Source organism: Oenanthe melanoleuca, chromosome 2 (genome assembly GCF_029582105.1).
Source record: "Oenanthe melanoleuca isolate GR-GAL-2019-014 chromosome 2, OMel1.0, whole genome shotgun sequence".
Taxonomy (NCBI): Eukaryota; Metazoa; Chordata; class Aves; order Passeriformes; family Muscicapidae; genus Oenanthe; species Oenanthe melanoleuca.
In genome coordinates, this window is record NC_079335.1 from 39,261,269 (window position 1) to 39,333,357 (window position 72,089).

General features: G+C 38.2%; 1 protein-coding gene across 1 annotated transcript; it reads right to left on the bottom strand.

The window, feature by feature from the left end:
- Nucleotides 1–37,273: 37,273 nt before the first annotated feature.
- On the bottom strand, nt 37,274–38,257 carry NPBWR1 (neuropeptides B and W receptor 1). Its single transcript, XM_056485003.1, has one exon. The coding sequence runs from the start codon at nt 38,255–38,257 to the stop codon at nt 37,274–37,276; it is 984 nt and encodes a 327-aa protein (XP_056340978.1).
- Between the last annotated feature and the right edge of the window lie 33,832 nt (nt 38,258–72,089).

Consider the following 72,089-nt stretch of genomic DNA (forward strand, 5'->3'; position numbering starts at 1 on the left):
CCCATGATCCCCTGAAGTCTTCAGTATTTTCAGATAATTTTGGCATCTTTAAATCTTGGCACTGCCCTGGGCAGAAAGGTGCCTCAGGCTTGCACTCCTGTTTTCTCTTTTTCTCTATCACATTTCCCATCAAGTAGAGAACACAGAGGCTCAGTGATACTCCCTCAGCACTCCACACTGAGCTAAAAAGATGTTACACTATTTATGATGTTCACTTCTAAGCTTTTTCAGTACAGATATTTTTAAATATAATAATATTAACTCAGAAAAATCAATTTTTCAGGGTAGAAAAAATTATTTGTTGTGAATATGCAAAAAGACTATAATGCTAAGTGGGAGTCTAGAAAGGTTAAATGTTTTCTTCTGTAGCAGAGCTATTAATTTCTCATGTAATTTACAGTTTTTTTAATGCTAGATCTGGCATGACTATAAATTTCTTGATTAAGTTAAAGTGAAGTCCAAGATATGTATATACTAAAGCATGAAAATTTAGTTCCAAAATGCCAGTTAGTTTAGTTCAAAACTGTTTATGGAACAGGATTTTTCTCACTGAAAAATTTACACTTCTTTCCTTTTGAGTTATGGAAATATTATCATATTTGATTTAAAAAATTTCAAAAATGAAATAAATTTGGGAATAAATGGCTTTTTATTACAAAATATGCACCTTGGTTCACCTTTCCTGGTTGCATTTATTTAAATATTGCTTTTCAAATTAAATTCTTCAGTAAACAGTGGACCTTCAGGGAGGTATTTATTCTAGCCTGCAACCAGTGTCTGAGAACTGTGGGATAAGTCACTTGCTCAAGCATGAGTTTCTGAAAACAATCTATTTATGGTTAAAAATAAATGATGTAAGACTTAGTTGCTATTTCTAACATTTTCAAAAAAACCCTCAAACTCTCCTACAGAAAAATCCTTAACCGAACTCACCACAACACGAAACATTTTATTTAGATAATTTCAAATGTAAATTGAAATTGAGTCGATATGTTTTAAGGTACCTAAGCAGCATGGTTGATTTATGTGTTTGACATCCCACAGTGTTGGCTGCATGAGGAGCTTAAGACACTGTAGTTATGGTTCCAGGTATACAGATTTCTTTATTCTTGACACTGCTGGTGAAAAGAACAAAATCAGAGGAAATGGGAAAAACTCGAGCAGCTGAGATGTTCCAGGTCTGTGAAATCCTTCCAAAGATGCCAGCAACCACCAGGTGTCCTCCAATAAACCACAACTTATTGCATATAAATCTCTGTAAAGGGCAATTCATCATCCCTCCCTTTTCAAAACTGGCTCCATCTCACATTTCTAGGGCAAAAGCAAGAGATAAAATTCTTAGTTTTAAGAAGCAGATTGCTGTGTGTTCTTCTGGGATGTAAAACTTCATGCAATGATTACCAGAGAATGGGCTCTGAGGAGATATCAGATTCTCATTCTGAGAAGAGAGATTTGGTTTCACCTGGATTGTGAAGCATGAGAGTGAGGAAACTGTTAGATCTCGTTTCTAATTCCAGTAGTCAGCTTTGCTGTGAAATCTTGTTTTCACCACCTCTGTGCCCACCACTGACTGATTTCAGGAGGAGTTTCTCAGTGCACAAGAAGCCCTCTCAATCCATCTGTTCCTCGGCTTCTCCATTTGCAGAGCTGGAAAAAAACCTCTTTGAGATTCTGGCTCTTGCTTTAAAATATCTGAATGCTCTGAAATTGGCAAACTTTCCTTTCTTCTTTGCTGTGAATGTTCCAAATGTAGGAGGTAAACTAATTCAGCAAATTAAACCATTACACTTTCCAAAATTTTGGAAAAAACTCTGCTTCACAAAAGAAGAAAGATGCCTGTGTGTTTGCTATTCGGCCATCTGTCACGTCTCCTGGCTATCAAGTTCTCAAAGATCTGGATGATGTTCAGTTGATTTGCTGATTTTTCATGCTGTGTTATGACTATAGTTTGGGACTGTATGCTTCTTCTTTTAAAAATTTACTTTTAGTGACTTTAGCATCATACTCGCATTAATTCAATTTAATTCAAATTAATTCATTTTCTATCTTCCTTTGATACAAGTTATTTGCTTTGTTTTAGTTTTATCAACAGCCCTCAAAGAAGCATGAATTTGCTAGCACAGATTTGTTCTTTTTCATTTTTTCCTGGCCTTTCTCCTGCTGAGTACAGTTTCTGAAGTTTTTTAAATTATTTATGAATTGTAGCTTATTTTATGTGGAGAAATTTTAGGTTTCTGTAATAGCAAAATGGTAATTTCCTCAGAATATGTTTTAAAAACTGACTGAAAAATATATTAAACATATGACTTAACAACACATTTCAAAACTTTTAAAATAAGTAGTTGACTTCTCATAGGTTTAGTGGGTTTCAGCTCAGACTCCCAGTTGATCCCTTACCCAAGCACATATCGATTTTCCAAGTGCATCTCTGGAACAAAAGTCTAAATCTAACAGCAGCTGGTAGGTCAGCCCTGACTACCTGCATTTACAGGCATATCTGCAGTTTTTTCACTACAATCTAAAATGCTCTGCTATCATATACAAAATCAGGCTTAATCATTCCCTCAGTTAAAAATAACTGTAAAACAAAGGTACAGTGGAGAGGTGGGAGAACAAGATGGTGAAACAAGAAATATTCTAGTGACTTTTGCAGCTCAGCTTCAGCAGTGGAGAGAATGCAGGTCCTGTGGAAGGGCTTGTGGGTGAATGTAGACATGTAGAATGGAGCAAAGGTATAATAAAGTCATGCATGAAAATTGTAAAAAGGCTTGCCAAAGACAGGAGTGAAATAAATATGCAATAATATATCCAAAAATTGATATGGGCAATTGGACAATATTGTGACTCAGTATACAGATTTATGTCTTCTTATTTTCTTCTTCTTATTTATTTTAATATTGGTAAGATTGTAACATTTCATTAGAGACCTGCAGCTACTGTGTGCATTGATATTTGTTGTACAGTGTGATTACTTCTTACTTAGTTATTGAAGCTGTCAGAAGTTTGTAGATTTTATAGGATTTGTTGAACACTGGATGTGTGATAGGAAACAAGAATTTCTTTACTGCTTTCTTTCTAAGAGAAATGTTAACTTGAAAGTCCAAGTGAAAAAAACACTTTGCGTTTCCCTCCTGGAAGATCTTTTGGAAAAGCAAAGTGTGTTTTTGCTTCAAGCTCTGTGAGCCTCCTTACTAGTTCATGTGGGCTTTGAACACAGCTATTGAGACTCAGGGAATTTTGGGTGTTGCTTTTGGTGGTGAGGAGCCAGCACTGGCCCTGCAGCACTGGTTCTGAGGCAGACAGGGTGCTGAGCTGGAGAGGCTGCTGCTGACTGTCAGCTGGGGGCATCCAGGTTCACCCACTGTGCCTGAAACCCTCTAAGTGCATTAGTGCTATAAAAATCCATTATGAACAATTCCTATAAAAAGACCACCAAGTTCTCTTCTTTACATCTAATGTTTAGTACACTGTGTTCTCAGCAGTGTTAAAAGCTTTCTGTCATTCACAAATGCTGTTCTTTTTTTAATACTGGAACAGAAGCTGAGATCTTAAACAATTGACCATGATGGTTTTTTCCTCATATGATACATAGCCGGGCTTAATTGTGGTGTGTTGAAAAAATTGAATTAAAAACCTATGGGCAGATTTGAGACATTGGTTCCAAAGAAGGATATATTTCTGTGTGCACTTACATCCATTGTCTGCTCTCTGTGATATCTAATGTCACATGATTTGATATAATAAGTTAAAACACCATTTGGCCTGTGCTCATTATGACTCTTCATTGGGCTATTTTCTGGATTCATTCAGCACCTTTGCAATACATGGCAGTCCACCTCAGCAAGCCTAAATTGTGGTCTCACCTGTAAAACTGATACTGGAAAAGGTTTAGAACATACTTACTGAGTCTTTCTAGGAGAAAGTCCTTTAGTCAGAGTTACTGCTTGAGACCTTTTTTCATTCTTAGGAAAAGGCAGCACAGACCTTTCACAAAATGATTTTCACAAAACCCTATAGTGAGTACTTATACATTATGTTGGATGTGGGAAGTAGAGTAGGGAAAACCAGTCATGAGGAAATCCTTTGGTGTTGGGAATAAGCAGGTGAACCTTGGTGCCATGGAGTTGTATCCTCCTTCATTAAACCTTTGGTAGAATCAATTCATTCATTCATCAATTCAATTCTTTAAGGAAAGATTTGAAATATTTTCATCCCTCTTTTACACAGAATGTGGGATACCCCATTTTTTGTTTTGTCATTGCCTGAGAGGTGTGAAGCTCTCAAGTTCAAGGCAAGAAGCAGTAAACTATTCACTGGAGATGCTTTAGGTGTGTTGCTACTCCAAAGACTGCATATTAGCTAATGACTGAGTGACACAAGGCCAGAAACAGACTTTGAAAGGATAGAAAATGGGGCTTGCTTTTTCCCAAGAGAGCTGCCTAATCACTGCTAGTAGTCATGCTGCTATTCATTTATCCTTACAGGCTCTCTCTGACTGAACATTTAACAGATTTTATTTCTTTTAGGGTGAAAAGAAGTCCAAGTGCATCTTTGAGGTCTCTGACAAGACGGTGTTGAAGAAAAATTGTGGGGAGTGCTATTCTGTGTGAAAACAGGTATTTCTACTCTCTTTGAAGACAATGCTCATAATCCACTTTTTAGACATCTGGTCACCAGGTTTAAGAACCATTATGAAGAAATAGCATTCAGAGGCATATGTACATGTACAATAATTTCATCTCTTTTCCTGAAACATATTGGCCTCTCCTGTAACAAATGAATCATGGTGTGCCATGGAGCTGTGCAAAGTCACCAAAAGTCATTCAACAGCAGGTGCAAAGCTGACCTTAGGAAGCCTTCATATATATGGAAGGTGCTTTGCTTTGCAAAGACATCCATGACCATTAAAAGCAGCTTTCTTCAGATTCAGTGTTTTTGTTATCGAAAAAAAAAAGGCAAATTAAGATATTTCAGCTAAATGCACTTGAATTTTTCAGTTGAGGTACTCAGTGACTAGTTGTACTAATTATGGCATTTAAGACCATCTAAGCTTCATATAAAATAGGATGATTGGCAGCTATTGAAGGGGAGAAGGCAGTAAGATAAGAGTCTATAGACGAAGGATAATGGAGGACTGAAATGAGCAATGCGTGACAGTAATAAAAAAATAATGTTCCTCTACTAATACATGCACAAAGAGTGACTTCAGATCTGGAAGAAATTATTTCATCTGCATTCTGAACTTGGCCTCATATCTTTTGTTTGGGAAATGTCTTTATGTAAGAATGGATTTGATAGCAACGAGAAAGGCTCCAGGCAGGGAGCTTCTGCATTAGAATAGACAAAATTACAGTTAATAGCTAAAAACATGGACATCTTAAATTTAATAAAAAAAATCATCAGCTTGAGAGTTTTCAAGATTTGGTCTCGCTCAAAAAATCCAGTTGCATTTCTGCTGTGATTATTTTCAAAAATTATAATTTTTATATAAATGACTGTTGAAATGGGTTATTTGTCTGTAACTGCTTAACAGTTTACAAAACTGTTAACAAATTATGCTGTCATTTAGGGAAGTGCACACATAAGAGAAATTAAAAAAAAAAAGATGATCTTATGTTGAAGGAGATTATTACTTTGTTGCACAAAACGTAATTCAAATAATCTTAATGGTTGTTTCTGTTGTTATTTTTTGTTGTGAATGTGCACTACTGTGATTGGTAGATAACTTCCCCTGCAGATTGCACTATCCCTATCAGAAATTACGTGAAGCTGATGAACTAAGCAACACACTAGATAGCAGCTTACCACAATTTTGCATATACCTTTGCATTATATGCTTCCAATTATGCAGTCTAGTTGGCTTCAAGATCCTTTCCTTGCTCAAGACATGTTGATAGGAGAATAGCTGGGGCTGGAGCTGGGCTGGAACTTGGGATTGTGTGGACACCAACATGCACGAGTGGTGGTAGCAATAAACGTGGCAGGTCCCTGGAAGCATGTCCCAGATCTTTTGGGCTTTAAAGGCATTAATATATTTGCTAAAGCTCTGTCTTCTAAAGTATGCTTATTAAATTTTCACTAAGAAACAAAACTCACTTTATGGCCTTATTTTTATTTTTGTTTGCTTCACAGTTTAACACCATCATGAACAAAATACAATGTTCATGTCAAGGTACACCTGGTCAGCTGAAAGCAGCTACAGCTGGATCTTCTATTTGGGTTGGAGGGAGGAGCAGATGATCAGCTCCAGGAGATGGCTGTAAGGAGGGCAAGGAAGCCCAGAGACAACTTTGTGGCTGAGTGTTGATCCCAAGGGTTTTGTCACTGCCATTTCTGCTTCCACGTTGCGCTGCTTGGGGCTGCCCCACACTGCTGGCTACAATTCAATATAGACACCAGGCATGACAAACAGACAGGCTTTGTCACACTGGGTGACAAACAGAGTCTGTGTGCTCTCTCCAGGTGTCTGAATTACTGGAGGCACAATAAGACTTGCAATACTGTAGACTGATGTAAATAAATAAGAAGCCTTTTGCAAAACAATAAAGATGAGGGCAATTTTTTTTTTCTGTGAATCTCACAACCTCTAATAAACAGAGTCCTGATGTATGAGGTGCTGTGGATCGGGAATGGAAAACTGCATTTCTGATATTTTTCCCAAAAATCATGATTTTCCAAGTTTTCAAGCTTAGGCCAGCCTCATAATGCAGTTGAATATCAGCTGAGCAGCTGAGGAGGTTGGAAATTGCAGGATTTTATCACCTGGATGAAACAGGCTGCTAAGAAAAATCGGTGGCATCCTTTTCATTTAATGGCAGCTTGGTGAAATTGTGTTGAGAAATCAAATTTAGACTACATCCTTTCTTAATTCATGTTGAATATAACAAAAAAAACCAAACCAAAAAACCCCACCCAAACCAGTCCTGATAGAATTTGTTTCTATAGCCTCTTTACTTTTGGAGTCAGATACTTAGAGGTTCTAAAACTCCAAAGAAACCAAACAGTTAACTGTTGCTCTGAGGTAAATGACTAATTTAATCTCAAACCCCTAAGTTGCTGTGTTTTACTGTCTGAAGTGAACCCAGAAGTGATGCAGAAGCTGAGACAAATGTTTTTCAAAATCTCATTCAAAGGTGTCAAGTTCTTGTTTTTGGAATGAGTCTGAAAGAAGTATTTTAGCATGTAGCAGAAAATATGGCCAAGAAAACATATCCTGCCTGTTGCAAAATTATCTGCATCAAGAGGACATGAAAGATAAGAAGGTGCTTCCTTTAATTTATTATTTATTCAGAAACATTATTTAAAAAAACCCCCAAAACTATCCAGTGTTAAACATGAGCTTGGTGAGTTTTATAAAGGGCATTTAATCAAAATGGTTGCATCAGATCATTTTCTGTAAGGGAAAACTTTATAGAATTCACTTGGAAGGACAAACTTTTCACAGCAAGTTGTCCTGATAATTTGAAGAGATGTAGTTGATTTGATATTCTACAAAATGCTTCAAATTAATAAAAGTCTTTCCCACAAGTGTTGTATTTTTCTTTTGGCAAATAAATTCTGCACTAAGAGATCCTACTTTTGCATACCTTGTGTTTCCAATGATTTAAAGAGGCCTTCACTAAAGCATTTTTTTTCTGTGAATTAAAATTGTCCTGCAGTTTATATAATCCAACAATTAACAGATTTCAACTTGTAGATTAAAGAGAATTTCCAAGTTAAAGCTATGGCAATGTGGAATGGGAACAGGAGAGTAGGACAACATTACAAGAGCCAGGTGGTGTTTACCCACAGCAGGTCTTATTCTCTTCTCTTTGAGGACAAACTGTGTCAGCTTTAGGGTTTGATTTATGGATTTTTTTCTTATTTTGGTGAAGATCATATACCACAGTATTATTTGTATTAGTCTGACTTCAAGGTGGCTAAACCAGAAGAACCTCCCTGAGTAATCTTGGACTTAACAGGAACAAACTGCTTACTTGTAATGGAGAAAATGATATCCATTGATATGATCTGTCTTACAATTTTTCTTGCTGTCCTTTAAGTTGATGATATTAGTAAAGTGTTATTGTTTTCTATCCTGGTAACATGACTTTGTTTGCTCTGATTAGATCTCCATTCACAAACTCATCTCACCCACATAATAGGAAGAGCATCATGTTTTTAGACTTTGAAGCATGACAAATATACTGAAATCAAAACAATAAATCTGCTTTAGGCAGAGTGAAATATTTTAATTTCTCCCTTATTTTTTATCCACTTTTCAGAAGAGAGTAGGAATATACCAGAAGAGCTGACTTGACAGTTGCCTTGAAAGCTGTGGGGAAAAAACCTCAAAAAACAAACAAACCCAAACTAAAGTTTTAAAATAGCATTGCCAGAAAAAAAAACAAAAAAACAAAAAAACAAAAACAAAAACAAAAACAAAAACAAAAACAAAAAAAAAAAAAGAGCAGAAGAGGAATGTCTTCATATGTGTTATAAACATAAATTAAATGCTGCTAAAATGAAAAAAAGCCAAACAGCCATGACACCATTACTTGACATTGAGATACATTTCACTAAAATATGAAAGCATATTTTTGCATGAATCACAGAAGGAAAACACTTAGAAGAGAATCCTTAATTCTCTGCATGGGAAATTATTAAAGGAATTTTATTGATAGTGAAGGGATACCCAAGGGGTCATGAAATTATTAGTGGAAATTTATTAATAAGTGGAATATTTATGTTTCTTATCAGTTTAATTCTTCTGGGTTTCTTCCTTCTTTGTATACTATCATTAAGTAGAAATTCTTCCTTTTCTTCCATTCCATTGTAGAGAGTGTTGTATACAACTTATTAACTTTGAATAAAAAATATTCGTCTGTGGGAACACCCTTAGTATTTAGTAATTAGAGAACAGACCTTTTGGTTTTTCTTCTCAAAATCCAGCAGTTTTTTGTGCCTGGAAGCAGCCAGCAAGTTCTGTGAAAGGTTCATCTTCTACAGTTGTAGAAAATAATGTTTTGCTGAAGTTCCTGAAAGCTTTTTAGGATAAAATTATATCACTGCAAGAGGCAGAGGAACCATATGCCTTAGATCCTGTTCCATTAATTTTTATTCTGTCCTACTTCTCACTCACTTTAGAAAAAAATTCAGTTCCTACTGTGTTTTAAAGCTGACTACCTTGTTTCCCTTTTAGAAGTTCCTCTTCCTTGGTCTCTCATATTTTTCTCAAACCATTTTGATTTCCACTGGTCTCTCTCTTATCAGGCAGATGGTTCAGTTGACATTAATAGCAAGCTTTACTCTCCCAAAAGGAACATCTCCCCCTGATCATAAATCTCTCTTCTCTTCAGGACCTCCATGTCCTGTGGATGTATGAACATTCTTTCTCTTCTAACTTGCTCTCCATGCCTCAGGTAAGGAAGAAGAATTGTTACTTTTTTAGGTAATTAAAACTTGTCATTATCTAACCTCCTTCCATGTTGTAACACAGAGACACATTTGCTGCATTGAAAACTTTCTGTGATTGACAAAAAAACTGCTGAGTAGGGAGTGGAGGAATAAAAGTGTACTGCAGATCTCTTCAAAAAACAAAACAGAATTTAGTTCAAATGCAGAGAGGATGTCCATGCCAATTCCTAACAGACAGTTATTTTAAAACCTGTCTTCATCTGATTTGGAATAGTACTTCCATTTTTTTAAAACCTTAATATGTTCTCTGCTACGTTTTTATTGCAAGGGCAGCTGAGATAAACTGAAGGTAATACAGATGAAAAAGGATATAGATTTACCCAGAATTGCTGGTATAAAAATCCCTTCAGAAATTTCAGGATCACAGTTTATTAACCTTGCTTTTGGCACACTGAGATGACACATCACAATATGCCATTCATTTCAAAAGAAACAAGTTGAATACATAATTTCTTGAAGTCTAGAAAGTCACTGTTTATCAGATAGATTTTTTTTTTTTTGGTGAGGAAGTATGTAGGATTATATCCCTTATCAGGAGTTGAGAAATAATTATTTAAAATCACACACACACACACACACACACACACACAACACACATATATAGACATATTTGGCTCTAATGTTCCATATTTCAATATGTTTGCAGGAAAATTTAGTCGTACACAGTTTTAAAGTAAATATTTTAAAATAAATATTTTGCTTAGCTTCTATGCAAATTATGTAAATTAGATGGAGTCTAAGGGGTTTATTTATGAAGAGGTAGATTTAAACTCTGTATTGAGACACCCTGAATCAACTTTGGAGCCTTATTGACCATATTAACTCAGCTTGCCTGATGGTCTCCTCCCTCCTTCTCATTCTCATTTTCCTGCTGTTGTGTGAAAGTGTCTTTACCTTCCTTTAAGCCATTGCTCTTTCCCCTTACCCTTAGTATAATTCACCTATTTTACCAAAGCTCCTTTCTTTTTAACCTTTTTAAATAAAGGTAGGCAAAGATTAAAGAGATTAAACCTTTATAATGCACACCTTTTGATATTCATTCAGCTCCCTGAAGGGAAAGCTGTTCTGGCCCCTTTGGTTTATATTGCAGTAACACCTTGTGGGCAGGAAGAAGGATAAAAGAACACAATGTTTAAAAGAGGTTAGTAAACCACTAATTTCAATTTTTATCAGCATTGTTTAATTTTTGGACACTTTTGGAGGTCATAGTGGTTTTCAGACAAGGTAAGGACTGTTTGAGAAGATTTGTGTTATCTCCTCAGAGGGTTGATATCCATCAAATTTCAGACTGTCTGTAACAAGGTCTTCCTCACTAGCTATGAACAGAGGAGACAAATAAGATTTTCTGCTCAAGATACTTATTTTAAGAAAAAAGAAGGACCTGTGCACTATAGAGTAAAAATAATCTTTTTCTATTTGTGTATAACAAGACACAGTGTTGAAAAGATAAAGGCAAAATATAGACCTTATGTAGCAAATACAAAAGCATTATGTCTTTTTTATGGTAATTGTTGAGAAGATCAAAGGAAAATAAAAAATATATGGTGAACAGAAGGTGACAATGAATACTGAAGATTGAAAATGTCACAGAAGAGCAGCTGCAGTTGGAAGTTCATATAGGTGATACTGGTTTAGGATCAGTAATACAGTAATACAGTAACTTACATCTGGATCTGTGGGAGGTGTTATGAATCTAATTCTCATTTAAATTCACTTGGAAAGGAATGTGTAACATTCGTGATCTTTTTTTTTAAACACTGATCCTTTTAATCTTTGCAGCTAAGTCATGGAATTTATTTTCATTTTGTGAAAACAACCTGGTGCACAAGAAAAGACCCAGCAATTATTACAACAAGCATTTAGAAAGAAATTGTAAATAAGGACTTCTAGGAGCTATGTCAAATTATCCCAGCTGTGGAAATATTGCTTCTATTAACTTCAAGTGATTTTTTTTTATTATCACTGTGCAAAACACAGTAATCCTGAATGACTGGGGTTTCTAAAGATTTATTTTTATCTTTTCCTTTGTTACCTCTGCTGAGGAAACACTTTAAAAATGGGGAGATATACGGCTTACAGAAAGGACAGGACGTGAAACTGAATCATGTCAAGTAGGCATTTAGAGAAACTATATGTTTTAAATGAGAATTACTTCGTTATAATTATTTTTAGGTTAAGCACTTTCAACAGTTGATGTGAAATAGTATTTTCTGGGAGCAGAAAAAGGAATATTAACACAGAGAAATGCCAAGTCTCTAAGATTTAAAAAAAAAAATCTGGTAGAGCCAATTTCAAAATAGTACCCCAAACTAAAATGACACAATGTGTGTGCCAGTGGGTTGGAACACATGCTGGTGCAGTGGCTGAGCTGGAGCTGTTGCCAGCAGCTGTCCTGTGCTCGAGGAGGATCTCCACTGCCTGGCTGTGCTGCTGGCTGTGGCTCAGGAGCTGTGTCCCCCTTCCTGCCACAGGGAACCTGGTGCTGGTCCTGCTTTCCCCCTGGCAGCATCACCCAAGTAACAGAACTGCCCTCTAAGGGATACTTGCAGCTTCTGCTGCCAAGGTGGAAGAGAAAGGAATTTTAATGTGCTTTAGATTACTGTTATGTGCATCTATTTATGACGAGGGACTTTGAAACATCAGCAGGGGTGGCTGAGTCAGTGGCTTCAATTAGAAACTGTTATTCACTGCATGAATAAACCTTCCCAAAAGACCAAAGCCCTTGCCTTGTTTCTCCCCAACTCTCTGTGAACAAGCAACAAGTAGGAAGGCAGGGCAGTAAGACATTCAGGCTGTATTTATGCAGGGGAATAGTAATGATGGCAGAGGTCAGAGAACAGAAAGTCCCAAGCCACAGCAAGGCTGTTTGTTTCTATTGTGTAGTTTAAACAGAAAAAAAAAAGAAATGACCCAAGGGCTCAGTTTTGCAGTGGTTCCTGATTCAATAATAAGAAGAGATGATTCCAGCAGTTTTGTTAATAGACTTCAGCAGTCTCCAGCCTCAAAATGAAAATAGAAGGGATGGATGGATTTACCTGGGGAGAAGTTAAATTAGGGCCTTCAGACTCATCTGCCTGTTAACAGGAGTGGCCATGCCTTGTCACTAGCCCCAAAAACCATTTTTCTTGCAGTCACGTAAAAACAGCATCCTCCTCTCAGAAGGAAAATGGGGTTTTGTTAAAGGAGACAGCTTCTCTTTAAATAAGTTAAAATTGTTAAATTTTTGTCTTCTAAACCCATCAGTTTGAGATAATGAATCTACTACAAAATAAAAAATAGTGGAAAAGAAATCACAAAGGCTCATTTCTTTAAAGCAGGAAAAAGCCAACAGTTTTATTCAAGATTCATATTGTCAAAAACTGAATTCAATCTGCAATGAACTGTGAATTTTAAATGCAATCATTTCAGCTGTGTTATAGTTTATAATCACCCTTAACCATGACTCTTGTTAGAAAAGTGACAGAAAAGGGAGAATATAGTTTAGTTGTTAACAAGCTGATTTATCTGATGATTCCAATTAATTTTGGTTTTTTGTTTCTCTTATCAAATATTTTCTGATTGGAATTATACAAAAATGTCAAATTTTGTGGTGTTTCATAGCTGAAGAGGAGAAAAATAAATGGGACAACTGTATTGCCCTAACAAAAAAAAAAAAAACCAAAAAAAAAACAGGCTAAAAATTCTGATTGAATAGATGCTGGCAGGTTTTGGGGTTTTTTTTAATATTTATATTTAGGTTTATATCAAACATTATTTGGAATTTAGATATTTTTTCCTCTTTTCTAAATCAGCTGAAATTTTAGTAGACTGGTTGAGAAAGGCCCTTGAGAGGCAGTCTTGAAGGCCAAAATGTCCAGGAATGCTTGATGCCCTTTAAGAAGGGAAATCTGAAAGGCACAGAAGCAGAATGTCCCCACGTGCCAAAAGGTGAGCTGGTGGGCTTGAAGGCCAGCCTGACTGAACAGAGAGCTTTCTCTGGAACTCAGGGAGACAAAGAGAGATTTTAGGACAATAGGCAGGTAGCTCAGGAGGGCTACAAGGATGTTGTGAGGTTCTGCAGTGAGAAAATGAGAAGGGTCAAAGCCCAGCTGGAATTTAATCTTGCCACTTCCATAAAAGACCATAAAAAATGCCTCTGAAAATACACCAGAAAGAAAAGGAGGGCTAAGGAGAATATCCATCCTTTACTGGATGTGGGGGAAAAAACAACTTCCCATCATTTACCAGTGGCCCTGGTTAACTGAGGAGGTTCCAGCTGACTGGAAGTTGTTTAAGCCAGGAGAAAAGAAGCCTCAGGGGGGAGCTTATTGCTCTCTACAGTTCCTGAGAGGACGGTATAGCCAGGTGGGAGTTGGTCTCTTCTCCTCAGTAACAAATGAGGAGACAAAACAACCTCAACATGCACCAGGGTAGGTTTAGATAAGTTATTAGAAGAAAATTCTTCATGAAAGGGTTGTTGAGTATTGGAATGGGCTGCCCAAAGAAGTGGTGGAGCCACCATCCCTGGAAATGTTCAAATAATATGTGGATGCAGCACTTGAGGACAGGGTTTAGAGGTGAGCATGGTGATGATGTTGGTTTAAAGTTTGGACTTGGTGACCTTAGAGGTCTTTTCCATCATCAAAGATTCCATGAATTTGTTTGATTAAGGCAGTGTGAATTTTTTATAATTTCTAGTCATTAGAATAAACACTATTGATGATTATTTTTTTTCTTAGCAATACTTTTATATCAGTAAAAGACTAATTATGCAAAATGTTAAGGGAAAATTGAAGCTGTCTTTTACCAGAAGGGTTGAATATCCTCAAAAACACTGCAAAAGCAATTTGACAGAGATCCTTTCAGTTGTAAAAGGAGGATGGAAAAGCCTAAACAACTCTGTGTGTGTGATCCTGATAGAGTCAAACAAAAACAGTGGAGAAAACCTGAGATGTGAATTTACCTCAGGTTTTTCCAGATTCTCAACACAGGCATGTGGCATATCCTGGCCTCAAAGTACAAGCTATGCCCCCACAGCATGGAAAGGATGAGGAGCACATGCAAAAACTCAGTAGGAAAGTGTGTGAGAGCTGAGAAGGTTGGAGAAAAATAACGTGTAGCAGAGGGAAGAGAGCACAGAAGGATAAAATTGTCATTACACCTTCCTTCAGTCACCAGTGCTGCTTCTCTGAGTCCCTGCTGTCACAGCTGACACAGCCAGCTACTGCTTCAGAGCAGGGATTTCACAGGTAGCAGGAGTTTCTAGGCATGGGGAAAGAAGAGATGCTCTTGCCTAAGAAATGGGAATAGTTTTCCTGCCAAAATACAGTCAGTTTTGGAATAAAGCTATGGCAGAGATGAAAGAAAAATGTGTGTTTTACCACTGGCCAACATTTTCAACAGATGCTTTAGCAATAGGCCAGAATATGTGAAGGATTATATAGAGAGATGAGTTTCTAAAACTTTTTTTTTTTTTTCACTGAAGTGGGGTTCAAAAAGTTGAGTGAGAAAACAAGTAGAATTAAAGAGGCACTGATGGGCTTTTATATAGATAGGAACCTATCAATCTATCAGCATTGACCCAGGAAATACAGTCTGTTCAGGATCTCTCATCATAAACTCTGAGTGCTAATTTTAATGGCTGACAATATATGTGACATTTATGTCTAGGAGATAAAGTATAGCTGAATTTTGAATGGAGAGATGATGGTATCCTCATGTAGGTTAATGAAAATTTTATTCTGAAAGAACTTAGACTGATTTTAATGATATTTATTCTCCAGAGCAGATGAAATGTATTTACATCTACATTAATAGATTTATTTTATATTATGACACTGTAAAGCAGTAACATAATTGAAATATGGGTAAAATTGCACTCAACTTCAATTTAAATTAAATCAATATTTATTGAGATAAAATTAATCTGAATGTTAACACTCTTAATAGGAAGAAAACATTAAATTTAGTGTTTTTGTTGAGGTAACTATAATGTTTCTAAATCAAAAATTAGATTACTTTAAATTATACCTTTCAAAAGTCTACCTTAAGTTAGGAGACAGTATATGGGAGAAAGGAATTTTACTTCTAGTCTTATGTCTAATATTGGAGATCACTAATGATTTGGGGGTTTTATTAAGCTTTACTTAAAAAATCAAGTATCTTTATAGTGTGTTGGAAGCATAAATATTTATTTTTGGTCTAGGTTCAGTTGCATGATCAAGGCCAGGTAGAAATACACACGTGGTGGGGAAACAACCTTTATTCCTTCTTCCTTTGCCCATCTTCCTCTCCCATACCACAACTTTAAAAGTCTATTTTCTTAGCAAATTTTGTTTTACTCCTGCCTATAGCCATCCATTGCATTAAGTTTGTTCTTGGCCAAATGAGGAATGATTTACCCCAAGATGTTTTTCACTGTACTTAGAGGATCAGATGTAAATTGATGAAATCTCTTTTAGACTGCACCAGCTGGTGGATGTTGGTTTCACTACAAAAAACTCTGTTCTCAGACACTCATGAGGGAATAGACTTTTGCATGGCTTCTGCTTTATTTGGGATTCACTTTCCTATATCTACCATACAAAGAAGAAAAGTGTAAAAATAACGAGACAAGATCATAGTTGTACTTTCTTAAAGTGTTCAATTCTTCCTTCTCTTGTAAGGAGTTGACAAACAAATGGTTTCCTGGTTAAAAAAAAAAAAAAACAAAAACACAGAAATCAAGAACTTAAAGTAATTTGGATTTTTTTTTTTTTTTTAAATTAAATTGTAAACTACTTTGGGGCACTCCTGGAATGTATGGGTAAGTCCCATTACTTTAAATCAAAATAAAACCAAAAGCTTTATCTGGATCAATTTTTAATCCCCAGATTGGGAGGTTGGTCCAGCTGGTTACTGTTTCAGGTGCAAAATTCTCATGTCACCTACATGAGAGCAAGTGTGTAGCTGTAGTTCACCCTATGGCATGAGAAAATATCTCCAAGGCACTGGGATTTTGAAATGTTTGACCTCTAATTATGCAGAGAAAAGATCTTTTTCAGTGAGGAGTGCTTGTAAATACATGGCTTCACAATATTTTAAATAGACTGAGGCTAAATGAAATTTTGGGGACTCAGCTTGTTCTCTTTAAGAAGATAGAAACATTGCATAGTTTTGGAACAAAAATAAAAGAGAAAGCAAAAATTATTCTTTAATGATTAATTAAACTTATGAGCAGGGACAGAACCCTTCATATGCCAAATATTTCTTCACAGGCCCAAATTCTGCAGTTCTTTGGACATACACTGGTCTGAAATTGAAAATCTCATGGAAGGATGCTCAGAATTTGCAGGCAAAAGACTCACTTGTTGAGCACTGTGGGCAGTGTTGAAACCTGTCAGATTTTTATGACATGCCATAAACTGAATATACAGTAGTGGATAGCTTTGTTATTTTAGTCTCAGAAAATCTGCTGTTCATTGCCATAAACTTGCAGAAAATGCTGAAGCTGTGGAAAAATTTCTTTAAATCCCAGTGAAGCTTGTAAGTCATAGGTGATAATTTTGAGCCTGAATTTTCCATACAGATGACCAACAGAAGCACTTAATTATATTTATTGTGAAATTTCAGCATGTGAAATTGTGGGGGTTTTGTGGGGGCTTTTTTATTTTTTTTCTTGATAATGTCAGGGATAGTTCTCCAAAAAATGTAGCAGTTCACCATATGATAATCCATCACTTCTGCTGTCTCATGCTGCTGACAAACTGTTGGTGTGAAAAAGGCCTTATAGTTACATATTTTTCTCTGTTAAATTTAATTTTTTTTTCTTTACTGATGTCTTTGGTAGTTCATACTTGAAAACAGATCAGTGAGTTTAAATGGCAGCTGTCTGTAACTCTGTCGTATTGCTTCTCTGATAATACTTAGTGGTATCAACACAGTAAATGACATTTTATTTGGGGTTAAAGCAAAGGTGACTTTGAGGTGCTTGCAGAGAAAGATTTAAAATGTGAAGCTTTAAAGTATTAAATGCTTCCAACACCTCACATTGTGATTTTTGGTAGTCTGTGAGGAACTCCTGTGAAGGCAGAAGACCTAATTCCTCTCATATCAGCTCTTGCATTACACATTGTGACAAAAGTCCTTGCTGTTTGCCATGGAAAGCAGTTGAGAATCCTCATGGATTTCCTTGGTGATGAGCAGGTGTGGAATCAAGCTGCCAGGACAAACACTCTGAAGTGGTGGCACTGCCAGTCTTGCACTTTCAGAAAGGGATAAATCTGGCATACAGCTGAACTGTGCATCCCCAATGGACATGAAGCTCAGGAGTGGCCAACTAACTACTAAAGGTGGATTGTTTCTTTTCCAGCTGAACAGCTTGGTCTTCAGCAATCATTGTAAATGTTTTCAACTTTCCTTGCTTTTCTCACAGCTGGAGAGCTCAGAGCTTGTATGAGCTGGGATGAAAGTTGCATGGAGAACATCCAGGGTGTAAGGGAACTCAGTGTGGGACACAGGTGGTCTAAAGAATGGCAGAAAGACTCCTGTAGGCATTTTGTGCAGAACAATAACTTAAGCTGAGCAAGTTGTACGTTTGTTTTTTGGTTTTTTTTTTTTTTTTTTTTTTTTTTTTTTTGAGGTGACATGATGCTATTTGCCTCCACAGCAGCACAGTTTCAATGTGTGGGGAGTTCCTAGGAGGAACCTGAGAAAATGTGGAGTTCCTGGGGGATGGAGGGCTTCTTGTTTTGGAAATGTGTGAAAAGCTGTAGGGAGAAACATTTTTCTGGAATCCATTTCAATCTGACAGTGTGTGTCTCGTTTCTTTGCTCCTTCAGAACAGGGCTGTGCAAATGGGTGTTAGAGAAGAAACTTGTCTTAGAATGACACTTGTGTATGCATAATCATGAATTTACATATATCTGTCATACAAAGGGGTTTCACTGGCAACACCCAGCAATTCCAAAACCATCTTTCATGAAATGGAGGCTTGAAACAAGCATTCAAAAATTCTGCAACCTCCTGCCTCTGGCAAGTGTCTGTACCTTCTCTAAAGTGAGACTGACCTACAAGAAGCTTTCCAGCAAGAATGTTATCAAGGGCTTTGATAGTGATTTTCTGGGAGTTTTGTTTCCCTGTGTGGAGGAGAGGTTTTCCTTTACCCTAGAACAAAGAGGGAAGAATGTGGAGAGCAAACACAGGGAGCAGATCCTTTTGGAATGACTTTGTACAGGATCAGGAGATGGTGAGATGTGGTGTTGGGGTATCTCTCTCAGAGGTATCTTTCTGATCTCTCCTGGCAATTCATGCAGCAAATAGCAGAAGTAGCATGAGGTCCAGATTCTGGGAATGCATCAAGCTTGGGGTGCCTTTGTCCAGCTGTGTGTCCATGTTTGTTGGGATGTGTGTCTATGAACCATTACAGGCATCCAATTCCTGAAAGAAAAATGGAGGTGAAAAAAAAATGCCCCCTGTGTCCAAGAAAAGACAGCAGTACTTCTAGAGATCTGGGGGCCATGTGTGCCCCACCTTTTCATATTCCATTCATCCTAGTCCTAGGTAGGTCCTGTGGTTTAAGGGTTTAAAATGGTCAGTGTGAGGAATCAGGACAATGGAACTCCTACTTTTATTTGAAGCTCATTGCCAAATACCTAATAAAAAGCCCTAGGGCACAGGCAAGCTGATTATGCAATTTTACTGTGAATTCTGAGATGTGTGGGCCCTGGACTCTGCTGCTGTTAGAATTAGTTCTCCCACTCACAATTCTTTCAATAAAAGAGAGAGATTTTCCCAAACTGATGAATTGGCACTCAGTATCAATCCTCAGAGGAAATATGATATTGCAGGAAAGGACATACTGCTGAGGAATGTGTATGTGATGGCAACATAGTTCTCTCAGATCAGATTTGGAATTTCTGTGCTGGAGTATCTGTAACAACATTTTTCCTGATTTGTGGCCTTTTCCACCTGACATAGGAGCTGTCTGCTACTTGTCCTCTTCCTTGATCAGGGAAGAAGCATGACAAGATGGATCATAGGTGCTTCATGGTACTGTGCAGGTGCCTGGTTTGGATCTTAGCTGGATCTTCCCTGCCCTCTGTGCTGCTTCAAGAGTAATTCCTGAAGTTGGGACCTGTGCAGGCCTTTGATGAGTCACATACAGGTTTGTCTTTTGCCCAGCCTGACCTACTTTGTCACAACCAGGTCCCTCCTTTGCCTCCTTTGCTGGGAGCTGAGGCTGGTGCTGCTCACTGAGCTGAACCAACAGGTTGTTCCTTTGGCTGGGGCTAGCACTCCCATGGAACATCCTGGAAAGCACCACCTTTTGCCACTCCTCAGGTCCTTTGATTTGAGCTTTCCCCAGAGACTTAGATTCCATCTTTTGCTGATACCTGGGTGTTTTCAGGAGAAACCATGACTCTTTTGGCTCCAAACTGAGTGGAATGCTAGCAGACACAACTTCCTTAGCACTAGTAAAGTGGGTCCCCACCTGTCTTGTGCTCTGCTACCATTGCAGGCTCCTGTGACTCACTGGCAAAGCTGATCCCACATCACTTGTGCATGACCCAGTCTTGTTCTGTTTTGCTCCAAGTGAAGAATTGCTTGAATCCACACAGGTCTTCCCATCCACAGGGACTAATCCCCACCCAACCAACATGTGAACACAGCAGACTTTCTGCCTGAGCCTGTCATCTGTGATCCTCCCTGTCCTCAGCTCCACTCCTGCACACCATTTTTGTGGGCCATGTGTGTTTGCCAGTCTTTTGGACAACACCCAAGTAGCACTTGTGGTACATAATCCTACTCTGCTTGCTCCATTATCTTTTTTTTTTGGTTTTTTGTCTTCTCATGGTATCTTAATGTCACACAAGGATGAAGAAATCTGGAGCCCCAGATTGTACCTTGAGCTAATCCTGCTGCAGGCTGGGAACACAAACTGGAAAACCCTTCATGTAGCATTTAGCACCTGTGCATTAGTGAGTTTCATGAAGCCCTGCAATACTTTTGTGATGACAAGAGGATCCTGGAGCATGTGATCATTGAACTTGACTGGTTGCACTTCATCTCCCTCCTCCTTAAAGTCTTTCCTCTGGGCTGCTGGACTGGGGATGAATGGGTGCCACAATCATCTTTGGAAGAAAGTGTCTGCTTCCATGCTGATTTTGAGAAATGTTAACCATGTGGGTAGCATTAGCAGAGACTGCTGATTTGTGTGTTGTAGAGTGTGGCAGCTCCCCACCAGTGGGCCAGATTAAGTATTCCCTTATTCTCATAAACCTTATGCAGGTGTCCCCATCCCACCTCCTCTGCACTGCCTGATCTGGTGGGGAATGTGTTAGCAGAGCTCCTATAGGATGAGACAGGTAAAGGCCAGCTGCAGCAATAATGGACATAAAGTCCCTTAAACACCTGGTTTAATGCCTGCTCAAGTTCTCTGCAAAGACATCAGTAAGATTTGCTAAAAAGCTGTTGAGGAGCCTCTAATTTTATGAGTGTGGTGGAACAATTAAGTCCCATTGAGGCAAATTTATGGCAGGATCAGGTTATTGGTATATGTAAAGGATGCAGGGTTAGTTCCTCCTCTTTTAATGTTGTGGTAACACTGAAGCATCTCTGTTTATTAATCTTTATCTTTGCCTGGATTTCAGAAAACATACTTATGAAAATATGAAAATGTTATCTAAGCCACTAAGAGTTGAAATCTATTTCATTATCTGACAGTTAAGCCTGCAAAAGTCTTGAGTCTGGAAACATTAAATTCAGTCATCTTCAATGCAGTTAGTTCAATTTGCCTGTCAAACTCGAACAATTATTTTCCTTGCAGAGTAAAACATCCTCTTTTATCCTTCCCTTGAATTTCAATTAATGAAAAAAAGATGAGATGTTCTCCTCTTTCTGTGATTTTTGTGTAAATGCATTAATGCAAATTAAACTGTAATTTTAACTCCCAGCTGTCTTTCAGTGCCACTGAAATAGGTAACACTCGACAACACCCCATGGATTTTAGTTGTTTTGAAATTTTTTGTTGTGCATAGAATCTGTTTGTTTTACTCTTCATAGCTTGTCTACATGTCATACTTAGTGGAAAGTGGACTAAATGTAAATGACATTAAAACTTGTTTTTTCCAAGCTTTTGTATACAAAATTATACAATGTTTCACAATATCACCAGAGAAACTTTCAGGACAATTTTAATCACGATTTTAGCCTCATGTTCTGGTTTATAAACAGCTTTTATAATCTCCCCAACTGCAAAAGATATATATATATATATATATATATATATATGTAAATGTCACATTTAAAACCAGATTGTGTGCATTGGCTGGGACAGGCACATATTTAACATTTATCTATTGGCTTGAATCCAAGAGCTCACTTAGATTACTCATGTGCTTATGACTGGATCAGTGTTTAGTGGTTTGGGGCCTAAGAAGACAAAGCTTTCTTTTTCCTGTCCTAAACTTGCAATGCTTCCCTGAAAGTTTTTTCATGAAATGTAATTTACCTTGTAATTCCTTCTTATCTCTTTTCAGTGAGACAGGACAGAGAGACTGGTAAGAAAACCAGCCTGGTAGAGAGAATTAAGAGGAAGGTAAATTAGTTACAAAAAACTCACCCTTTTTGCTGGTTAGAAAACTTTTTTGTCAGTTTGAAGGGGAAAAGAAGGCAAAGAAGAAGGCACAGGTTCTGGTCAGGTTCTCCCAATATCCCTGTTCATCCAGCTTGGACAACTGCAGAGTAACACATCTTGAATCTTCAGGTTTACTCCATCCATCTGTACACTGCCATTAAAAAGCTTTCATTTTAGTTTTAAGAAAGTAAAATAAAACCCAAGAACAATTAATAGAGTCCTCCACCTTCTCTTTCTCCCCTTCTACAGCTCTCCTTTTATACAAAGTGCTGTATTTGCCTTTTTTTCTTCAAATTTATTAAACAATGTAGGAACATTTTGAACTCTCAGAGGGATGGGAGAAATGTAAGGGCTGGATCTAACTGTGTACCTTGTTATTTGAAAGCCCCTTGTTGCTCTCTTTCCTCTCTTTTTCCTTTTTCTGCATTGTTTCTTTTCAGATAGCTAATTTTGAGGCAGAGACATCTATGCCAAGTGCCCTCTTAGAGAGCTACCAGTGTTGAAATTGTCCCCAAACATCTTTGCCTACAGAAGGGAATAAATTCTTAATGCCATGTCAAGGTGCAAAACTGGAGGAAAGGAGTGATGTGGCTCTTCCATTGTTAGGTTACACAAGTTAAAAAAAACAAAAAATTGAAAGTGCACTAACTGTTCTCAGCTGAAGAGGGGCAGAGTCTGCTGATGTTCTTTTCCTCTGGATGGCTTTGACAAAAAGGGCTGATGTTCAGCTAAGAGCCCTTCTGCAGAAAGTCCTTCCTTCCCCAGGGTGGAGCTGTCTTAGTAACAGGGTCTGATACCTTGTACCATTTCCCTTTCTTTGATGAAATTAAATAATGGATATATGGATGACATATACAATTCCTCCCTATTTTTGTAGCCATGCTGATAGTTTCCATAGCAACTTGCCTAGAATTTGGAAGAAGGTGCACTGCCTGCAGGATGGAGAAGGCAGAAAGGTGGTGGTGCTTGTACTTTTTTTTTTTTCCACATTTTTTCACTCCTTTGGTCATCTCTGTCACCTGAAATACAGCAGTGGAAATACTGATGACTCTTCTCAGACTTTTAATTCATCCCTTTTCCCTCTAGTCTGTAGTTCATGAAAATGTCCTCCCCCTGTGTCATTGTCACTCAGGTTAGGCTGTGGACACTCCACTGGCACCAGGGTGCCCCTTCCTGTCCTGAACAAGCTCCAAAGGCTCACAAGAGGTAAAACTCCAAGCACCAGCATGTCCAAATGATTTGACAGCTGCTGACATCAAAGAACCAATATCTGGGGGTTCATCTGTACTTAATGGTAATTATCCCCTTTGTCATACAAGCCAAGGGAGGAGTGGAGGAGCAGCAGTGGGGAGGCAAGGAAGGGCAAGGTTTGAGAAGCACTGCAAGTGTACACAAGTGAGATGGCAGCAAATGTTTGCCAGACCACAGGGTGATTTTAAATCTGTGGTCTGACTTCATCCATACTGATTAGTCATTGAAGAAAAAAGTGCTCATTAAAGGCAGGAATTCAAAACCATGGCCCCTTAAAGAAGAGGAGACAACACTGCCATGAGTAACTAAATAACTTATTCCCTTGCTGTAGCCTGCATCCTTGTTCAGCAAAGAGCACCCATTCAAAGCAGTGATCTGATTCAATTCAAGGCAGTTCTGATGCAAAGGCCTTCCTCTCTATATAAAATTTGGTTAAGAGGGCTTTTTTTTTTCCCTCCTGCTCATACTAGCTGGATTTTCGAATTTTGAACTTAAATCTAATGGATTTTGGTTTTAGCTTTTGGTGGAAAGTGCCAACCAAATGCACTACTGAGGCTTTCAAAAGATGTTTTCTAACTTGGAAAACCAAACTAGAAAAAAAGAAAAAAATCCTCCCTGGAGGTAATTTGAGAAATGGTGATTTCTTTATGCCAAGAAGAAGCTGTTGCTGATCTTCATGAGGTTACAAATGACCTAGTACTTTTAAGAAACAGAAATTATGAGCTTTGGAATGTTACATTTGTATCTTGCAGAACATGATCTGCACAGTGCAATGAACAAGTAGAAAGTGCTCATGTGAGTGGAGAGAGTGACTGTGCCTTTATCCATTTGCCCTGTTTGCAAGACTGATGTTTCAGTGTGGACAATAAAATGCAAAGTAGCCTGCACCCTTGCTGATGTCAAAAGCTTTAACTAGAGACTAATCATTATATCTCTGTCTTAAAACTCATCAGTGGTACTGCTTTTGCTACAAGAAAAAGTTAGAATCAGCTGTAGTGCAGTAAAATGAATCTGAGGATATGTGACCATAGATAAATGTATGGCTTGAATCTGATATGTCAAAATCCTTTAAAATTGCTACTGTCCTCTTCAAACTGCTGAGAACTTACACTATTGAGGAACTGAGTAAATGGCATTCCCCATTAACTCTTCAGTGTTTATATTCTCTGTTTAACAATTTTTTTCCCAGACGCTGATGTTGATGCACCTGCATGGAGAGATTATTTTACACTTCTGCTATCCGAGATATTGCCAAGGACCCAGGCAGGATCAAAAAGCAAAGATTCTAAAAGAAAAGCAGCTCAAAGGAAGATTTTTTTTTTTCTTTTAAGCATATGTGAGCTCACAGTGTACTTGTGAAATTCATTTGCTAAGGAGTTATAGATCAATGTAATAGATAAAAAAATTGACGTTTTAACTCCTGGCAAAGCTCCCTCAGAAGGCAAACTATTTCCATTTCAAATAAGGACTTTATTTTGTGTTTATAGATAATCTATTGAGATACTGTGTAATTACAGAACTATTGATAGGATTACTGGTGTAATCCATAGGCCTGCATAACTGTAGGATGATATACCTGGGTGAAACTAAATATATGCAATACCTGCATCCTTCAAATCATTATTAGAATATCAAGAGTATTTACTTTGAATAAGGCAGAATCAGTTTTTTCCTAAAGAAAAAACTGTTTCCAGGACCTCTCTGCTTGGATAAGGTACTGTCTCTTGGAAACTTCAATGAGGAAATATTTCCTCTTGAAGGTGAACATCTTGATATAAATCATGAGTAATCTACCTGTAACAGCCATAATGTGGCCTGAAATGTCTTTCTGATGGTGCAAAGATTACTCTTCATTCTTAGGGTTTTTGATAACTACTCCTCAGCTTGTGCTTCAAGAAAGTATAGTTAAAGACATTTCCATCTTCAGCTCAGCTAAAGCAGGTTGCCAGAATCTGGTCATTGTAATTTCATTTAAACAGAATTCCCCCTGAGGAGCTGAGGCACAGAGGATGGCAAAAACAACCTCAAAATTTGGACAGACCTCGATCAAAGCATGCTAGCTGAGCTTTTCTATTTATTTATTCCCACTTTGCCAACCCTGAACAACATTTCTGCTTTGAAATGCACTTCACAGTAGTTATAATTTTACAACATATTCTGCATTAGATTTTTTGCATGCATGTCTCCATTATTACCTCATTGAATTTTGAGTAAGTATGACTCATAAGAGAAGAGGGATAATAAAAATGACCTTTTAGATCACATGGTCAGAATTACTTTTTGTTTGTGTTATTTCTCCAGTTTAGTGTATTTTTAAAAGTTCCTGATCTGTGCAGAAGGAAAAAAAAAAATCCTTCTCTGTTTAACTAGAATTTTAATGGGAAATAGAAAGGTGTGTAAGATAGGTTCAGATGGAGAAGTTTTTTTACTTTAGACAGTTCAGCTGCTCTTTGTATAAAAATATTAAGGTGTTCCTAGCTGTACCACAGTACTGTGTCCTGAAAGGGCTTTTGAGCAGACACTGTTATACACAATACCAATATGTGCTTCATTTTAATGAAAATTCTTATTTATTATAATTTGTTTATTTTGGATACAGATGTCTCAGGTTGTTAAATATGTATACCCTGCTGTTGTGAAAAGAGTAAAACATTCAATTTTATTGTAAGGTAAAGCCATATCCTTGAAGCAAAAAGGAATATTAGTGTGATACCAGCATAAGCTGACAGGAGGCAAGTTGCAGAGTTGACTGAGGTAAGTCTTTTTCAAAGCCTGTGTTGCCCCTGATTACAATATGACTTCTAAAAACACCTGGCTTCTACTGTTACTTTGTGAGACCATTTACAAAGTGGAGAAAATGCTGTTCTCACCCTTGTATTTTTCCACAGAGAAGTTATTCTGTCCCTGCAATGTGTCTTTGCTGTATCCATTAGTGTTTCAAGCTTGTTGCTCAGACCAGGTGCTGCCTGTCATGCTCATGTTAGTGAACATCTTGACAAACAGTACATGAGGTATAATGGGCTGCAAGGTTCTTTTATCTCTCTTACCATGTAGGCAAGCAGACAGAAAAAATAAAATTGTTTTTACTAAGAGCTTGTCAGAGGCAGCTGGAAATACTTTGTTAAAGCAACTTCCTAATAAGCACAGATTTGTTGAGGATGGGTTTCTGCATTCAGACATGACAGCTGCAGTGAAAACAAGAAAGGTCTTGGATTCAGATCAAACTCTGGTTAGACTGGGAAACATCATTTGCAACCCAGGAAATCATTATTTTCATTATTTTCATTATTTTCATGGTAGATAAACACAGTTCTGGTGTTGAGGATCCTCAGGGAGATTTTTGCTAGCACATCCCTGCTGCAGGCCCTCTCTGCTTTAAATGGTACAGAGGGAGAATTAGGCAGCCTTTGGACAGGCAGCTGAATGAGGCTGCAAAGAGCACCCCAGTGCACATCTTTCCTTGCAGTTAAGGCTTTTTAAACAATGCATCATTTATTCACTGAAAGGTACAAAGACAGCATGAAAGGAAGAATCAAGGACTCTTATTTTGGTTTTTGTCCTTGCTTTTTGCCTATGCTCATCGTCCTTCCTGCAGCAAACTCTGTCCTGTTGCCCCCTGTTTCTCTGAAGAGTTGATTTTTCCCCCCTGAACTTAAGATTAGTGATGGAAAAGCAATCATCTCTCCTCTGGCCACAGTGAAGTAGCTGTTTCCAGATAAACATTGCCAAGGTTTGAATGTATAATTTCAAAGACCTGGGGGTTATTTTGCTTGGTTGTGGTTTTCTTCCCATTCAAACTACATTTTATTCCAAGCAGTGGAATATACTGAACAGCTCTGATTTAATTTTCATTAAACCAAGGTGCTCTAGGAGGTTTTCATAAACTTACTCTATTTAAAATAATTATGTAAGAGCTTATTGCTGAATATAAATATTTCCAGTTTCTGGAAACTTGTTCCCTTGCAAAACAAATAGTGAAACTCTATAAAAATCCTCAGTTTGGAAAACTTTCTCTTGTTATGAGAGAAAGAAATAAATCGTCTAAGATGAAGTAATAATTTAAAATAAGGGGAAATGAAATGAAAAGCTTATTAGCAAGTCTATAATTGTTCTTCTAGCATTTTGTAATTACACAATGCATAAATTTCTCAGGCATTTGCACTTACTTTTTATTTTTGTAAGCAGAGTTCCCAATATATAGAAAATTCATTTCTAGCCACAGTTTTCTACTTAGCATATTGTAGCTACAGTTCTACACATACAACATGCAATAAAAACATGAAACCTGATAATCAGATTTTTTGTTTAATAATAATGAAAAATAATTACCCAGTTAAATCTTCTGTTAGAAAGTAGATTAAAATGGAGTTTAACATTTTGTAATTTAATTTTGGAGCAATTGAATTAACATACTATGTTATAATACATATATAATATACTATGAATACTGTTGAAGACACAGGTTTTGGACCCATTCATTAAATAAAAAATTTAGTTTAGTAAATTATTTAGATTGGCTGATTCCTTGTGCATATTAGTATTATAGCTTTTAGTGCTAAACTGCATCTTTAGTTCATGATTGTTCTTTTCTCTGCAATCTCAGAAAGAAAGAAATTATATGGTGAAGTCCACAATTTCCTCATTTAGTGTCATAAATTGCTTCATTTTATGTGTTTAGCAGTGATTTATACATATATGCAAGTATATCATCTGCTAATTTTACTATTGCATGTTAAGGGGCTCCATAACCATTGCCTGAGAATTGCATTGGGTTCCTTAGACAGTGTGCAGCATCCCCAGCATGGGAGCATCTGAGAGGCATTCTCCTTATTCCTATTAATAGCAGGGTCAGATTCTCTTCCCAGAAATTGCTGCAAGATGTTTTTCTGAGTACAAACACATTTTAACAACAAACAAAGCAGTTATTTGTTTATGTCACATTTTCTTTTTCCATCCTCTAAGAATTAACATTGCTGCTGCCCTGCTTTGTTTTGCTTTTCTTCATGCCCCTGACAGGTGTGTACTTCTTAGCAGGTAGACTGCAATTCCTAAAAGTTTTGCAGCACACCATAAATGATAAATTCCCCTTGCAGGAGCAGTGGGAAATGTTGTGCTGGAGTCTCCTAAAAGTAGACAAGGGAGGAACAAGGAGAGCAGCTGACACTTCAATAACGATCATGTTACTTCATTCCATTTTAGTGGTAACATAGACTTGATTGAGACAATTCAGAAGACAAGAGGAAACGCACAGTGAAGTTTACCTCTCTGATAGGGACATGTTAATGACTCTGAAAAAGTAGAAGAAATTATTTTGCAGAGCACCTGTGACTGGTGGGATGACTGATGAGGCAAAGGTAAGCACAGAAGGAAACGAAGGTCCTTATTTAACATCCTCAGTGAACAACATCTGAACTTGAGGAAAAGTAGCAGACCCTGGACTCCCTCAGAGTAGCATGTGAGATCTGTCTTAACTGTAGAGCTGTTTTGAAGAGTTAATCTAATGTAGCATGCAGGTGCTGATAATAAAGTCACATATTGGATGAATGACAATACTGTATACAAGTCCATTTGTCTTTCAAATGCTATGATAAACTAGAATAGGTATTATTCATTCATGCCTTAGGGATTTCCTTATCCTCCCTCTCTGAATCAGCTGGTGAGTGGAACACATTCCTTCCATGAGTGGTGAATGGAATTGGGCCCTGTTGACATGCAGCAAGTGGGGTCATCTTCTCACCTGTTCTAGCTTGCTGCAGAGCTTCTGTCTTCTCTTTTGTAATTTTTCTTCTCAATTTTCAGGCCATATTTTGGGAACAAATCTAGGTTTATCCATAATTTCTGTATTTGCTTTGCTTTTCCTACCCTTAAGATGCTTTAGAACTTCTTCCTTTGCCCACCTCTATCCTTGTCCTAGACTAGATTTGGTTATATTTATGATCAAAATCTTGTAGTCGGTGTTTTGCAGAATGCCCAGTCCAGGAGAATTCTATTTGGCCAACTCTATGCTCTCACTGTACAAATAATTGAAATAATTGTAGAAGTTTCTATTTCTGCCTTGCCAGATTTAATTCTGACAGGTAGCAATGTTTGCCACCTGCCCACACACATTATGTAATAAGGTCCTTGAAAACAGCTGTACATCCCCACGTCAAGAGACAGAATTTAAGATGCATTAAAAATAGACTACTTGACACAAGAGATCATTGGCTTGATCTAAAATGGTAAGTCTGAAATAGTGGATTTGTTCCAGCATTTTACAATGGATGCTATTTTTTTCTTGAATGCTTCTAACTGTAGTACTGTAACTCAGTGGTAGTGATTCTTAAAAACATGGAAAAAATTAAATGTGCAGTATAGCCACTAAGAGCCACTTCATTTACTGCCTAGTCACAGAGGATGGAAACTGGTCATCTCAGATTTAATAAACCTTGAATAAGAGCCCAGTAATTGACATAGGGAAAAAATTCAAAATATGTTTGTTAACTACAGTAGGGCCTATTAGAGTGATTTCTGCCTTGGTTCTCCAGTCATATATTCTGGTTTGACTTGGTTGGTTTAACTGTGTTCTAAGTAATTTATACCAGGATTTGTTTAGCTAGGTGGCATCTCTTGATATATTTTTAATTTTACTGTGTTTCAAGTAAGAGTCAAACTTTCTTTCACACCAAGAAAGTTTATCAACAGAGTTGAAGTGTCTTCTGAGTTTTTTGGGAATAGCATTTTTTGAGATGTTTAGCATTTTAGTATTCCCTTTACCATATACAGCCTCTGTGAATAAACAAGCATATCAGAGAAGTATCAAAACTTAGGAAGAAGAGGAAAATCACCATAATCTTTTGAATATTTTCCTTTTAATACTTCAGTACTCCTTAGAAGATAGGTTTGATGAGGTTTTTTTTAGGTTCAGGTTTGGGTTTTTTAAATGGTTGAGGTATCTCCAAAAAGGAGAGCTAGGTGTTTTTTCTCTTTTTTACATATTTAGTTGTCCAAATTTCCCATCACAAGTTGCAGCACCACAAACCAACAATGATTTATTACACTAGGTTTTGCTGATAGTTGAGTAGCTTTAGCTCATCAGAATGAATAAATGCCAAACTTTAAGGCTCATCAAATATGAAGACAATAGCTTCTATAGGTATGATATAAATCACATGATGGTTTTATATAGCATACTGCTGCTATGTCACTATGCCAACCAGAAACCAACCTTGTTATTTCTTCAGCTACAGATCCCTTCTGTAACACAGACTCAGTGAGTGAGGCATAGAAGCCCATGTGTAATTTTACAGATATGGTTTTAAGGTGAATATATTTCAGAAGTGAAAAATACACCTTAGGAATCACATGTCTCTCCTGAAACAAGGAGGGAAACAGGCTTATGGTCCCCTCAGTGTTCCAGGAAAACAGTGTCTTCAAAAAAGTAAAGTCTCTTAGTTTGCAAATTCTCTTGTGCAGCTCTTCCTTTTCTGTAGCTGGGTGAATGTCTACCACGATAACCCAGAGTTGTGAGGGTCTCAGTGCCACCACAGCACCAGCAGAAAATAACAACAATCAACAGGTACCTCCATTATTGTAACATTTCCCACTGGTTTGAGTTGCCCTCAGCAGGCAGGGATGTAATGCAGAAGGAAAACACCCCAGAGCTAGAGCTGAGGAGTGCTTCCCATCAGGTGCCAGGCTGTGTAGCCCAGATTTCCTCCCACAGGGATCTGCTGCCACACTGGCATGTTGTGTGTATTCCATCCAATAAGAAACATAAATATACACTGCAATATTGAAGGGACTGTAGCAACACCTGGGACTGTTGGCTATTCATTTGTGAAAATCACACTAACTGTATCCAAGTCCATTGCACTGCTTTCAGCTCCTCAGAATTCTGCCAGATATTGAAATTATTTAGCTACTTGTTGCTTATGAGAATCATATAGCTTTTCTTTTCCTTAATATGCACCTTAAAAAATAAAATATTTTGGAAATATCTTCTCTAAAGAAAATCCCCAGTTTTGTTTAAGGACTTGAGAGCTTTGGTGAGAATCTCTTGCCATACTGATCTGTCTAGTGTGTGAAATAAATATTTGAATATGGGAATATAAAATAATTTTAGTCTATGTTTAACCCAAACTAATCCTATGATTTCAGCATACTTTGTTCAACCAATGCCTGTTAAAAAGTACTAATCTCCATTTTGAAAAAAAATGTATAAGGGTTCATGCTATTTTACATATATTTTACAATAAAATAAATAATATTTTTTTGTTTCCTCTTGTTAATTTGTATTATCTTCTAACACAATGTCCAAATTAGCTCTTGGGTACATTTTTTTTTTTAAGTCTTAAGCTCTGGTTTAGGAAAACAACGATGGCTTGTCAGTGAAGAACCAGTGCCATCTCGGGGCTGAAAGCTGAAAGGAGGGAAAGTATGCAAAACATTAAATACAGTCTGGGGATCATAGGAAACAGGGACAGGAAAAAGGCAAATGGGGAAGAAATTTCCAGCTAGTGAAAACAGTGTGAGGCAGAGCACAGAGACATGCAAATCCTTGCCTGGAGGCTCAGGGCTGCCCTGGTCAGAGGAATGGTGTGGAGGAGGGTTAGTCCCTGCAGGCTGACACAGCCTCTGCTTCGTGTCAGGGACACCTGCCAGTCCTCCCCCAAACCTGTCCCCTGGGGGCTGATTGCCTGGGAGGGGAATGAGCAGCACCTGCTGTGCCTGCAGCTCATCCACACCTCAATCTCCTCGGTAAGAATTCTAACTGTACACTGAAGGTGGATGCTTAAAAAGAAACAGAAAAATGGCAAGCAGGTTTAGGATCATGCCCTCCAGAAAATTCTGACCTTTATTAATGCTATTTTATTATAATTCTTTTTATCATATAATAATGAATTTTAATAAAATTTGAGGAAAAGACACTTTACATAGAAAACTGCATGCTTAGTGTTGGGCATGACAGCAGAAATTTATTTCCACTCAGTACCTTTGATGAATAATTTGTCTTTGAACTCCCTCTGGTGGTATGAAGGGTTTGTAAGTAGAAAAAAATTTTGGAAGCATTTATGGAGCCTCAAATAGCAGTAAGTTGGCAGTCTGTGCATCTTCTTAATTCTTCCTAAAGATGACTATGAATGAAGATGGGGAAAATGGAAAATATATAAAACTTACACAGAATTTATTTTATTTTCTTTTACTTTCTAAAGCAGAAAAAGAGGTTGCCTTGTGTTACAATCATTTAAATTGGCAAAAAAATGTGAAAGTTTTGCTCTGTTGAGAAAGAAAATTTTTCTATTGTTCACAGTGGGACTGTTTTGAAGGAGAAAGGGGCCAAACAAGCCAGGGGGACTGGGGAGCACTGAAACTGTGATGGGCTTGTCTGAAAAATCAGGCACTGATGAGCAATTAGACCTCAGAGAGGGTTCAGAACAGAATTGTTTCCCCATTACAATTGGGCTGCTCATATAAGCAGCTGCTTACCAGAATGAGCAAAAGAATCACAGCCTCTTTTAATGCTAACTTATCCACTTTGCACATGTGAGCACACAGGGCATTTGCCAGCTGCAAGTTGTGCTGTGTGTGTAACACAACAAAGTCGATGCTAGACTAAATGTTGGTCTGTTCAATTCAAGCCTATAAACTGCTGTTTCATCTGCTGCCTGCACTGGGTGAAAGAAGATCCTTTTTTCCCTCTTTGCTTAACCAGCAATTAATTTAATTATGTTTTATTTTTAAGATACCATTGAATGGGGCCTCATAGGAATAGTCTCCGGAAAAGGAATGTTCACTTTTTTTGCCCAGGCTATGAAAATTCCAGAACTTCTGAACTCATAGAGAAAAAACTCCATCTGCTCAAATATAACTAGGCAAAATTAGTGTATACTTCATTTAAGACAAAGTCCTTATGACAAAAATATTGCTAAAAAAAATTGGACCTAAAAATGGATTATTAATTTTCTTTGGAAATGGGAGTGCTTATTTTGGCAAAGTACAAGAAAACTGTGGAAGATTTTGCCCTCAAATTAGAATAAAAGTATCTTTTCCATTGATAAAATGAAGGAGGAATTGGAAACATACTGAAACTGGAAACACAGGAGTGGTGATCAGCATCAGCTTTGGGTTTGGGGCAGCTGGATCAGGAGTAGCCAGGCAAAAATTCTGTTGCTGGGAAAGTATGCAGGGTGATTTTTCAACACAATTTACAGAAAACTTGTGGTCCTGATGGAATATTTGTTTTGCCAGGTGTCTTTAACCAGAGCTCCCAGGACACCCAAGGGACACACGGACTGGGGTTCCTGGCTGAAGAGGTGCTTGGCAGTCACACTCTGGCTCTCTACAGGCTGCTGTATAGAGACAATAGGGAGATGTTGATGAAAAGCGTTGAATAGAAGACTTTAGAAGTCAAGGCATTGAGAAGATTTGGAGCTGACAGCCTGGCACAGGCTGGAGGCCTGGTTCTGTTGAATCACAATTTTTTGGTGTGCAGGAAGCTGAATGGTGACTTAGAGAAGAAGGACACAGTTCTCTCCTGCCTTGAGTTAGGAGGCTTTGCTGCAATCAAACCACAAGCACCTGCTGTCATCCTTGGTGTTTATCCAAGGCTCACACCCTCCTGGGTGTGAACTTTCCCATTCTGCTTTCTGCAGAGAAGACATCAGGCATTATACAGGTGTGTGCTCCTTGTGCTCTAACCAACCAGTCCTGAGAATATAGCCCTGGCTACTCCTTCCACCTTTTCCCCCCCAAGAATGCCCTAACCCTTCCCCCCAAATTTATTGCATGATTTTAAGCACTGGGCAACAGTTCAAAATGCTGAATTTAACACCAGTCAGGGTAGTACAGACAGAGGGGAAAGACATGTAGCCAGAAAATTTATTTATGTTCTATTTATTTTTTTTTCTATAATCTGTTTTTCTCTGCTTTTCCTCCAGAAGTCTATATCAAATATCTGTAATATCAGTTGCAAGTTATGATTATGCTGCGGGGAAAATGTATTTGTTTTTATTTTATTCATTTTCATATATATAAAATGCTTCCATATGTAAAAAAATACTTCCTTACAGCAACAGTACTGTCTCACAATGTGCAACTGTTCATTACAGCTGATTAAATATGGTCTAAACAGGAGCATAAATTCCTCCACCAGAAATAAAAATGCTTAAGGGGAGCATGAAGAACAGGTAAGATGTGGCTTCAGAATGAGATGGAATTTTGTGACGGATGATATCACCACAGGTTTACATTTACTCTGTTTAAATTTTTATGATTCTAGTAGAAAAAAGACAAGCAGTCCAAGACACATTGCAGTGAAATTTGCTAATAGACACTTCTCATATTTTCCCCTTTGGAGAACAGAAAAATGAGCATGGGGAAGACAATGAAATGAAACCTTAACTAAGAGGAAAGGTATATTTTAAATTGTTTTCCTATTTCCTGAGAAATACAAAGATTTTAAAGAACCCTCTCCACAGTGATCTAGATTAGAAAGTTGTTTATTTAAGAACTTGAACCAGATTAGATTGCTTGGGAACAGATAAAACTTTGTATTCAAATCTAGATAAAAATGTAATACAAATCAGGCAGTTCTTATAACTTTCTATTATTACCAGTCAGCATTTTACAAATGCATTTGATATTTAGGTACAGAGTAGGTTTTTCAAAAGCACAACAAAGCTACCCAAGTTTCAGTGATATTTCAGGGGTAAAAAGAAGTCCTGACAGCTGATGAGACAAGTGTAGCTGGCTAGCAGCATGACCAAAGCACTTAGGTGGTGGCAATCACAATGTTCAAGTGTGTGCCACTAAGGTGACTGTTTGACAGGGAATTTTATTTTACTGCTGTTCATCAGTCTTCAGGGAAGGGTCACAACCAATGAGGGGCACCATGGTGCTGCATGTGTCTTTTCTGAGAATAAACTGTTACTTTCCAAGCCATGTGTAGTCTTTAAGCAAATAATGCTGTTGTGAAGATGATTACTAAAGAATACAGGAGAAGTGATGTGTGTAGCAGCAGCCTGAAAAAAGAGATTTTGCTGCTTGGTCCATACAGGCTGAATTCTCTCTCCATGGCAAGTGACTGATCACCAGGCAGCTGGTGGGAAAAGCTAATTACCTTTCATTTCAGGCAGAAAGAGAAAGTGTGGGACACTGGTTCTTGAAGAACATTTTTTTATGTGGTGTGGAAATGGGTGCTCCACACCTTTTGGGCTTGCTCTTTCAAATGCCAGCTTCTGTTCTGATGGGAGTCAGATCATACACCCCCAATGAAACAGAACAACAATGTCAGTCCCCAAAGGAGTCCTTCAATTTCCATAACAACTAGACTGGGTGTTGAACTTAGCTCTGACTGTCTCAGAGAATATTAATGTCTTATAAGGAGAAATCATTTAATTGTCAACCCAGTTATATGTTATTTAAAAATATCAGGCGTCCATAATTGCTAAAATCTGTGAGTAAAATTTTTATTTGGAGTTTTTTTTGGGAGGATTTAGTGCGAGAAACTTTCCATATGCCTATGGCAGAACTTTAAACTGCAGCAGTGGGAAAGGACCTGGTGCAAGGTCTCACAGGAGCAACCTGCATGTGCCACACAAATCCTTATGCACCTCCTGAAAGCCATCATGCCTCCTGTGTGAGTGGAAATGCAAATCCTTAAACACATTTTCCTATCTTTCTGTATTCAGTGGAGGGGAAAATATCCAACAAAAATTGTGTTACACTGATTTAGCATCTGCTGCAGGGAAGTGCAGGGAAAACCACTGAAATGAGAAAAATCAAGTGATTGTAAATATTTTCTCAGTCCTCAATATTATTGTAGTTTTCCTTAGAGGGCTAAAAGAGGAGATGAGACAGGAGGAAAAAAAACCTCCTCATGCAGTGTTTGGACAGGTGAATTCTAGTGAAACTTTCATTCATCCTCTCTATCCTCCCTCAGGCAAAATTAACCTCTCTTTTGGGTATTTTAAAACACTTTAATTTTTATTTAATTTCTCCTTCTTAACAGAAACATTAAAAAAAAGTGTAAGTATGTGAGAGAAAGTTTCAAAGTAGCCTCACCACTGCAAGTTATTTGTGATTTCTCAGAAGTCAGGATATTCCCCATGTTTCAGAAAAATCTTTTCAAACCCTTAAAATGTAACTGTTCTGAAGATACCCTCTGATTCTGTTTTCTAGAACCACAAACTAAATATCTGTAAGTGCAATAGCCCATAAACACATGACAATTAATAATCACCATTTCTCATACAAACAAAAGCTGCATTTTTTGCAAACTACAATGACTAAGTGCATTGTTAAGCTATTTTCTGCAGCAAGTGGCTCCAAATCCACACCTGTGTCTTTTATTCACTAGGGAGGGTTTGTTTTTTTTCTTTAAGTTCAGACTGACATCTCTCTTACATGTCATCATGGCTTTTGGCTACCTTATCTTACTCTCCTGTAAAATGAAGTGAGCTCAATACCTTTGTTTATTCCTTATCCTTTGGAGTTGTTGCCAAGTTTGCAAAACTTTGGTAAGCAGGTCCTGTGGGTAGGAAAGAGGCTGAGGTATTATTAAGCAAGACACTTGGTAACACACTTTTATTGGGCTTTACAAATCACTGATAATTGAGACAGTCGTGTGGCTTGAGTTCACAAAGCAATGCCTTTAAAAAGGGAAAAGGGACTCATGGCAGATCTGTGAGCTCCAAACTGAGGTCAGAAAGAGCATTAGAGAGAAGGAATTAAAAAAAAAAAAAAAAAAAAAAAAAAAAAAGAACAAACAGCAAAAAAAAACTAGCAAAAGCAAACAGGGCAAGTGCTAAGGAAAGGAGTGAAGGACAGTTGAGAAAGATTCACCTGGCCCCAGTTCATGTCTTGGCAGTGAGACAGCCTGAGGCCCTGCAGGTCATCACAAGGAGACTGGAGAGAAAGCTCTCTCTGGGCTGGGATCTCCCAGGAAAGCAGCTGTGAAGGGACACAGGACAGGAGCAGGGCTGGGTTGCTCTAGGAGGCAGCTCTGCGATCCATCAGTTTGCAAAAGCTCCTCCTGAAGCTGTCATCCAGAAAGGCGTACAGGAAAGGGTTGAAGCAGCTGTTGGCATAGCTTAGGCTGGTGATGAAGTAGGAAATCCCAATGACAAGGGGAGTTTGTGGGATGTCCATGATGAGGGCCACCACTGTGCTAAGGTGAAAGGGCGTCCAGCAGAACAGGCACACACCCAGGATAGCAGCCACCATCAGTGTCACCTTCCTTTTGGCTTTGTCCAGAGCTTTGGCATGGCAGTGGAGCTGCACTTGTCTCAGTCTGCACAGCATGGTGGTGTACAGGGTGCAGATGGTGGACACTGGGATGACAAAGCCTAAAACAAGGGTGTAGATGCGGCTGCCTTTCCACCACACGCTCTCGGGGTGTGGGAACACGAAGACGCACTGGGAGCGCCCCTGCTCCTTGTGGATCTTAGCAAAGACAGTGAAGGGCAGGATGATGACAGTGACAAAGGACCAGACACACAGGCTCACAATCTTGGCAGCTCGGTAGGTGCGGTAGGACACCTTCCTGGACTTGGTGGTGGCCGCCACCACAAGGTAGCGGTCAATGCTCATGACAGCCAGGAAGTAGATGCTGGAGAAAATGTTGTATTGGTCTATGGAGATGATGAGCTTGCACATGAACTCTCCAAAGGGCCACTGCAGGAGCAGGTAGTCAGCAATGTTGATGGGCAGCACCAAGGTAAAGAGCTCATCAGCAATGGCCAGGTTGAGGATGAAGATATTGGTCACTGTTTTCATCTTTGGTGCCTTGAGGATTACGTAGATGACAGCGGTGTTGCCTGTCAGTCCCACGGCACAGATGACTGAGTAGATGACAGGCACTGTGATGTAGTACCTGGGGCTTGGTGGAGTAGTGGATGTGTTCAGACTCCAGTGTCCTCTCCCAGTGCAGTCTGCACATGAAGAATTTATTTCAGGGAGGGAGAAGTTCTCCATGGCCACAGGAGAGGATGACTAGTCTCAGTGGTATGAGGATAATCTGGATGTCAGAAAAAAATAGGTGAGACCTCTGCTCTTTGCTGTGGAACATCCAAACTCCAAAATCTCACATATACTGCCCACTACCACCCTGATGGGACCAAAACCAGATCACCAAGGGCTTAGCCAGCAGCCAGGCTGCCCCTTCCCCCCTCCCATATCAGGAGCACCATGCAGGGACAGCGCTCAGCCTCGGGCTCCCTGAAGTGACCAGCCCCAAGGGTGACAGTGCCAGCCCCGGGCTCCCTGAAGTGACCATCCCTAAGGGTGACAGTGCCAGCCTCGGGCTCCCTGAAGTGACCAGCCCCAAGGGTGACAGTGCCAGCCCCGGGCTCCCTGAAGTGACCATCCCTAAGGGTGACAGTGCTCAGTCTGGGGCTCTCTGAAGTGACCATCCCCACGGGTGACAGTGCCAGCCCCGGGCTCCCTGAAGTGACCATCCCTAAGGGTGACAGTGCCCGCCTGGGGCTCCCTGAAGTGACCATCCCCACGGGTGACAGTGCCAGCCTGGGGCTCCCTGAAGTGACCGCCCCCAAGGGTGACAGTGCCAGCCCCGGGCTCCCTGAAGTGACCATCCCCAAGGGTGACAGTGCCAGCCCCGGGCTCCCTGAAGTGACCATCCCCAAGGGTGACAGTGCCAGCCTCGGGCTCCCTGAAGTGACCAGCCCCACGGGTAACAGTGCCACCCCCGGGCTCCCTGAAGTGACAAGCCCCAAGGGTGACAGTGCCAGCCTCGGGCTCCCTGAAGCGACCAGCCCCACGGGTGACAGCGCTCGCCCGCTAGCCCAGGGGTCCCACCCGGTCGCCCTCCTCCCTCGCTGCACTCGGCGGCGCCTCTGCCCCGACTGGGGGGGGGTCCTGCTCTCGGGGGGAGCCCGTGCCCTCGGTGTGCTCCCCAAAAAGCCAATCGCCCCCTCCCCGGCTGGCAGGGCGCTGGCAGGGGGAGCGGGCGCACTGACCTTTGCAGCCCGGCGGCGGCTCCCGGAGCGGCGGGATGCGGGCTGGTCCAGCAGGAGGGATGCTCCGGAGCCGCTCCTCTGCTCTCTGCTGAGAGTTACAGCCGTGCCCGTCTCGATCTGGGCAGCAAGGAGCAGCACGGCGAAGATCAGAGAGGATGGTTTAGGACTCGGCAGCCGGAGCAGTGCGGAGATCCGTGCGGTTTCCCGAAGTCACATCCCTTCCCGCGGTCCGGCGGTGCAGCAGTGCGGAGGGAGATCCCGGCTGTGGGTGCATCTGCTGCTGGTGTGGGTCTGAGAGCTGTGTCCAGCGCCAGCCCGGCCCCGGACTGTCCCGGCGTGGCAGCGGGGCGTGGGCAGCGCTGTACATCAGGCTCCGAGCAGCGCGATCCAGCTGAAGATGCCCTTGCTGATGGCGGGGGGTGGATTACGTGGCCATTAAGTTCCCTTCCGGCCCAAACTAATCTATGATTCTGGGATCTTGCCAGGAAAAGGCATTTTTCATGTGTTGTGTGATTCAGAGGCAGGACGGATGCACAGTAGCCCCTATGCTTCTGCCTGACACTTTGACTAGTTCAGGATAAACTGGAATATAACCCTGGGAAGGCAATCTTTTCTAAAACGGTAATTCAGAGCTCCTGGTTATCTTTTTATTTTATTTTATTTTATTTTTTTTTTCCAGAAAGTACATGGTGAAAAAATATATCTAACTTTGGTTTCATTTTTGTTGCCTTTTCAGTGGGAGAATTCTATGGGCTTGTAATACATTTGACAAAACTTCTGCATCTCTAAAATCAGTAGTGTAAACAACTTTTTTTTTTTTCCCTACAAGCAGGACTGACCACATGCATTATCAATAATTACTAATGAATTACAAATAGCATAATACATTTATCTTTTGGCAAACTGTCATTACTGTTTATTATCTGTAAGCTAGGACCACGGAGAGAGGTAAGCACAGCCTGGTTCTGATTCTTTCATATTATGATGCATAATCACCTAGATCAGCAGGATATCTCAAATCTTAAAATCCAAGCAAATAAATTATAAAGTAAATGCATGAAAAAGTACAAACACAGTACTTTTGCTTCATTGTGGCTATGATTTTTTTGTAGCACTCTTACATTATTTCATATTATTAGTTACATTCTATAGCAAAGGATACTTCACCATATAGAGAACACCCTCTGTTATTCTTTACTTCCTTTACATAAATATTTGAGATGAAAAGGTGTTCATGTATTGTGTACTCCCATGAGAATGACATAAATACTATGCTGCAGGCTCATCATGGAATTCTGCTTCCCTTTTTTGCCTATAGTCTCACAATCCAACTAATGAAAATGTCACCTTGCTGTGGAGTATATTAGAAGCTAACAGTTGAGTCAGGTTTTGTGACCTAGTCTTAGGCACACTTGTCTTAAAGGGAATAAAGCTTTGGAAACTGAATGTGCTTATTCCCCACATTGTAGCAGTAGTATGGCAGAGGTGCCCCAATTTTAAGTTCCTGGAAGGTTCTTGAGGAGTTCTTCCATCCTGGTGCTTTGTGTGCATTTGCTTACACGCAAATTCTGGAGGTGACATCACCTAAATGTGTACAAAAATTTTATCACAATGCTTGTGCTGTGGTGTTTTTACCCACAATCTTCCTTTCAGTTTATCATTGGTTGAACAGGGAACCTTCTCCCCAGAAAAAAGATGCCCTAACTATACCAATCACTTTATTCCCTGGAGTGAATGTCTTGGGTTTTTTTGTCTGTGCAGGGTTAAAAATACAATTCTAATATAAATCTAACTATGAAGAATCTGCATTTTTGCTCTCTCCTCTAGCTGAAGAAATAGATTTGGGCCTAGTAAATCTCTGATGCATTTATGTGAACTGCTGTCATTACTGAGGTAATTGTAGCTCTCTGTATAAACAACTTGCCTCTATTATCAGGTGTTCATTGCTGATATTGGTGTCGTGATTGAAGGCGTCAAAAGATATCAGGTCTCCTACACAGCAGTTAAAGTAATTATTTTCCCTTTCATAACATCAGTTCCTCAGAAAGGCAGTCAAAGAGTTTTATAAGTTTATAAGTTTATAGTTTATAAGTTTATGACTGCTGTATTTGTGTTGGGTAGGTCCAAGCCCCAGCATGTATCTCAATGTCTCAGCAGGTGCACAGACCATTTTCTTTTCAGCTGAAAGCAGAGAGAAATGAGAAGTGTTAGAATAATATGATAACTTGTACAAGGTGAGGGTGTCAGGATTGGAAAGTTTTGACTGACAACCACAGCAGATTCTCTGGGAGCCACTAAAATCTCAAGGCCAAATCCAGCTCTTGGCCAATGAGGCATGACCCCATTTCCTCTGGCAGATTTGTAATCATCCTCTGTGCATACAGAATATCTCTGATTGTGTTCCCTTATGAATACTTGAAGCAGTTCATGCTGTCCAGGTTAGAAGAAGTCATACATAATTTTCTTTGGGCAGTTTAAGTCATAATTGATTCTTTGCTGTATTTCAGTATCATTATCTGGTGACCTAGATGAGCAACAAAGGAGAAAATGACTTCATGAATTGCCACTAAAAGCTGACATTTCACCATAATGAGCCTACAAGTCTTGTACCTTCTCTATTCAATTGATCCATGTCTGAATGTCAGAATATATCCTTTCCTCTTGTGGGCTAAATCCATGTCATAGAGATCCATTTTAGTGGAGAACTGGGTCAGTTTTGAGGAACTTCCATCATCTCAAGTGGGGAAAAGCCATCATGTAATTCTGTTTGTAGGGCAGCCTCAACAATCAGTACAGAAAATAGCTCAGCAGTGGAGCAAGGGTGCAGCTTCTGCAATGCACCAATTTTCTACCTTTGGCACTGCCTTATTTACCAACACAAAGTGCAGATGTGGAAGAGTTCAAAAATATTCAATTGAGAGGTTCCTTCTGTGTCTCCTGCCCTTGAGGCAGCAAGGATGTTGGATTAATTGGTCTATTTATTAGGGGGAAAGGAATAAATTTGCCAGGTGACATCAAGATCAGACTTCTCTACACCAATCTTCCCAAATTCTGTCAATCTGTCAATTCAGTCTCACATGAATTCTTTCAAAAAACATCCAGTGATGGCAGAACCACAGCCTCTCCAGAGAACTTGCCCAATAAAATCTGTTCCTCAAACCCTGATCTTTTGTCATGCTTGTAAACCCTTCTGTTATTTTCCTGCCCCAAATGGAAGCTGAGAACAGAACATTTTCTGTCCATTGTGATGACATTTTCCATGTGTGAACACTGCAAGGTCTGCTGACAAAACCAGTTCTTACTGTCTTTTCTTTTGCCATATCTGTTGGAGATCAGAGGAGCAGTTATTTCCATTCAGTCCATGGGGTTTTTTTGGTTTTTTGGGGCCTTTTGGTGTTTTAGTATTTGTTATCTGTCCTTTGTTTGTGATAGTATCAAAGCAAAGTTTTACATCAGTAAACAAAGCCTGTGGCAAAGCTTCAGGCTGTTTTGATTTAGACAGGGTTGGCAGGCTTCTGTGAACTCAGTATTTGGAGAAGTAGAGAGTCCTGTGAGGTTGGATTGGAGCTCTGGGAAGTTGTTATGGGAAGATGTGCACGGTGCCTTTTGCCCTGCATTACCCAGCAAGAAACTAACCTGTGTCTATCACATCCTACTGGTTTCAATTCAAATTCACCCCAGTAAAATGAGCTTGTGTCCCACAGAGTGAGCTAATCTCTCTGCCCTGTGTTCCTCAGGAGCAGCTGAGCTCTAGCACTGCATCGGTGTGACTAAGTGAGACCTCAGCATGCTGGAAGGGCAGCTGAACCATGCAGGCCTTAGAAATCAATTCTAAGCTTTTTAAAAACATGATTGGTACCAGGAAATTTTTTTAAACAAGAGAAAATACAGCTTTTTCTAAAGCCAAGTTTATATATATATATACACACATATGTATGTGTGTGTGTATATGTGTATGTGTGTGTGTGTGTGTGTCTGTGAAGTTAATTAGTACATTATGAGTGAAGTGTAACAAGGGTAACTGAAGAGAAGCAAAAGCAGTAGCTGAGTAATAATAAATTTAAAAAAAAACCAACAAGAAACCCTACGTGCATGTTTTTGTTGTCTTCAGGGTTTGGGGCTTTTGGTAATAAAAAAATTCACTGAACTTCAGTGTGTTCCTCACACTTCTTGGTCTTGTTTTCCATTTGTGAAAGAGACTGTCTGGCTTCATCAGTCTGATGAACTTGGCAATTATTTTAAATCCATTCATTTCAGTAGGTTCTTATAAATGTTTTGGGCTTGTATTAGACTCTGTGCTTGCTGTACTGTGAATTAGTTCCATAAATTCTTCATTTACTTTTGCTATTCTAACATGGGAATTGGAAGGACATTTAGATGGTTATGGAAAAGGAATCCACTTGCAAGACAAAAAATTAGCAACAGAAGAGAAGTAACAGCAATACAAAATGCAGGTGTCCAAACTTGATCAAAACTTCTGAAATACTTGAGTGCTCTTCAGCCTACACAAGCTGAAATAGAAATGTTTGCTTTTTATCTTCCCTATCAAGGTTCCTAACCTGTGGAATTATTTTTCTTTAGGCAAATCTTTAATAAGAGCACAACAAAACAGTGAGATATTTAAGAGCTTCTGGGCAAGCTCCAAAAACCAGGTTCAAATTTTCAGCTTTGACATGGTGAGACATCGTAGCCAATCCTAAGTCATTGTTTTCAACACACAGAGCTTCCTGGGCAAGGTCTCTGACATTTAAAGAAAACTGTAGGGCACAATGAGGTTTCTTCTTAGATATCTAGTCTATCATGGTGCATCATTCCTCCTCTGACCTGATGGAAACACAGTCAATTTAATTTGCTTTTTCCTTCTGTCAGATTTGACATTGAATGCAAGCTCACACCCTTAAACTGTTTCTCATCTGCTGCTGGTTTTCTTAGCTCACTATTAAATCTCTCAGATTATAGGACTGAATTAGCATGCAACTGTCACTTAAACTTTGTAATTCTCCTAAGAAGAGTTTTGTGATTGAAATGTGGAAGCTATCTGATAAAATTACTCCAAAAATGACCCCAAAATAAACTTGAAGATTCATCAGCAATTTCTGAAGTGCAGTTCAATAATTCATAGCATACCAGATCCTCTTTCTCAACAAGCTGTTTAAATTTCCATAGCATGCACTTTGATTTGTCTGTTATTATTCATAGCTGATGTTTTTATTCTAGAGTGTCACATACATTTTCTTGATTTTTATATTGGCTTTTACTCCTCACATGTCCATATTAACTGAGTATATAATATGGTACAAGGACCAACAAAGTTAGTACATTGAATTAATGGAATCAATGTGATGTGTTTTGGATTCATCTTTTTAAAAGCAATCTGTAAAAGTGGGGGGTAGAAGGTAATAAAATGTCCAGCTGTTAACCTTGGAGTGATGATCAAACATAGACAATGGGACATCCTTTTATACATGAGTGTCACTACTACAAAGATTGTTCCAAGTTAATAATTCAGAAAAAGGATATCTATCTATCTATCTATCTATCTATCTATCTATCTATCTATCTATCTATCTCTATCTACATATCTATATATCTATATATCTATATATCTATATATCATCTATATATCTATATCTATGTATCTATATATCTATATATCTATATATCTATATATCTATATATCTATATATATATATATCTATATATATATATATATATATATATATAAATATTATATCTATCTATCTATCTATCTATCTATCTATCTATCTATCTATCTTGCTAGAAAGTATAAATAGAATTTTTTTATCAAACAGATGCAAGTGTGTCAAATGCAAATATTAAACCAGAGCAGGTAAGGGAGTGGCTAATGGTTTTCTCTGTTGTAGGAGTACTAAACTGGGAAATATCATTCCTAAACCCCAACATGTTATGGATTGAAGGACTAATTTATCTGCAGTTACTGAATTTGTCCATGTATTTTGGAAACAGTTGTGTTTGTAGTTTTGCCACATGTGCAAGCTCCATATTTCTGTACTTGCTGCATTTAGTGTCTGTTTCCTTGGTGACTCCCCAAGTAGTCCAGTTAGCCAGCTTGCATCTTCTCCCAGAGTTTGTTCACTGTTCCAAGCAGGACATTTAAACCTCACTTTCCTGTGGGACAAGTGCACAGCTGCCTATGAGGAAAGGCCTTCTTTGAAACTACCTAGAAACTCTAGAGTGTGTTCCTCTTTGCATGGGGAAGGATGCACCCATGCAGTCCTAAGAGATGGTGTGTGATCCCAAGGGTCACAGTGTGCAGGTGCTGCCTGCAGCCCAAAAGCCAGCCTGGGAGGTCTGCAGGCTTCTCTCTTCTGTCCCAGTCAGTTCTGCAGCTGTGGCTGCTGTTTAGCTTTTGGTTTTCCAGCTAGTGAAGATCCCCACAGGTTCCCACCACTGAGCTACATCATCTCTAAGGGCAAAAACCTAAATTATGCCTTAGGGGGGCTGTGGTGTCCATCTGCACACTAAGCAGAACAGCTGGTGAGCCTTTGCTCTGAACCATTGACTCACTGCATTAAACATGATATAGGAGGAGGTAGGCACTAGTACTTCATATCTCTATAAGTAATTTTACAGGAGAACAATTTTATTTCAGCCATTTATTTAAGAAATAATGCAGATAATTGATAATGTCTTTTAAATATATGCATAAAAATGAGATTTAAATAGAAAAAATCCATCAGTGGGTCTGCTTGGGGCTGAAGGTGAAGAAAAGCTTCCTGCTGCAGAAAAGCTTGTTGAAGTAAAAATCAGGAGCTGGGCAGAGTAGCAAATACTGACTATTGGATATAACAATGAAATTACATGATGTGGGTTTTTCCTTTACAATATTCATCAGGCCAAATTATCAGTCTCAGAGAGTCAGGTTTTCCTTCACACTTTTCCCACCCCACTGCTCTCCCTTTAGTTAAGTGTTCAAATAAAATGCTTCCAAGCATTTTTCAGTCTGTGAACCAATAACATCTGGCATTTTGTGACTTGTTTTGTTCCCTTTCCAGAGGCAAAGACAGTCATCTGTGCTGGGGCAAAGCCAACTCTGGCCTTGGGACTGCTGCTTAGCTTTCATCTCCCTTAACCACAATATGTTTATCACCACAGTCAGGCTATGAAAAGCTTCCCCAGGATGAGGAGCATTGTCAGAAAGCCCACACTATTCAAACCATCACAAAGCATGAAGATAAACTTCTAAGGCAATGCCCTGGCAATACAGTGTAAGTACAGAAAACAAAAATCTCTTGTAGCCTTTTATCAGGAAAACCAAACTCAGAGATGCTTAAAAGCAATACAGAGATTTCTTTTGGGTGGACTACCTTCCAAAGTAAAATTAATTTTTTTAAAAAGACCAAAAAATGCTCTAAGACAAACAAAAAAATTCCTCCCCAAAAACCCCAAATCATAGGCAAAGGTGACTGGAATAAAATGGAAGAAAAGAGGTCTATGAAAATAAGTTACACATACACTCTGATTTCGGTGGGGTGGGAAAGACAGAAGGTAGGCCTTGTAAAAGACACCTACTAAGAAATAACTTAAAGAGTTAAATAAATGAGGCCACTTTGTAATGAGGCCCACAATAGTTTTCAGCTCTTGACCAGCTCTAGGTCTATGCCAAGCCTAGACACAGACTGTTCTTCAGTTTGCTGTGTATTCACAGGAACACTGGCATTCTCAGCTGCTGGGGCCAGACCAGTGCAGCCTCGTGTGCATGGCATTGATTCTAGACAAACTGTGGTTTATTGGGATACCTTGTTCCAGCCTGCTGTTATTCCCACTATGTATAAACACAGAGCAATTCACTTGCTGATGGACTGATACACCTAAATTGCCAGCTGCAGTGCCCAAGCCTAGGAATCTTTCTATCCCCTCTGTCCTGGGACATTACCTGTCCTGTCATTTGAGCAGCATGGAAAGTGTCCCTGCCCATAAGGGGGTTGGAACTAGATGATCTGTAAGGTCCTTTCCAATACAAACCATTCTGTATAACTCTGTGATTAATTTTAAGTTATATTTCTTCTTGTGCCATTTGTTTTCATATTTAAATAAAACTTAATATTTTCAAGGTAGAGTGGAGAGGCTGCAGCTGATTGCAAAAGCTACAATAATGTTGAGAGCCAGAGGAGTAGATTTGCATTAATGTTTCTCACAGACAGCTTGAAGAGGAGGATCTGCCCCAGTGCCCCAAGCAACCTCTTGATACAGAAACAGGAGTGTGATCAACTTTTATGTTGCCCTTTCTGCTGACAACTCTTTTTATAGGATGAGAAATGAGACAGTTCAAGCACTTCCATCTCTAATCATGGCAGCACTAACACAGATGGAGTTTCCCAAAATACTTAGATTCTTGCTTAGTAAAAAAGAAGAGAAATTTGTGACATCCTCAACTCAATCTGGATAGTACCAGGCAGCCAGAAATTCTCCTGGAAAGAATATCTCAGGCTAGCAAGAAAGAATTGACTTAAACCTGTCCCTAGGATCCATAATGTTGCCAGTCAGTATAAAGAGGCAAAAAAAGTCAGGCTTGTGGCTAAGACTGTGAAAAATGAGTACATCTCATTAACTATTCTGTCTTGCAGTAAAACTCAGCATCCAGCTATTTTTGCCTCATATTGAATACTCAGGTATTGAATACTCAATTTTTCTCCCTAAGTGCTAAAATACAAAACTTTAAATTGTAAAATGCTGTAATTGACATGCAAGAAAAACTAATTAGAGATATGCAGTGCATAATTTTTGTGTCTGCATGAGGACAATGAACTGTTATCTGGAGTTATTCATTACTTTTCAGACACTGAGGCCAGTAGGAATGAGCAGAGAGCCTCCTTAGTGCTAAATCCTCTCCAAATCTCTGGCTTTAGGGTGCTACTCACTGAGAATGGTCCTTGGCCTCTCCTGAGCAGTGCCTAGGAATTGCTTTGGAAAAGTGTCTGGCCCAAGTGGACAACACATCAGGGTGAGTTCAGATTGAAAAAAAAAATATTAGTGGAACTATTTCACCTTCTAAAAAGAATAATAAATTTTGGTGAGATTACTGTTTTCCTGATGCTGTTTATCTTATGTTTGTACGTGTGTGGAACCACAGGCCTGGAGTCAAGGTCTGTCAGCAATGAACCCAGGAGAAATCTGACAGCTCTGTCTCTTTGCCAGCAAAACTTTTTCCTTGCAAGTACTGATCTGTCATTTATTTCAGTCACAGGAAGTGGGATTTTGCTATGCCTGGATTATGTCCACATCATATTTGAACATTATAAAGCAGGTAACATTAACTTTTTATTCCTTTTTCTATAATGAGCAGCATAATAATTATATTACCCTAGAGGTCATCAATGGTGCATTTTTCAGTCAACAGCAATAGCAGAAGTTTTTTGGAGTTACTTGAGAATTCTTGTGTGAACAGCTTAAAAACAGCTTGAAATTTGCATAGGGAGTATTTAATGGGAGCAGCTTGAACTCTGAGGACCCAGGTTAGTCACAGTGTGGGAAGCAGTTGGGATTGTGGAAGAGATGGTTGGAAAATTTCTCATGCCAAAAGCATCTGTTCTCACTTTTTTGTTGTTGTTGTTGTTGTTGCAAATGAAGCAAGTTGAAGGCAGAAGAGGAGCCAGATTATCTCAGTGTGGGAGATGGGGATACAGGCCAGGGAGGAGCATGACTGAGCAGGAAGCAGTATTTATTCCAGGTCCTTCTCTCCAACATGTACATGGCTGTTCTTGATTTCACCTTCTTAACCTGCTGTATGAAACTTAGATCAAAAGTCAGTGGGAAGAGTAAGCTGAGTTTCTCTGTGAATCTTAGAAATGCTCCCTTCACCTCATTTTAGCACTTTTTAAATTTTTATTTTTTTAATTTTTTTTTCCTTTCCTGATGTTTTCATGTCTTCCATGTTACTGAGTCTCAAGGTTATACATAACTTATAGAACTTGGCTTCAGGCCCCTCCAAGTGATCCTAAGGAGGCTATTCCCTGCTCCACACCCTCAACATTACCATAAGAAACTTCATATTTTCCCTGGCTTCTAATTCTGACCAGTAAGATATAGCCTTTGGGTTTCACCAAGAGAATAAGAGAACCCTCTTCAGGTTGTGAGATTTGTTTCAGCACAAGTGAAAAGATACAGCATATCTTCATAAACATCTAAAAATCATTACTTTATTTCTGCCACTTTTCAGCCACATTTCCAATGAGCTCCACAGGCTTGCTCAGCTCTCAGTTCTGGTGGAATTTGATGTGAAAATTCTCAAAGAAGCCCTCTGCTGCTGTGTAGCTTTGGAGACATGGAAACAATATCCTGCCCAGAAGGGCTGCTGTGCCAGTGCTCTGATGCTGCAGGTGTGCTCTGCCCAGTTCAGCAGTGCAGAACAGCCTTGGCTTTGCACAGGTACCAGGTGCCTGTCCCACAGAGTGCTCACCAGCTGGCATGTGCACTCCAGGAGGTGAAGGAAGACAGCAGGGGACTTGGACAGCAGGGGCAGAGGGAAAATGGGGAATGTGTTCCACTTAGCTGAAGCTGGGGATTTGTATTTGGAATAAATTAGGTCTTAAAAGGGGGAAATTAAGCTATTGTGGTCCATGCCAAGAGCTTTCTTCATTCCAGGATTAGGTCTTTTTTCCATGGTCAGGATGCCAGGTCTCAAGGAATCTTCAAAAAGTATTGCTAATTAACATGTCCACTGGGGCATCAAATGTATCACACAGAAGCAGATGAAAAAATCCAGCTTGTTTTCTTACTTTTTGGCAGAATCAGTGTGAAAATACATCTGTCCCATTAGTACCATTATCAGCCACTACACATTTCATATGTTCACATTTGCCAGCTGCAAAACGGGAATACCAGTGAATAATCATTTTTGTTGCCTGAGTGTGTCCATTGCATTTTGAATTTTAGCTCCTTTGAAGTGTGTGAAGGTAGGGAGAAAAAAATGTGCTTTAATTTAGCCTAATGAAAAAAAAAATTACTAATGTCTGTGACTTCAATGAGGCACAGATGAGAAGGTAAAAGTATTTTCTCTGAGCTTCAGCAACTGGGAAAATTAATTATTTATTTAATCTACCTACAAAATCAGGGTTTTCAACATAGGCTGGTAGTGACTTTAGGGCCAGCATAGACTCTTCCAGAGGACTTCTGGATAATAAATTATCAATTATGATAATAATAACAATCATAAAAATACATCTGATAAGAATAAGGCCATAAATAGCTGAAAAAACATTAATGAGCACTGGCCATTATGCCTTCACATAAAAAAGATTAATAATATGCCTTTTGAAGCTTAGTCCTAATAGACTGCCACAGTTCAAAGCTGTTTAAAAAGCTTACCCTAAATCTATTCTTACCTTTCTCAGGAACCCATTCTTCCGCTTGCCAGTTTTTAGGAATAAATATTAGAATAGGCTTATACAATCCTCAGGCAAGGGGAGAAAGGATGTAGCCTTTAATACTTGTGGGATTATTGACTGGTAGTTAAATCTTGACATTCTCTTGTGATTTTGATTTTGATTAAATAATGCCATGAAATGCAGAAAGGCAGTGACTAAGAAATAAATCCACACAAATATATTTATCTTTGTTTTATATAAATAATATGATTAGATGTCTTTTGAGACTGAACTGTTAAAGCTGTGATTTCCCTGGCTTAGAGTGTTCTACAGGTAGAAATATTAAACTGTGGGTCTATACATTGTCAGATATCTCACTAATTCTAGATAACAGTTAATTTTTCTTCTGCACACAAAATGATTACAAACTACTTATCCTAAATATTTGTTTGCATGCCAATTTTTGCATTCTGCAAGTCATAAATTTTCGTGCTTAGGGAGAAAAAAGTGAGGCAAGTGGGGATAAGATACGTGCTGGGGATCCCCACTTTCATCAGTTCCATTTCATGCATGACAGGGGAATCAACTGCAATGCTGAAATGCCCCAGGAGGCAGCTCTTGTTTCTCTTAAACAATACCACTTCCTAAATTTATGATGGTAATAATAATAGTAATAATAATAACAACAATAATAATAACAACAACAACAACCCTATCTGTACTACGTGGTGAGCACATTTAATTTGGACTAGAAAATCCATGAGATTTAAGGAAATATGGTAATCCTGAAGAACTGTGCAGTTGTGCAAGCATTTCTGCATCAGAAAACTAGCATGCAGTGTATCAGGCTGGCTCCTGTCAGTAAAATTGTGAAGGAAGACATCGGATCCCTTTAGCTTCATTAGCAAAACTACATCTCTTCTGAAACTGGTCTTTCTGCAGACTAATTAGATATTTCTTACTAGTTCTGAAGGTATTGGTTTTCATTTCTTAACCAAATCAAACCAAAAACCCTAAACATCTTCAAGGAGAAGCTATTTTAAAAACACCTTTTTAAAGGTGCAGTGACTGTGAGCACTCTGTCATTGTCCATCCTTCTCACCTTGCATGTGGACTGATGGAGTGTTTCCCCAGCTGCCCCCCAGTACACTATTAATCCAGGATGAGAACAGCCAGATGCAATGTCCCTCATGCCAAGTGATTGATAGTGACATTTGTTTACCACATTACCAGGCCCTTTTTAATATTCTGCAATTTGATTTTCTGTGGGCTTTTTATTGTCCTCCACTCTGATTTATTATTTAATATTTTTATTTATGCTCTTCAATTTTTGTTTTCTACAGAGGGGAATTAACAATGATGGAGACTTTAAGGTTTCAGTGTGTCTTGAGGAGGGTTAGCATTACACAGAGTATCAGAATGCCACTTTTTGGGTGGATTTCAGACTATGCCCCATTTATGTCTCATTCACCTTGAGCAGATGCTGCACAAGTACAGTCTCTTTTCTACACCAAATGTGATGGAAATGAAGTTCACCTGCCTTGGAATGCACTGTGATGTAAAGACAGTGCACAGCTGGTAAAGCAGATAAGGTGGCCTGTGTAAATCAGTCTGAATGCCACAGTTAACCATGCCATGCATGCTGGGATTTGTATTTCCAGGACTGGAAAGAGCAAAAGACCTGGAATTAGCTAAGTCAGTGTGCATAAAACACATTGCAAAACTTGTCCTTGGCCCAAGGCAGCATGAGACCAACATTTAAAAATTCTCTTTACAGTGTGTTGTACTTCCTCTTCTCTACCATATATGTTTTTTTTCCCTTTTTATGAATAAAATAATGAGAGAATCATGGCATTAATCATGCCCAAACACAGTATTGTTTGCTCACAAATACAGACTCTACTTTTTCAGTCGGATAATTTATACTAGAAATAAATAATTCTCTTGACCTGAAAAGATTGCAAAGGAAACTGTCATGTCCTAAACCCAACATTATTCTTTAGCAAGAATCAAAGTAGTCCACAACTGCTTACTGTTGGATGGGACGTGGCCAGGTTTGCTTTTATTCTTTTGGAATATTTTTTCCTGCTGAAAAATTTGCCATCTCTCATGTCCAACTATTTTAACACAAAACCACCTTTTAAAATATAAAATATTATCATCTAGAAAAATCTAGAGCTCTTCATGGGGAAGTGTTTCTGTTTCTAGAACTCCTAGATTGACTTTACCCAAAAGAAGCAACACTTAGCTTGGTAATTGGATAGAGCCAGCAATGAGTACAGGGATGAAAAAATGGATTCACAAATTTTAATGTTAGTATTTGATAAGAATAATCTTTACAGAAGGATCAGTTTGTGAGTGTATGGAGTGGCTACCAAAAAAGCAGCCAAATTTAACAATAACTTATTTGCTAGAGGTCCAATTCTTTATGAAAGATACCTGCTTCAACTCAGGGAATGACATTCTGGTAGTCTAGATCCTTAGGTTAAGACCCTCCAAAAAGAAAAAACAAAACAAAACAAAACATCCCTTCCCCCCACCCCTCCCAAAAGAAACAAAATCAAAACCCAAACAATTAAAAAAAAAAATTAGAAAAAAATTGCAGCTGACATTAACAGAGATAAAGTTCCTGTTACCATGAGTGCAAAGACCTCACAGTCAGGTTGTTCAGACAACAGAAAAAGAGAAATATTGATTGAACAGAGTTTAAGGTTCTGCTGGCAGCACTGTTCCAGACTTACTTTCTCACTTACTTCATGTACAGCAGCTTCAAATACAGAGGTGTGCCATTCCACTGTGTCATCTGGAGCAGAGAGGGATCACTGGGGTGAAATCAGGTCCCTGTTAATGCCACAGCCTTGCACTAGGAAGTCACTGGTTTATGCTGAGACTTTGCAAATCACACTGCATCAATGTGTTTTTTTTTAATAAACCCCTGCAAACTAATAGTAATGGTAATCTTGGCAAATGGAAATTTTTGATCTAAAAAAAAAAGTCAAATGATTGAAAAACCTTTAAATCCTACCCTCCCCCTCCCAATTCATCCGAGAGTTTTGCCACTCACCGTGTTGAGAAAAAGAATTTATTCTTGGTTTCTTGAGGCTTAGGGAGATGTAAAAATTGTGGGGTTTTTCTCCCCCAAAGAAGAGTATTTTATCAGATAATTTACACTTTTTCCTCAAAATAAGTATCATAAAAGTACCTGTATTATGAAAGGAGCAGGTATCCATGGAGATCAGCAGTTTACCATCTTTTGTTCTCAGTTTTCACTTACAAGAAAGTGAAATAATGACTCACAATTTTGCCTAATGGCTAATTTCTTCATAAGGCAAGATAAAATGTAAAATGTTAGAACAGGGTTATAAACTACTTGCTAAATTGGCTGAACTCATGTCTGTCAAACCAACATCTTCAATAGAATCATGTTATTGATAACATATTTTCTTTACTTGTTATCAATAACACACTTTTTGTTATTTTATTATTCCAAAACTACAGAAGATGTTGCAAGTAAAATAGAGCAGTTTTCAATAGCAATTAAAATGTCCTTTTATTGATTCATTAATCCAGAATTCAAAGAAATTTTTCTGTAAACTAAAAATGAAAATGTGAGGAGCAAATACTGCTGCCCTTGATGAAACCTAGGCACAGGGCTGTTTTTTGAGTCCTATTGGTTTTGCAGTCTTGCAGGTTGACCACTCCAAATTAATCAGCCTCCTAAGTACAAAAGGTAGATTGCTGGAAAGCAAAAACTATTAAGTCTGTCTTGCAACTGTGAATTCAAAGTCTGCTTTTAGATAAATGGAACTATTAGAACTTGAAAAATTTTTTACCACCCAGAGACAGGTTTCTAACAAAACATATTGGTAAATAAAGCCCTGTAAAACTGCTTTTCAAATCAAATGAATGCTATTCTATCTCTAAAACAAAGATAAAAAGGTAAAGATTGGCAAAAGTTCAGACATCAGCCTTTCAGTGTACAATCTCTCTGTCTGTACTTAAATTATATTTTTTCCAGCCTTTTTGTTATAGGATATTTTAGTGTGGTTTTTGATAAAAACTAATGTGCTTCCTTGCTCATTCTATCTGTGCAGCAAACAAATGGTCCTCTGGGCATGTGGAAAGCAAGGAAAGCAAGGCTTTTCTTGAATGTTCTTTGTAGTGCCCACAGGGGTTCCACAGGCTGTAAGTTGTCAGCACCACTGTGGAAAACACGGGAAACCAAACCCCTCTCACCCTTAAGCCACAGAGTTTATTGCCCAGCAATAAACTGTGGATAGTAAATATTTTAAATGGAAACCAGGTGAATAAAAGGAGACTGCTGTATGGTTAAAAGCTTTTCCTTTCAGATTATTATGCTGTGATAGAACTTAAGCCAAGAGCACTTTGTACAAGATGTCATCATTTCAGATTGGTTTGCTCTTTGCCAGGCATGCAAAATGTCCTGAGTCCACCAGCAGCACCCAGAGTGCTGGAGGAAATTTTTCTTCCACCCCCTTACCTGCACACTGATGCAGTGCCCAGGCATTCAAGTGATGCTGGAGCCCACTCCAGACTGCCCAGCCAACACTTTAAACAGTGTACTCATCCTTCCTCTCCCTCTTCACTGCCTCAGAGGGAAATAAAAAAAGGGAGTCATAATAAAGTCTCCAAAAGACTTTTGCCCAAAGTATGTTGACAAAGAAAATAAGTATTTTATCTGGTTTGATACTTCAGGGAAAAGTATTGGGATGTCTATAGGCAATGAACAGTGTATTTTTGTACTTAGGCCTCAGAACCAAAATAATAAAACAGTGACTCATTTTTAGAAAAAACAGCTTGTCAGATCTAGCCTTCCTATTGTTGAAACAAAGTACTGTTTTGTTATGTGATTAAAAACTAAGAACATTTGCTGGAAAAGAATATTAGTTTATCATACTAAATGCCAAACCTTTAGAATGAGGAATTTTTCTGAGCCCTGTGAGGGTGTTTGCTAGCAGGAAGATGCTGAATTCTTCCTTCAGCTTCATCAGATTAGTTGCTTGAGTGGTTTTGTTGTTTTTTTTCTAGGAAGCATCATATCTGTAACTAGGTGAATGCAGTAGCCAGGCACTCATGTGGGTGTAGAAGAGCCTGGCAATCTGGATTTTCTACAAGCAGTTGTCTTAACTCATGGAGACTCCAGGCAGTCAGTAAGTCTGGCTGCCCTGCTAGGACTTGAAGCCAGATTTATACATAGAACCAGTCAACAAACCAGTTGCTGCTGTTTTTAAGCTGGAATAGTTCATTAACATCTTCCTGGGTGTCCTGAATTCTCAGTGAGTATCCATCACCAAAGCATGAGTTCCTCTGAATGTTAACACTAATTTTCTCAAGGGATCACCTGAGCTTTTCAGGATAAAAACCTGCAGTATTTTTGGCTGTGGCAAGAATACAGCATCATAATTTACTCAGATGCATATTAGTCTATTGCTACATGTATGTGTCTTTCTATCCTATTTATTGTTCAGCTATAAACTTTTATATTTACAATTTTTCTTTGCAACAAAAATGAAATTTAAAGGGACTTCCTGTGAAACAGAGCACCTCACTGTAGCTGGGCCTTCAGGGGCATTCTGCCCTTGCTGTGGAACAATTCCTATAAACAGATTTTTCAATATGACTTCCAGGAACATGTTGAACTACGTTGTTTGAGGAAAAACTAAATTATCTATTTAGAAACCAAAGTAGTTCATGGGATGAATTTAAAAGTTCTGTGAAAAGCATCGAGTGCTCTGCTGAGACCTATTACACTCCCCTCAGCTAACCTGAAAGTTATTGTGAAGTTCTCATCTCAGCACTCAGAGCTCAGGCACCAAAGCATCATTTGGTTTAATTTCACCAGATCTATCACAGCCCACTGCAAGGATGCTCAGCACAGCAACACCATCTCCTGCTCCACAGGTCAATAAAGCTGCTGCCCACAGGCAGTGATCTACCATGCTGCTATCCTTCAGAAATTCAAAAGATTCTGTCATGTTTTCAAAGGCAAACAGATTTGTTGCCAGAGTTTGATATTGTTATCCAAACCCTGTGCCCCTGCAAAGTATAAACTCAGCTCAGCTTTAAATATTTACACTTCAAGCCTTTCTCCCTTCAGGGACTGGAGTGTCACTGGGGAGAGACTTGCACAGATTTGAAATGGCAGTATGATATAAATTGGCATAAATTGAGCTGGTGGCTTGAAAGAAGTGTTTGTGAATGGTTTGGCATATTTTTCTCAGTATTTTAAAAGTTCTGGAGTGTTTCTTATTCTGAAACAAGAAATAGAACTAAATATACAATTTTCATGAGGCTCAGCTACTTTGGGTGCATTGTTGTGGGTATAGTGGCATGAGAAATAACTTTGGTTTGTTATATGTCAATATTAAAATCACAGAATAAGAATTACAACATATCTAATGGGACAGAAGTTGGAATGACTTTCTCATTATTTCTATTAATTTTTTTTCCAATTTAGACAAAGCTAAAATACAATAAATCTGCACAACCCGTGCTAATAAAATTTTCATTTTCTTACAGTGTTGTGTCTATCTTTGTATCTAATATAGACATACATAACACAACAAATATTTTGAGATTGTATATTACTGGTGATCTTTTTATCTAGACTGTAGATACAAAATAGCTTTATTATCCATTCCCTAAAGTCTGAAATTCTGTATGTGTGTTAGCTTGCATGTTAGCTAGGCATACATCCCCAATTTCTTCAGACTTCATTTCTATGGCTGGACATCAGGAGCCAAGGACTAACCCTCTCTGATCTTTGCTGCACCATTGGTTGTATGCTAGTCTGTGAAATCAGCAAAAAAACTCCCTTACTCCATGTCAAAGAATCATATTAAAACTTAGGAGGGGTTAGAGGGGCATCTCAGGACCTTTGTCTACTGCTGGGCTCCACAATCTGCTAGAGGTCACAGAAAGCCATGGTAAATAGGTAACATAATCTCTGTGGAGTCAAACATTCAACAATTGAAAACCCTGTTTGAACTCACATTCTCTTGTTGGTAGCTACCCAATTGTGCGTGTATGATCCCACCATGGAGCAAAACAGGAAATATGCATTTATCATCTGTGCCCAGTTCTCTGTCTCTTTTCTCTCAATTTTTGTTAACAACTTCCTCAACTCTTATAACAGGCTTGACAGCAGTAGAGCAGAGTGTCTTGTAGGATTTTTGAAGCTTGGACATCAGGAAATTCAGTCTCTTCAGTCAGCATTTTCAGCAAAGAAGATTTCTGGTGTGTGCAAGAAAAATATTTTGGCCATGAGAGAGGTCAACCACTGGAGCAGGTGACCAGAGGGATTGTACAACCTTCATCCACTGGGATGCTCAAATTTGGTTGGCCTTGAGCAACCAGAGAAAAAACTGGAAGTTTGATTTCATTATCCCTGTTTTGAATGGGGAGTTCTAGTGAAATTCTCATTTTTCTTTAATGCATTGATCAACTTCTGCATTGAAACTCTCATGGTTCTGCAATAAGTTTAGAAGAATATATTAAACTATTGAGAAGCTTTGTAGAAAATGGCATGTTCCATTTAGGTGCTTTTGTATTTATATGGTAAGCTAAGAAAAATTTAACTTTTTGGTATGTCCCAGTTTTCATAGTTCTCACATAGAGGAGTAAATGCTGGTAAATTGTCCTCATGCTTTTCAAAAAAATATAATATAAGGTCCAACTTTTCAAAAATGCAGTCTGGAAAATTCTGGGGCTCTACAAGTACAAAGTTAATTCCTGTACCTAATAACTGGGTCAGAGCTCTGGGGGATATCAGATGATTATGTCTGCCTGCTCTGAAATTCATGTGGTCTGCTTCACTTTCCATTTTCCTCTGGGTTGATTTAATCATAGTGAAAATTCACTTACATGTATGGGAGCACAAAACCAAAACTAGAATTTAAAAACCAACAACTTTTTGACCTTAAATACTGATTCATACTCCCACAACACTATTCAAGCTTATAACTCACCCTTCTTTTAGTAACAACTGAGAATCCTCACTATACTGGCAGTACTGTGTTTAAAGAAAAATTATAGTACAAAAACAGAATCAGGAACATGACTGAAAATGGAAAATATATACAAAGCATATATATATATATATATATGTATATTTTACTCTATATATGTACAAATTATGCTATAAAACATAGGGTTCTCACAAGGTTTTTGGTTAGATTTTACTTTTTTGGTTTTGGGGTTTTGCTTTTGTTTTTTTTGTTTGTTTGGCTCTATTTGTTTCCCCATGCTGCCCTCCCTGAGCCAATTAGCTGAATTCTAAGACAAGTCCATTGAAATGCACTGAGAACAGCTAATACTTGATAAATCCAATGCATTAATCTGGAGACTGTGAGAACTTCAGCCACACTCAGAGAAAATGATAAGGGCAAATTGACTTGGCCATCTCCTGTGGCTCAAGCTGGAATGTGCAAAAACCTAACAGACAGTAAAAAGTTGGAAATTACTTTTCTTTAGTTTTTACCATAACTTTGTAACAAACTACATCCCTGGAGTCTTTACGAAGTCCTTGAGCTTCCAAACAGGGCCCTGGAGAGCCCATAGGAAGAATTTTGTATCTACACTGTAATGAGCTTTGATGAAAACCTTGAATTAAGATCATTAACAGCGAAAATAGCATAATTGCCTTTGAATAATCTTTTTTCCATACAGGGTAATAACTTTGACTTTTATGCAGTTTCCTTGCAGATTGAAATTCCATAAACCAGAGTGGGCTCCATGGTAAAAGCAAGCAGAACTGCAGCTCTCACCTGCTGTTAGGGGATCCAATGTGGAATGGAAAAAAATAATTTGTTTCAAAGCTTTAACGAGGGGATAATTAGCATTAAAAAATGAAAATGAAAAATATAGGAATGTATTGAGGAAAAACTACAGATCCTGTGACCTCTCATGCTTTTAAATAGCTGGTCTTATAATTGAGCCTCTTATGCTGCAGGTGCCACAGCAACAATGCCAGTATGGCAGTAGCATTGAATTCATAGAGGCAGAATAATGAGGCCAAGCTTTATTGTGTTGATTAAAAAATGGTTTCTAGTTCTGTTCCTGGCCCTGGGAAAGAAATTCTCTGCATCTGAACAAATTGCAAAACTATTCATTATTGATTTTATCCCTCTCTTTTTTCTTCCCCCACATAGGAGGAGGTACAGAGTGCAGAAAACAAAAGTGAGCTTTTAATTTTCCTGTTGTGTAAGCCAGCTGTTCAGGCAATCAGTCATGGTCTGAGCTTCAGAGTAGGACCATACCCAGGGAGAAGGATTATTTCAGGGAGAACTAGGGATAATGGAACTTTGGAAGGCTAATCAAACACATTTAAATGGAGGGAGATGGGGTGAGGGAGAAATGGAAAAAATCTGGAATATATAAATGACCTTGTCTAATCTTTATGAAGTGAGATTTTGTGAGTTTCTCCTAGGAGTGTGAGCAGAACTGGTTAAAAGAGAGACTCAGCATAAAAGAAGCCATTGAATTTTGTGACTGCATACAGATAAGGAAGCAGATAAGGACATATCAGAGAAATGGAAATAAAGAGGATAGATAATGTTTTTATTGTAGTTAAAACAGATGTGATGTGTGCCAACACTTTGGACACTTTTCTCTCCTTCACTGACTTTTAATGTACTTTGTTACAAACGGGGAAACAAGTGAATATGTTACAGCTCTATCAATCTATGCCATCTTCAGACATTTTCAGTCAGTTTCTACATTTACTGCAATAATCTGTCACCTAAGTAAAACAAGGAGGCTCTCATTCTGTCTGTACTGTGTCCAGAAATAGAGATGGCTTCAGACACAGAAAAACACAAACTTAAGTAACTTTATTTTTCTCTTTTGTTTGTTTATGCAAAGCATTTGCTAGGAAACTATCAGAAGAAATATTCTGAAGATATCCTTATTGTTGCTCACAGCTGTTATTAACATACATATGATTTATTTCAGCTGTCAGTTTAACAATTTCCATAGAAGAAAAATACATTGCACTACATTTCACTATTAAGTCACTAATAACCTCCTGTTATTGCTATTAAGTCACTATGCCTTTTGAAATCCATCTTTCATTTAAAATATACATTCTCCTCCAGAGAACAAATAAAACAAACATTTTCCACTGGAAAGAAGGACATGGCTTTCCAGTTGGCTCCTGTTATTAATATTAAGTCACTACACCTTTTGGGAACTCTGAAAACACACATAAGCCTTTGAAATAAGTTTAAATGAGAGAAGTGTTGCATTCATTTTGACACCAAAGGTAAATATTACTCTTCCATTTTTTAAGCACATGTTTATTTTGTCAAAGATTTTGAGCTAATGAACATTTTGTCTCTGTTCCCAGAAAAGTTAAGATCTTTAGCAAATGCTAGAAAGCCTTAACAGTGTCACAGGTAAATATTGACAGAATAAAATAAATTATTGTGAAAAGTGGCATAATGTTGTAATCAACAGGAAACTGAGAGGTGGCTAAGAGGCCTGCTTGATGGAAAACAAATGCCCAGAAATTCTAATGGGAAGACTCATCTGCTCATAGATGAACCTCACTCTCAATATCTGAATATAACATTTAATATCTGAAGGGAAACATTTATTTTACACTTTGAAACACAGAATCAAGTTTAAAAGTCTGATTTTAAGCAATGTGTAGTGTAGTCAGATTAGTCTTGAAGGAAATAATTTTCAGATACAACTGTGTGGGAGATATAGATGTCTACAGGACAGATGGAGAGATATTGCAGTTTGTCATTTTTAGATGAAGAAATGTGTTCAAATATTTTATTCTAATTGTATTTTTATGCTTGCTACAGTGGATCACTTATAAAGGCACTATCTATAATGTGTCAGTCTAGCACAGCTTGCTTTTACTGAGAAAAGTAGAGGAGGCATGAAGAAAGCTGTGATATCCTTTGATATTTGTTGAATAAAGTGCCAGAAGGAAGATTTAACATTTTTCCATGTGTCTGCTTAAAAATGCAAAATCATTTTGCTAGACATTGATTTCCAGAGGAATTAAGAAGCTTGATTAAAGAATACCACGTTGGTTACTGAAAGTAGAATGAGATGTAAGAATGAGAATGTAATAGGACAAAAATATACATGATTTGAAGTTTCAAACGGAATGACTGTGCCAGGCTGTCTCTGACTACTTGATAACAAAATTCTGGCTTACAGGCAAAAGCCAGATCTATTTTTTCACTTCAGACACCTCTCTTCTGACCAGTTGCATAAACATTTTTAAATTTTTTTTTATTCTAAGGCTGCTGTGAAGTTGTCAAATGCCTGTTACAGCTATGGCACACTAAAGTGATTCATACTGATCACAAACTTTGAAATGTGGATCAAGCTTTTGAATACAAAATATTGATCACTTGTTTTTGTTTTTTTTCTAAGAGGTGGTGAGATGGCATCTATTACAACTGCTGTCAGTGTGAGAACTGAATTTCAGGACTGAGTTTTGAAGAAAATGTAAAGAAATGTTGGCTTTTTACTAGTACTATTTCTGTAAAACTTCATCTAGAACAGAATTCTCTTAGAAAGCCATAAGACCTCCAGCTTCTCTGGTTTTTAAAGGCAAGTAAACAATTCTTAAACTATTTTAATTCTTAATTAAAACTATTTAATTCTTAAGTCTATAAGATGGATGGGATTTCTTCATCAGAGGAGTGTCTTTCAAGTGGAAAACTGTGTCATGTGTACACATTTCAGGTCATACACATCTAATTGTTCACTGCCTTGAATAATGAGTAAATATTATTGGGACCCCTGCTTGTGAAGGATAATTCCCTCCATTTTCCTCCACTGCTTTGGTAGTTTGGTTGCTCCTTAGACACTGACTTGCAAGAAATTGTTGGTCTGGAAATTCAATTTGACCTTGGCTATAACTCAGAAAAAAAATTTCAGCACTCATTAAGGTTACTAATGATGAAGTTCTGATTTTTTAAATTTCTCAATACTGTCTTATTAGATGGAAGTGCCATTTTTCTGGCCTAAAATACTTCATATCACCTTGTAGGTAATTTCAACCTTCAGGCTCACTCCTTCCTAGATAGATGAGATTGATTACCCTGTGAGGCTTTTCTCAGGAAACAGACAAAAAAATAATTTATTGAGTTGCCTTTTAGTGATGCTTTTAAAATGTATTATTAAATTTCTTATTTCTCTCTATGCATGGCAAATCCTAGTATAGTTTTTCACAATTCAATCTGTAGGATATAATGAATGCTGTTTTAAAAAACGATTTTTGTCTTTTTTTTTCCAAGTGAATAAAAATTCTGACATGTTTGAGGGATTTCCTTTATTGTTCATAATGTGAATATTTCAAAAATAAAATTGTCATAGTTGCCTTTTATAACATTTCATACAATAGTTTTTAGCTTCAGTTAGGCATATCAACTCAAAACTACAAAGATTTAATGAGTTTCAAGTAGCACCTGATACAAAAACTATCCATTAAATTCAGAATATAATTACAGATATGTACAATGCAGGTCTGAGGCCTGATTAAACTAATGTTGAATCTTCAATTGTTTAGATTTTAGCATTTGGACTGTCAATTAAATTATGTTAATTACACTGCTTAAAATATTTTCCCCAGCTATTGTGAGTGTTGAAGTCATAAAACCTAATATCCTGTAGCATAGCAACCATTATTTCCAGACCAGGCTAACAGAGTACCAGAACCAGCATTTGACACAGAGCTTAGTCTGTTTCAGGACTCCAGGATGGAAAACTGCTGTATGCAGTCTATCAAGGACTTCCAAGCAGCATGATTTCACTTAGGAGCTGATAAATGTGGCACTTCAGCTCTCTCTTCTGCAAGGTGTCCATCTCATTCTCCTCATCCTCCCTGCTTGGCACACCTTCATTCAGCTACAAGACAAAACTCCTGCAGACTTGATCCCAGAATGAGCCACTCTGAATTAATTGCCATGATTTAAATGCAGTTCCTGAACATTTTGGTATTAAGAGTGAATGTCATGATGGAAGATTTGGTTCAATAATTACAGCCTGATGAAGTCAGTGGGATTTCTGATAGAGCAAAATCTTACTGAGCATTATGTAAATGAGCCCAAATCATTACACAGTTATTAAATGACTGTGTGCACCAGGAAGGAAGAAAAAACCATTGGTGACCTATGGTTTTATAAATGCTTATAATTAAAACTGATGGAAAGAAATGGAGCAAAGAGCAATCTAGCCTGAATGCTGGAAAAAATACTTAATGGTAAGGTCTGTCAAACTGTATAAAAGTTCACTGACTAATGGAAGCAATTTTCAGTTATTACACTGAACTTGACAAAGAACTGAAATGTGTTCTAGGAAATTTTTCTGACATAGTGAGCTAAATAGTGACTTTTCAGAACATGTGAATAATTATTTTCTCTAAAAATCTTGTTAGCCAGGCTGTAGGTTTGGTCAGTAGCTTCTTTTACATTTGAAGATTTTTTTTTCAATACCAATGACAGATGATTTTTAGCTTAAGGTGATATAAAACATTGGAACATGACTTTGGTAGCTAATATATAGCTGCTAATATTTAATGCTGCTGAACAGCTTGTTTGGATGCCTTTCCAATGATTTGCAAAGCCTTGGTGATTTCACAGTGATTAACTCTTACCACATACTTTTTTTCAAAGGCCAGTTTTGCCAGGCCATCAGTTTATACACAGGTTAAACTGGCAATTGTGACCAAACTTCTAGAATTAAGTAAAGTAGATGCTAATTGCTTGTAACTGCTTTTAGTTTTCTTATTGCAATTTGAAAGCTGCAAAATAAAGAAGTTAGATAGGTAATAAATGAAATTCCCATTTGGGATGACATCTGGAGGAGCAGAAAATTCTCCTGTTGTCATGGGCTATAGCTACCAGTTATTTTACATATAAATCATTTCACACATCTCTGGATGGCAGGATTTCTTGGCACCACCAATATTTACAGTGGCTGATTCTTTAAGAGAAGGCTGAGAAATTATGTTTCTCACTGCTTGTGAATGACTTGTGTTTGGTACCAGAAAGAAGACAGGTTTCTACTACACAATAGAGATTTTGGGGCCTGGAAATGGACAGAAGCAGGCAGGTATGAAAAAATACACCATGAGATTAACTCAGTTGTTTAGAGCAGAGAAATAACACCAGGACCATGGGTTTCATCCCTCTATGGGGCTATCACTTAGGACTAGGACTTGATGATCCTTGCAGGTCCCTTCAATCTTGAATATTCTGTGATTTAACTAGCAAGGAAGGTTGTTAGAGAAAACCTCCTGCAGCACCCCATAGTCCAATGAGACAGTAATAAGTGTTGCTTCTCTGGCCATACACAAGTGAAACAGAATAGATACTGGTTTGTAAGAAAATGGGAGGTGTCTGCCATAGTAGGCTTCAAACAAGGGTCAGGAATTCAGTAATTTGTTACTATTGTCCATAGCTCAATTTAAAAGTACACATATAATCTCATATATATACATATATATATATATATATATATATATATATATATATATATATATACACACATATATATGCTATATATATATATATATATATATATATACACATATATATGCATGTAACAGACTCACCATTTATAAAGAGGTTGACTGATAATCTCCTGCTTTTGTCCTGAGATCTCAGTCTCTCTCTGCTGGGAAGGAAAGAACATTTTGCTCTCAGAAAAGTGATGAATTGCTTATATCTGGTTATGGACAATATTATTTTCTTAATTTATCAGTATGTGAGGAAGTTTGCCCATGGAAAAAGCTAAATTCAAAGTCCTGACTGATTTCTGCTCTCAGAAATCTCAATGCTATGAAAAGAGACAAGTCTGAAAAAAGTGCAAGGAGGAGAGATTTAGGTTTAGAATTTACCTGTGTCCTTGGATTGCAGAACCCCTCTAGTGTGTCAGACCCAAGGTTTATGTAAGAGCAGACACACACAGCTGAGTTTGTGGTTAGATGACAAGGGAGGTGACTGCTAGATGACAAGAAGGGAGAGATCTGTCACTGATACTGATGAAAGCTTGCAGCTTGTTTTATTTCTGTGAACCTATTAATTAAACCTTTTAAACTTCATTGTCTAATTCTAGACATGGAAATGAATGACTAATACTGGCTTATCCTATGTTCTTTGCAAACACTCAAGCATGTAGATTGCTACTTAATAAAATTTCTAAGGGTCTTAAGGGAGAACAAGGGCATGTTCTTGTTTAGAGGAACTAAAATATCCTGTATTTGTAGTATAGCTTCTCTGTGGTGGGAATATTGCTCTGCAGTGACTCCCTGATGATGGGAAAAGCCAGCAGAAATTCAAGGGTTTGCAGTATGTTTGTAGACACCTTTCTGCTCTTTTAGACTGGAAACACCTAGAGGAAGTACTGAAAGCAATCCTGGGTTACATTAGTAGATCCTGGCACTAATTTTTATGTTTCAGGAAAAGGTTTCTATGCTGAACAGGTAATGAACATCCAGAATTAGAGGAAGAATAATTTTATTCCCCTTAACCATATTAGTAGCTGCCATGGTGGAAAAAGTTAGCAGGATCCTAAAAAAGCACAACAGGTATTCAGCAGGATGAAGTTTTTTCTGGAGGGGAGAGATGGGAAGTTCAAAGACTAAAATAGATATCATAGCTTAGAGAGGTCAAAAATTTAAATTAGGGGATCAAATGAACACAGAATAAGAAAGAGGAAATGAAGATGACAATTTGGTGGATAGCAAGGAAATGGAAATATTAGCTATAATTAAACACTTATCAGGGGGAGGTAGAAAATTAAGAAAGACTGAAGTGAGGAAATAAGTGATTTACTAATCAAATCATCTAGGAGAAATCAATAAATGCATCAAAGTGGTACATCCTGGAGAGAAGAAACTGCACCACCATGAATATAAATTACTCAGGAAGAGAGAAGACTAAGCATAAATATTGAGAGTCTAAATAAACAGGAGGTATGATATATCTTATTAAAGGACAGGTGTAGGAGTACTTAGAAATATTGCTCATATTGATTATTTGAGGCAATATACACTTATCATGATACTGGCAAAAAAAAAACATTAAGGAATGAAATTGGATATAGGGATGAACATTTCCCAAATTTAACCAGGTTAAATTATTTAACCAGGTTTATTATTTAACCAGGTTAAATAATAAAAAAAATAGAATAAATTAGATATCAGGCCATGTTTAGAGGTACATATCTTAAAGATGTATTTAACTTGGTTAAAAGTTGCAAACTTCATTTTGTCTTAAGAAAATATGTTGCAAAGTGTAAGAATTTGCAACACCTCACGAACCTTTAAAGGACTGTCTTTTTTATTTTTAAAGGTATTTTTTCTTTGAGATAAATCCTAGAAAAAATAGCTTTAGTAGACTAAAATAGATTATGAATAAATAATAAGAATAGAATAAAATGAATAAAATATGTCAGCAATTCTTTCTTTGTAGGACCACAGAAGATTTCTTGGGGTGACCAGAAGGTAGGGAAGGAAGGTCACTAATTCTGAATAAATCTTTATTGTACGAAGGAATTGACCAACAGAGAAGGAAGGTATCCCAAAGCTCTTTCATGGAGATGATATAGAAGAAAACACGAGGGACGTGGGAAACTGAATTTCTGACCTCAAGATTTCCATTTTACTTATGATATCTGTCAAAGAAAGAGGAAATGTTCTAAAACCTTTGGAAAGTTTTTCCTTCCCACTATGCATGCAGATGTACACAAAGACAAGACATGACACTTGGAAACACAGTAGCAAGGAGTAAAGGAGGAAATAGAAAATGGCAATAAAGAAGAAAAATATATGTAACAAAATGCCAAGAATCATGCACATAATAAGGAAATAGTTGAATTGCATTTCATCAGTTTCATGATGTTAGCTCTTGTGTTAGAAAAGTGTTTTAATGAATTTACTGAAACACTACCTTAATTTTCAGTTGTCATCTTCAGGATAAGGGTTAGAAAACTCCCTTTGTTCCCACCCACCCTCTCTCTGCCCCCCACAGGAGAGGTAATCCAAAAGCACAAGCTAATGCTTACTGTGTCCTTTTAAAGAGATACACAGGAGAAAAATCTTCAAATCAGACTGAGACCCACTTTGGTGGAAAATGAGTCATGAGTACAGAGCCTAGTGTAGCCCACATGAAATTTATCATCTGCTTGGTGCTGCAAATTAATCTTAAACTAATCAGTCAGCATCTTGAAAAAGTGGAAGTGTCAAATAAAATTCATGTAATACATTGATTGTAGACTAAATAACAGGAAGTCATTTAGAGAGGCAAACACAAATGGTTAGATGAAAGGTACTTATTTTCATGCTAACCCTATGAAGACAAGACAGGTGAGATTGCTAGGAAAAAAAGAGGAAAAATTTTGATTCACTTTAACATTGCCCCTAAAAGGTTTGGTGATCTGGAGGTATATTTATGAACAAGCATCCTCCTGATTTCTGATACCATGGCATGGCAGGTGGGTTTTGATGTAGAAGTTAAAACCACATCTTCCACTGCAAAACCTGGAGATAACCTTCAAACCAGAAGCATGAATGTAGGTCTTCTCTATTTTGCATGCCCCAGATGGCTGAGGTTGGGAGGCAGCTCTGGAAACAAGAATCCAGCCCCCAGTCCCAAGCCAGGCCAGCCAGGGCAGGATGCCCAGTGCTACAGGTGGATCCCTTAACCCACAGGTTATAAAGAATGCTCAATTTCTTTCTTCAAAGTCCCACAGCTGGAGAAAGAGTAGTGATGTGTTTTTAGAGAAATAACATATTATGTAACTACTTTACTTATGTGCGTGCTGGGAATCTGGGAGGAGTAACAATAATCAAGCAGAGGAGGTAAATACAAATTTTTTGGATTACTTCTCCAATAAACATGTTAGAGCTTGAGGCAGGCTATTCTAGACAGAACCCTTCAGGGAGAGAAAAGATTCCTTTGTGGCTCTCCAAATTGTTTAAATATACTAGTTATTTGTTCAGCAATGTTATTGATGGGTAATTCTGCACATATAGCAGAGAGGCATCTGCTCAGGATGCAGACCCCCTCCCTCACTTCCAGGTTATTTTTATGGAATCAGAGATTGCCCAGGGTGAGAAAGCAGCTGGATGGAGGTTTCTGGGGTTATTTTGGATTCAGGTACAATGCTAAGTCACTCCCTCTCACTTTCAATTTGAGCTGGTTGCTGAAATACAGTTAGGTAGGTGGCAACATAATCACCTGTAAAGTCATTCTTTTCTGCCCTTTTAAAGGAAAGTGAAACTAGCAGATAAACTGAATTCATAAGTAATTAAAATGACCCGTTAATTGCCACAGAGCAGCTTGCCACTCCAGCTGATTTGCACATGATTTGCTCAGAGACAATCTTCTGGCATTTTCTAAGGGCAATTGTGTGGCTGAGCACCAGCTGACCTCCCTGCTGCCCTGGGTAAACCACAGGCTGGCTGAAGCATTTGTGACCCCACATGTCCCTGCCCTGCATTTACCTGCCTGCTCAATTAGACTGGCCTCTGGGGAAGGTGAATGAAACGAAGCTGCTGAGCCATCAGCTAGGGAAGCAAGGTAGAAGCACATCTTCCCACTTCTTGTCTCACTACAAGGAGATTTCCCCAGGGGTGGGACAGAGAGGACTGTTGTCACTTCTGAGTTGCTGAAGGATGTCTTGGATCACATATATGTGTGCAGAATAAGAACAAGAATTAACTGGCAAAAATTTTATCTGTCTCTCTTAAAAGTAAAGAGATATTAGTACAGAAGGAAGGAATGGAGTCTTCCTGTTGGTATGTCAGGTCTGAAACTGAAAGATTCAGAAGTGTGAGCCTTTCCTGCTGTTCTCTAGACAGGGGTAAGAGCCTTTGTTAGGGAAGAGGATGTGATGACCTGCAGACTCCTGCAGACCAAAGTAATGGGTAGCAATCACACTGAGGTCAAAGTAAGTGAACGATCAGGGTGAGATTTGTCCAAACCCTGGGTGCAGACTGTGAGAGCTCAGTAATGAGTGGTGCCTTTTGTTATGCACTGTCCTGTCAGGCAATGGGCTGGAGGGAGGTCAGATAAAGAGCTGATTGATAGGATTATCCTGAAATCCCAGTGTGTGTGTGTGTGCGCGCAAATACATAAAATATTCCTCTTGTCAAGTGTTCCTCTTCACTCAAAGTAGAAGAGTATGTAATTTAAATGGAATATATATTTTTTGCCACTTTGCCACTCTTATAGGATGAAAAGAATGGAAACTGTAGAGCAGCAGTCAAATAGAAAGTATGAAAATAGCACAAGGATTTTTAACTGCAAAGAGGAGAGGTTGAGATTGGATGTTGGGAAGAAATTCTGTACTGTGAAGTGAAACACTGGGAGAGATTGCTCAGAGAAGTTGTGGATGCCCCAGCCCTGGATGTGTACAAGGCCAGGTTGGATGGGGTTTTAAGTAACATGATCTAGTGGCATCACTGCCCATAGCAGGGGAGCTGGAACTGGATGATCTTTAAAGTCCCTTCCAACCCAAACCATTCATTACCATGATTTTATGAACTACTTTGATTCAGGCTGAAAAGAAGTTTCAACACAATCTTTTTCAAATACTTTTTCAGAAAAGTAGAATTCTGGTTTAATGAAAAAAAGTGATGCTCCAACTCTTGGTTTTCTTCCACAAGAAGAAGACTAAAATCAAGAATAAACTTTATGCAGAAGCAGCTGAAAGCCTGCTATTTAGACCCAGGTTTAAGATCCCAAGCCTCTCTTGCTCTCAAATACTGCATTCTGAACCAGGGAAAACATCCTCTTTCACTGCTATTATTTCAATTATAGACTTCCACAATAAGCCTTTTTAGAAATTTGATTTTTAAAATTACTCATGTATCCATCACGTAAGTGCCATTGTAATATAGCATATGTTTAATTTGAAATCCTAATTATGCCAGATATTTATGGAAATTCAATTTCCTGTTTTATTGGCCTATTTCTCACACATGTACATAACATATTTCAGAGCACAGCAGGACTGCATAAAATAAAAGGGCTGGGTGTTGGTTAATATGGAAGGCTATCATTAGTGAAAATTAAATTAATTGTATTACCCATTATGTGCTGTTGGTTTCTTATGAAAATACTAGAACAAAACAGCAGGATTTCTTAAGAAGGGAAAAATCCTGTAAACAAAACATCAAATACCTCACCAGGAAGCTTCAAATTCTGAAAACTAGAAAGAAGTGAACCATAATTTCTAGCTTAATGGGGAGGTCAGAATCACAGTCTCTGAAATTACTGTCTGTACTTTCAATTCACATCAATGACTTTGCTCAGTCTTTTTATCCCATTGCTGGCAAATTCAGGCAGTCTTCAGAGTAACTTGTTTCACACCACAGAAAGATTCTTCAAACTCAACTGGACAGGACTGGATCATATTTAACTACAATGCCCATATTTGCCATTTAATTAATTCTGCTTGAAATTATTGGAAATTTTTTAAATCACTTTTTGTTTTCAAATGATAGAGAAAAGAAATCTGCCAAGACTAGATTGAAAAATCTGGCAGGAGGAGCTGTTCTCCTCCACCCAAATAAACCTTTTAATTTTTCCTTTTTGTGTCTGTATGTGTAATTTTGTACTGATTATGCCTCTATTGAATAGATCCATGAACTTTTAGCAAGATAATTGCTGTGATAGCTAGAATGTCCATTAAATAAACAAAGGTTAGTCAAGCTTGCTGTTATCCACCAAAATGTCCACAGACTTTGAAACATATCCCAGTTGGGTTTTTTCAGTATAAGGGCACAGATTTTTGTGGATTACATTTGTGCTGTGCCAAAATTAAAAAGTCTTTTTAATTCATCACAAGATCTTGCAGCCTGTTCTAATCTGGAGCCTGAAAGCTGCATAAATCTCCCCCGAGTATTTACTAATTCAATTCTATTTTAAAAAGTTATCAGAAGGAAAGTTATCCCATCTGAACACTTTTCCAAATAGAAGAGAGCCTGCAGCAACTATTAAAATTTTTCTCTTTTTTTGGAGAAACATTTAATCCAATATTGAAAGGTAATACTCACTGAAATGTGAAAGTGTAAATACCTAGGCTATATACAATGAATCAAATGGACATTAAGAAAATTGAAGTACTGCATTGCTGCAGTAATCTGTAACTGTTGTTTGCTTGCTTAGCTAATTTTTTTTTTCCTTAACAGGTGAGAATTTATGTAAATCAAAAATTTTATTTTTGTAATTTCTTTCTCAGGTATTTAATTTGCTGCTTCACTATATTAGCTCTGAGCTGCAAATTGCACTGCAGAATAACATGACACAAAATGAAATATTTTAATGGAATAAGAAGATAATCAAGGGTTGTTCAAGTGGAAAGACAAGAACTCGGAGCAGAAACAGAGAAGGACTCTGAGGAGTGTCAGAGATGCAGACAGAAAACTGGAATATGTAAAACCAACCTTTTGACTCCCATCTGTGGAGTGAACTTGGAGTGGGAGTC

Coding starts and splice junctions, on each gene's coding strand:
- NPBWR1 (XM_056485003.1), bottom strand. CDS start 38,257: ATGGAGAACTTCTCCCTCCCTGAAATAAATTCTTCATGTGCAGACTGC.